This window comes from Bubalus kerabau, chromosome 15 (assembly GCF_029407905.1).
Source record: "Bubalus kerabau isolate K-KA32 ecotype Philippines breed swamp buffalo chromosome 15, PCC_UOA_SB_1v2, whole genome shotgun sequence".
Classification (NCBI taxonomy): domain Eukaryota; kingdom Metazoa; phylum Chordata; class Mammalia; order Artiodactyla; family Bovidae; genus Bubalus; species Bubalus kerabau.
This window is the reverse complement of record NC_073638.1, coordinates 22,966,652-23,038,740: the sequence shown is the minus strand read 5'-3', so window position 1 is coordinate 23,038,740 and position 72,089 is coordinate 22,966,652. Positions and strand designations below refer to the sequence as shown.

The window sequence follows — 72,089 nt, the reverse complement described above, 5'->3', positions numbered from 1 at the left end:
TTTAGGTCAGCAACACACTGTTGTAAAGGAATGCCACCCGACTTTCTGAAGATTCTTGGCTGGTAACTTGTGAAACGCTGATCTGATTTGCTTGGAAGTTTTTAAAATAATTGGCTCCTGCTGGCTGAGGCCCCATGCCAACATCGCATGGTAATTCATTTGTGACATTCCTAGAAGAGAGAATCTGCTGGAAGAGCTGCAGTAATATGTTTAGCGAGTAATCCTGCCATCCTCTGAACAGGATGCATAAAAGGAAGCAAGCAGTAGGGAGGCCTCTGTGTTTCCAGGGAAAAGATTCTCAATCTAAATGGAAATCATATGATTCTTCCCCTTTTCTTCATTCTCAGCATCCTAGAAAAAACTTGGGACCATTTTAAGATTGAGTATACAATCCCAGAGATGATGGTTCAGGTCTTCTGGGTTTGGATTGACCTAAATTCTAGAAGGTAGCTCAAATGGTAAAGAATCTTCTGCAAGGCAGGAGGTGTGGGTTCAATCCCTGGGTCAGGAAGATCCCATGGAGAAGAAAATGGCAACCTGCTCCAGTATTTTTTCCTGGAGAATTCCATGGACAGAGAAGCCTGGCAGGCTCTGGTCCATGGAATAGCAAAGAGTCAAACACAACTGAGTGATTAACTTCCACTTCAAATTCTAGAAACTATGAGGGTGTTTTGCAAAGAAGCCACTTGACTTGAGGCATCATTCTGTAGATGTCACTTGATTCTTGGGAAGCTTTTTAAGAAACCCCCGCTCTCTTTGGGAAACAAAGGAAAGCACCAAGGTAATCCGACTCTTGGAAATAGTAATGGTGGTATTGTATGTAGTTCAGAGCTCAAGTAAGAGAACTCAAAGAGAGCACCCAACAGGTTCCAAGATCATGAGAAAGCAAAGCGTGGAACTAGGATTGATCTCTCAAAATTGTGGAAGAAGAAAGGAAAAGAGGGAGGGAGGAACAAATCATGTTTCAAGGGAAGATTCAAGGGGAGAGGTGCAAAGAAAGGCAAGATCAGAAACTGAAAAACTGGAGAGTCCAAGAGGGAACAAGGTTGTTCTGGAAAAATATCGATTCCCAGGACACAGAAAAACATCACCGTCCCTGTTCACCACCAGCCCTAAATGGAGATGGAGCTCTTCAGGAATTCATATGTCAGGGAATTCATGATTATGAATATGTCATATTCATACAGGACACAGTAGAGGCATCTGGAGTTGGATACTGGTCTGGAAACCCTATGACGTAAACAAGGCATTCACGCCAGTTACCCTTGACAATTCACTGCTGGATGCCCATTATCAAATCTCATCTCCTGGATTTTCCTATTAACAAGAATTCAAAAAGATGGCATCAATAACTAGTGGTCTGAGAGTAAGAATTTCAAATCTGGGAAATACCAACAAAACAGCCCACTCTAGCAATGTAAGACTAATACAAGGAGAATGGAAGGGATGGTGAATGGGAATCTAGCAAAATCTGGCAAGAATTGAGGGTTGCATGGACTGGCCAGGATCAGCCAGGACCACCCCACTGTAAAGGAATATAAGAAACTCCAACATCAGTTGCCAAGGGTCCAACCTGATGGAACAGGTAATCACAGTGACAATGCTTCTTAGTCAGGACAGTTCTTGGGAGAGGTAGTCTTGATGACAAGGATTCTGAGTTAGAATAAAAGTTGGGCTCTCAAAGGTAGAACACAGTGACTAGGGGTAGAGGAATCCCCCCAGAATTGCCACAAAAAGAATAAAATATCTAGGAATAAACCTACCTAGGGAGACAAAAGACCTGTATATGGAAAACTATAAGACACTGATGAAAAAAATCAAAGATGACATAAACAGATGGAGAGATATTCCATGTTCCTGGGTAGGAAGAATCAATATTGTGAAAATGACTATGCTACCAAATGCAATCTACAGATTCAATGTGATCTCTATCAAATTACCAATGGCATTTTTCACAGAACCAGAACAAAAAAATTCACAATTCATATAGAAATACAAAAGACCCTGAATAGCCAAAGCAGTCTTGAGAAAGAAGAATGGAGCTGGAGGAATCAACCTTCCTGACTTCAGACTATACTACAAAGCTACAGTCCTCAAGACAGTATGGTCCTGGCACAAAAACAGAACTATAGACCAATGGAACAAGATAGAGAACGCAGAGATAAACCCATGCACCTATGGGTACCTTATTTTTGACAAAGAAAGCGTGAATATACAATGGGGCAAAAATAGCTTCTATAATAAGTGGTGCTGGGAAAACTGGACAGCTATGTGCCAAAGAATGAAATTAGAACACTACCCAATTCCATACAGAAAGATAAACTCAAAATGGATTAAAGACCTAAATGTAAAACCAGAAACTATTAAACTCTTAGAGGGAAAACATAGGTAGAACACTCAATGACATAAATCAAAGCAAGATCCTCTATGACCCACCTCCTAGAGTAATGGAAACAATAACAAAAATAAATAAGTGGGACCTAATTAAACTTAAAAGCTTTTGCACAGCAAAGGAAACTACAAACAAGGTGAAAAGACAACCCTCAAAATGGGAGAAAATAGTAACAAAGGAAACAACTGACAAAGAATTAATTTCCAAAATATACAAGCAGCTCATACAACTCAATACCAGAAAGACAAACAACCCAATCAAAAAGTGGGAAAGGGACCTGAAGAGACATTTCTCCAAAGAAGACATACAGATGGCTAACAAGCACAAGAAAAGATGCTCAACATCACTCGTTATTAGAGAAATGCAAATCAAAACTACAATGAGATACTGCCTCACACCAGTCAGAATGGCCATCATCAAAAAGTCTATAAACAATAAATGCTGGAGAGGGTGTGGAGAAAAGGGGACACTCTTGCATTGCTGGTGGGAATGTAAACTGCTACAACCACTATGGAAGATGGTATGGAGATTCCTTAAAAAGCTAGGAATAAGACCACCATATGACCCAGCAATGCCACTACTAGGAATATACTCTGAGGAAACCAAAATTGAAAAATACACATGTACCCTAATGTTCATTGCAGCACTATTTACAATAGCCCACCACTTCATGGGAAATAAATGGGGAAACAGTGGAAACAGAGTCAGACTTTATTTTTCTGGGCTCCAAAATCACTACAGATGGTGACTGCAGCCATGAAATTAAAAGACGCTTACTCCTTGGAAGGAAAGTTATGACCAACCTAGACAGCATATTCAAAAGCAGAGACATTACTTTGCCAACAAAGGTCCGTCTAGTCAAGGCTATGGTTTTTCCTGTGGTCATGTATGGATGTGAGAATTGGACTGTGAAGAAGGCTGAGCGCTGAAGAATTGATGCTTTTGAACTGTGGTGTTGGAGAAGACTCTTGAGAGTCCCTTGGACTGCAAGGAGATCCAACCAGTCCATTCTGAAGGAGATCAGCCCTGGGATTTCTTTGGAGGGAATGATGCTAACGCTGAAACTCCAGTACTTTGGCCACCTCATGCGAAGAGTTGACTCATTGGAAAAGACTCTGATGCTGGGGGGGATTGGGGGCAGGAGGAGAAGGGGACGACAGAGGATGAGATGGCTGGATGGCATCACTGACTCGATGGACGTGAGTCTGAGTGAACTCCGGGAGTCAGTGATGGACAGAGAGGCCTGGTGTGCTGCGATTCATGGGGTCGCAAAGAGTCGGACACGACTGAGCGACTGATCTGATCTGAAAACTTGGAAGCAACCTAGATGTCCATCAATAGATGAATGGATAGAGTTGTACATATCCACAATGGAATACTTTAAGGTTAAGATTAAGTGAAGTTGCTCAGTTGTGTCCTACTCTTTGCGACCCTATAGACTGTAGCCTACCAGGCTCCTCTGTCCATGGGATTTTCCAAGCAAGAGTACTGAAGTGGGTTGCCATTTCCTTCTCCACAATGGAATACTACTCAGCCATAAAAAGGAGTGCATTTAAATCAGTTCTAATGAGGTGGACGAACCTAGAGCCTATTATACAGAGTGAAGTAAGTCAGAAAGAGAAATATAAATATCGTATACTGACACATATATATGGAATCTAAAAAGATGGCACGGATGAATTTATTTTCAGGGCAGCAATGGAGAAACAGACGTAGAGAACAGACCTATAGACACGGCGGGAGGAGAGGAGGGAGAAGTATGAAGAGAGTAACAGAAATTTACAATACCATATGTAAAATAGATAGCCAATGGGAATTTGCTGTATGACTCAGGGAACTCAAACAGGGGCTCTGTGACAGGCTGAAGGGTGGGATGGGGTGGGAGATGGGAGGGAGGTCAGGGAGGGAGGGGACATGGGTGTACCTGTGGTTGATTCTTGTTGATATATGACAGAAAACCACAAATCTATAAAGCAATTAACCTTCAATTAAAAATCTTTTTTTTTTTAATGTAGAACACAGTGACTAGGGGAAGAGGAGTCCCCCCAAAATTAGGTGACTAGAATTAGGGTCCAGGATTACTGACCTGGGATCAGAGCCAGGTTGTCAGGCAAGGGTCCTGCGAGGAAACTGCCCCCACACACAGTGATGTGGAAAAGAGGAGTTAGAGCTGGTTGCTTAGCTAGTGCTTGAAGCTCGGATAATTCCTTTTTGACACCAGTTGGTCTAAGCTGGAAAATGGAATGCCTCCCCTCACCCCGGGGGAAAGGAGTTCTCAATACAACGTGAAGCCTGGCTCAAGGATTGGATGTGGCAGAACAGGCAGGGGGCAGGTTATTATTGCTGGCAGATGGTTAGTCTGATTCAGCCAAGGAAGCTAATAAGAATCCACACATCAGGAATCTCCAAATTTCCCCAATTTGGAGATAGCTTCCTCTAGAGATCAAGTTGAAATATATAGAAACAGGACCTGTGTCCTAACAGAGATTTATTTATTTGTAAATGCAATTGCCTGAGAAGTACTACAAAAGTATAAAAATCAGATCATGTTCAATTATATATTTAATGGATAAAAACATAATGATATGAAATTCATTCTGGCCCAGAACATCTAAGGTATGCAGAGGCAATACCAATAGATCATCGGGGAAAAGAATAGCCTGAAATGTCATTAATTAACCAGAGAACAAGTATTTATTGGCCATTATTTTAAATAAAAGGATTCCAGAATAAATAAGACATAGTTTTTACACTCCAGGGACTTTTAAACTAATGGCAGGAAGCCAGGGGGCCAGGGAGGAGCTAGCCATATTAAATGTTGCAGACTCTGCCTCTGCCCCCTGGACCTTCTGTGCTCAGGCTGGAACAACAGAAGTCTGCTCTGCCCATGTGTGCAGCAGGCTCCTGGTGCTGAACAAAGGCCCCAGCCCCTCCCCCAAGAGCAGCCCTCAGCCAATGACTCTCTGAGGTTGAGATATAAATATCTCAACACCTTTACCCCTCAGGTGGGGTAATTCTAAGACATGTGTTCTGTACTCCTTCCAGGAGTTTCCTCATGGACCTAGGCTCCAGCCGACCACCGTGGTGGTAGCTTAATAACTCATTGGCCTTATCATATACTTTATACATCAGCCTGACTTGAATCCTTGTCTCAAGCACTTCCCTGGTGGCTCAGACGGTAAAGAATCTGCCTGCAGTACAGGAGACCTAGGTTCGATCCCTGGGTGGGGAAGATCCTCTGGAGAAGGGAATGGCAAACCACTCCAGTATTCCTGCCTGGAGAATTCCATGGACAGAGGAACCTGGTGGGCTACAGTCCATGGGGTCACAAAGACTGAGTGACTAACGCTTTCACTTCGCTTTCACTTCGTTATTTCAAAGTCAGCTTCTGGGAGAATTCCAACCAAGACAAACACCTATGCTATACTGTATAGCATACCAGACAATTTACATTCATTATCTCATTTAGTCCTTTTGGGTACTAGATGAAGAAACATATTTCATTTATGCCACTTTACTGCTTAAGGTTTTGCATTAGTGCTCTATCATAGTCAAGACTTAAAAAGAAGAGTACCACAGTGTAGTGGACACAGTTGCGTCAGGCTCCTATCCCTTGATCATCCCCGCAGTGGCTATGACCATGCTTTCAGCCCCTCCTTTGAGTACCTGCTTCTCACCCATCTCCAAAATGAGTTTTTTAAACAGACTGCCAATTACAGAATCCTGCTTCCAGTGCACGTGGAATGGGCATGTGACTCAAGCTGGACAAATTAGAGTCTTTCCTGGGTATTTAAAAAATTAAAACCAAGAAAAGCCAACTTCTTTCCCTGAAGTGGGGAAGAGATAAAAGGTGGGTGGTCTGGGAGTGTTATTGCCATATCTCCATGTTGATAAAAAAGTTCGTCTTCAGTGGGGAGGATGCAACCAACATTAAGAAAAAGCAGAGGAAGTTTGAGCAGTCACTTGTCTCTAAGGTCAGACTGACCCCTGCCCTTCACTAGCATTCACTACAGGTCAATGATATTTCTTTCTTAAGCAAAGTCAGATGAAGTTGGGTTCCTGCCACTTGCAGTAGAAAGATCCCTGCCTAACGCACACAACATGGGGGACTGGTTTGCTCAGCGTGTATCTTAGTGAGGTTGGGAATAAAATCGTAAATTCCCCAGGATCTCTGGGAAACAGAGCTCTGGATATGGCTTAGTTTCCACAAATCGGAAAAGCTCAAGTGAGCCTTTGTTTCAGAACAGAGTCAAACAGGAAAAGAGGCAGGATGCAGAGCATCCATTGATTGGGTGCTTGTCAGAGGTAAAGCTTCTCTGTCATTAGCTTCCAACTTTGAAAGACTGCTCCTGATTCGACAGTTTTCTGCATTGGGGAGGCAGCTGTCCTGATCATGTCAGCAGCTGAGTGTTTCTAAAACTTGATTGTTACTCCTTCCAATAATTTTACAGCACTCAAAGCCCTGTACGAAAACCCTTCCTGCTTATACTAGACAGAGTGGATTCTGTTACTGGTACCTGAACTCTGATGGATAGCACCTAGCCTGCATGGCTCTTCATGGCCCCTTGCTGTCTACTACTTATTCCTTTGGTTTTCCTCGTCCTCTTCTGCCTCCATGTTCCAACCACACTGAATGACTTGGTGTTTCAGCAACCCAGATCCACGTTGTGATGCCTACTGGATAACTTGAAATGGGTGTCGATTACTTGGAAGGGAGTTCTAGACTAGAGGGATTCAGGAATCAGCTACAGAGAATGATAAATAAAACAGCTGGTATGGATGGACTTTAGTGAGAATGAGTAAGAGAAGATGAGATGGCCAAAAATGAAGTTTCAAGGGATGTCTGCATTTAAAGGGTAGAAAGCCAAAAGGAGCAGTTGAAAGGAGCCCTGGAGGGGGCTAAGAAATGCTGGGGGAGGAGGGGGATGACACTGTCACAGAAGCCCAGGAAGAGCAGGATCCATCACAGTGGTGAATTCAGGAAAGGCGTTCAGCGTGTGGGATGGAGTTCTGATGACATTGTTCATAGGCTGGTGGGAAAAGAAGCTCCAATGTAGGAGGTTAAAGAGTGGGTAGGAAGGGAGCAGAAGTGAAGAATGGAATGAAAGGAGAGTGATGGTGTCATCACAGATTTTACTATTATGAACAGGCACCCTCTGCAAACACCACATACCGTGCTGACCTCAGTCTGGTCCGCTTGTGGAGTTCTCACCCCAATAGTTTTAGTTCCTGTGACATGTGTTCCCCCATCCCCCCTACTCAAAAAAACAGGGAAAAAAGAACAGAAGAGAAAAAACTTAGTAAGTTAAAAATAATTTTAAATGTTATATATAAAAAATAAAGGCAGAGAAAGAAAGTTCAGACCATGTCCAGTTTCACCTCCCATCTCTAGGTTTCCAGTCCCTTTCGGCCCTGCCACTCTCCATCATCACATAAAGACCCCTGGCTCCAAAACACTGCTCACTCTTGGGAAGGTCACAATTACTGCACTGCCTTCTTATGCTGGCACCTGAAAGACCTTTCTCCAGTGGGTGGAAGGTCTCCCCTGAATAGGATGATCCCAAGGTCAACTACGTGGAAATGGCAGGGTTCAGATGGGAATCAGTGCTCAGGGGTGGAGCTTGGGAAGAAACTTCAGTCTCAGCCTCAGACCCACAAGCTCTAATCTTCAGGGTCAGGAGGACTAAGCCTGCACCTGTGCTCAGGGTCAGGAGGACTAATCCTGAACTTGTGCTCTGGGCAGATGTGAGTCAGAGACGGCCTCTGCTGCATCCTGTAGAGAACCAGATGCTGAAGGTGCTTTAGCCGTATCTGGGGGGCAGATAACCTCGCTGTCTTTATTCTGTTTCTCCTTTCTTGGTCCACCAGGGTCAGCCTTGCAGCGAGCTCCAGTGAAGGGTTCTGTGTTAGTCCTCTGGCTGCTGTAAGAGGTCAGATCAGAAGCCCCTGATCTCAGTGGGATTTCTGGTGCTGAGCCTGCCCTGCCCCACTCTTCCTCCAGGCATCCTCCGATGTTACAGCATTTCTCTTCCCAGTGCTGGGTTTGATTCTCACCCACTCCCAAGGACCTGTTTGGGGAAAACCATCTCAATCATGCATGCATGAGGGTCAAAGTAAGCCCCCCTTATATAGATTCCATGCACTCAACTATTCCTTCAACATGTACGTTGAGCATGTTTTCTGTTTGGAGCATGATAGTAGGCACTGGGACAGAATAGCAGGATGGATTTCCTCCCTCAAGAAGTTTGCAGTCTAGTGATTCCCTAGCTTGTGAGATGAGGAGGAATTATAGTAGCATCATTCCTGCTTCCAAAACCTCCCTCCACAGCGTTGCTTTGAGTGATGGGGGTGAGCAGGGCACCTGTGAGAGGAAGCAGTCAGTGGACCGTGACTACTGCTGCCTCCTCCTTGGAGCCTATGCACGCTGGCTTTGTGGTCATACAGACATGACCCATCCCACCCACGCCTTCCTACCCAGGCTGTGCTGCCAGGGATCACTATGAAACACCATGAAAATGTGTGTAAAAAAATCCCTGAGCCAAACTGAGATTATTCCTGCTAGGGGAGGAGAAACAAGGGATAATAATCCAGAGCAGGATGTTCATACACAGAGGGAACATGAGACAAACGTGTGCACACAGAGGGAACATTTTAATATGTGAGCCAAAAAGGAGGTGATTTACTGAGTGGAAGATCTAAGGCCTATCAGGGGAATGGGACCAAGGGCTCAAGGAGAATTCAAGGGAAGCTTTGGAGGGAAGGAAGGACACATCTCACCCAAGGATAAGAAAGAAGGGAAGAGAAGGATGATCCTTCTGTGATTAGACTGTGATTAGAAGATCAGAGGAACTCAGATACAAGGGGGCAGTGGATCTTGCTTCATCGTGACTGTCCAGACTCCAGCAATGTTTCTAGGGAGGGGACTTTCCTTCATGTGCTGAGGTGGATGAGGCAGCCCTCCTCCCCAAAGAAGAGGCAAAGTGGGGAGAGCCTGCCTTTATCTCATTCTACCAGCCCCCAGAAGCCAGGGTATGTCTGTGACTCACATTCAATCAGAAGCTCCCTCAATCTTTCAGTGTGGGTATGATTTGGGAAAGGTGAAGGGGAGGTGTATTAAAATATCTAGTGCTGCATAACAAATTACCCCAAAACCTAGTGGCTTAAAACAACAAATATTTAATCTCTCTGGTTCTGTTGGTCAAGAATTCAGAAGTGGCTTAGCTTCTTGGTTCTGGTTCAGGATTTCTCATGAGAGTTCCATCAAGGTTTTGGCTGGGCCTGAAGTCACCTGAAGGCTTGACCAGGCTCAGGATCCACCTTCAGGATGGCTGACTCACATGACCTCACATTAGCAGGAGGTCACGGTTCTTCACTGGCTGTTGGCAGGAGACCTCAGTTCCTCTCCACTAGGACTCCTCTGTAGGGCATCTTGAGTGATCTTATGGTAAGATAAGATCTTATGGTAGGGCAGTCGGTTTTCCATAGAACAAGAGAAAACTCTCCCTGGTTTTCTTGAGAGAGAGAAAGGCAAAAGCTACAATGTCTTTTATAACCTATCCTCAGAAGTCACACACTACCATTTCCACCATATCCCACTGGCTATATAGGAAAACCCTATCAGAGCAGCCAGAACAGCCAGCAGGTGAAGATCTTCAGGGGCCACATTGGAGGTGGCTACCATAGTCACTCATGCTCGGCCAGCACAGTGTCTGGCAGTGTGGCAGTGGGGTCAGGGGCAGCAACCACAGGGACATCTGGCCATATTCCTCCTGCACCCAGCCTCCAGACCCCCTAGAAGTCATGCTTATTTTCCAAGCTTGCTCCTCCAGCCTCCTGTGGATTCTGTTGGCCTCTCAGTCAGTTCAGTCACTCAGTCATGTCCAACTCTTTGCAACCCCATGGACTGCAGCACACCAGGCTTCCCTGTCCATCACCAAATCCCAGAGTTTGCTCAAACTCATATCCATAGAGTCGGTGATGCCATCCAACCATCTCATCCTCTGTCATCCCCTTCTTCTGCCTTCAATCGTTCCCAGCATCAGGGTCTTTTCCAAGGAGTCAGTACTTCACATCAGGTGGCCAAAGTATTGGAGCATCAGCATCAGTCCTTCCAGTGAATATTCAGGACTGATTTCCTTTAGGATTGACTGATTTGATCTCCTTGCAGTCCAAGGGACTCTCAAGAGTCTTCTTCAACACCACAGCTCAAAAGCATCAATTCTTTGGTGCTCAACTTTCTTTATAGAAAGTTTCTTTATAGAAAATCTCACATCCATACATGACTACTGGAAAAACCATAGCTGTGACTAGATGGACCTTTGTTGGCAAAGTAATGTCTCTGCTTTTTAATATGCTGTCTAGATTTGTCATAGCTTTTCTTCCAAGGAGCAAGTGTCTTTTAATTTCACAGCTGCAGTCACCATCTGCAGTGATTTTGGAGCCCAAGAAAATAAATTCTGTCACCGTATCCATTGTTTCCCCATCTATTTGCCATGAATTGATGGGACCGGATGGCATGATCTTCATTTTCTGAATGTTGAGTTTTAAGCCAACTTTTTCACTCTCTTGTTTCACTTTCATCAAGAGGCCCTTTAGTTCTTCTTTGCTTTCTGCCATAAGGATGATGTCATCTGTGTATTTGAGGTTACTGATATTTCTCCTGGCAATCTTGATTACAGCTTGTGCTTCATCCAGCCCAGCATTCCATGTGATGTACTCTGCATATAAGTTAAATAATCAGGGTGGTAATATACAGCCTTGACACACTCCTTTCCCCATTTAGAACCAGTCTGTTGTTCCATGTCCGAAACTAACTGTTGCTTCTTGTCCTGCATACAGATTTCTCAGGATGCAGGTAAGGCGCTCTGGTTTTCCCATTCCCATCTCTTGTAGAATTTTCCACAGTTTGTTGTAATCTATGCAATCAAAGGTTTTAGTGTAATCAATAAAGCAGAAATAGATATTTTTTATGGAATTCTCTTGCTTTTTCTATGATCCAGTGGATGTTGGCAATTTGATCTCTGGTTCCTCTACCTTTTCTAGGTCTAACTTGGACAACTGGAAGTTCTCAGTTCACGTACTGTCGAAGCCTATCTTGAAGAATTTTGAGCATTACTTTGTTAGCGTGTGAGATGAGTGCAATTGTGTAGTAGTTTGAACATTCTTTGGCATTTTCTTTCTTTGGGATTGGAATGAAAACTGACTTTTTCCAGTCCTGTGGCCATGGCTGAGTTTTCCAAATTTTCTGGTATATTGAGTGTGGCACTTTCACAGCATCATCTTTTAGGATTTGAAATATCTCAGCTGTAATTCCATCACCTCCATTAGCTTTGTTCATAGTGATGCTTCCTAAAGCCCACTTTGACTTCTTATTCCAGGATGTCTGACTCTAGGTGACTGATCACATCATCGTGGTTTTCTGTGTCATGAAGATCTTTTTTGTATGGTTCTTCTGTGTATTCTTGCTGTCCTATACATCCTTATAAATTTAAGCCCTTGTTTTGCTAAAGACAACAATCTAGTTTCTGTTTCTTGCAATTAAAAATTAAATGGGACATATGATGTTGATCTCCAGGAAGGTGTTGGTGAGCTCATGTGATAAGAGGAAGGGAGAAAATAGAACTGAGGTTAAGAGGCTTAGAGAGGGTATACTTTTAAGAAGGATGCCAAGACGAATGGATAAGATAGCTGTGGTACATATACACAATGGAATATTACTCAGCTATTAAAAAGAACGAATTTGCGTCAGTTCTAATGAGGTGGATGAAACTGGAGCCTATTATACAGAGTGAAGTAAGCCAGAAAGAAAAACATATGGAATCTAGAAAGATGGTAATGATGACCCTACATGCAAGACAGCAAAAGAGACACAGCTATAAAGAACAGACTTTTGGACTCTATGGGAGAAAACGAGGGTGGGATGATTTCAGAGAATTTGAAACATGTATATTACCATGTGTGAAATAGATCACCAGTCCAAGTTCGATGCATGAAACAGGGCACCAAAGCCTGTGCACTGGGACAACCCTGAGGGATGGGGTGGAGAGGGAGGTGAGAGAGGGGTTCATGATGGGGGACACATGTACACCCATGGCTGATTCATGTCAATGTATGGCAAAAGCCACTACAATATTGTGAAGTAATTAGCCTCCAACTAAAATAAATAAACTTTTTTTTTTTTTTAAGTATGCCAAGTGGGACACAAGTTAGAGTATCCAAGAGAAAAACTGTTTAACAGCCATAAGAACCAACAGGGTTTTATGTAAATCCCAACTGAGAGATCAATGCAGAACAGGTTGTACTTTTAAAAATTGAATTTAATAAAACACCCTCTCTTTTTAGTCTAGGTCCCATTGGGTCTTTGAAGGATTATAGGCTATGAAGCTGAGATTAACTCAGAAGTTAGGAGGTTTCATATTTTTATTAACTTATTCATTTTGGACCTCAAGTGCAAAAGATTAAGTAAATCATTCTTACATTTTTCCATTCAAGACTGTTCTCTTATTTTATGTATTATTTATTCTCTTTTATTCTCATATTCATTTCCCCACTGTCACCCTCATAGTCACCACTCTAATGTCGCAAGCATTTTTAAATTGTGTAAATGTTTGTGACAGATCCCATTCAATGTCTTCCTTTTTTTTCCACGAGCTCTGCTTTTAAGATTCATCTGTGTTGTTATGTTTACATCTAATCACGGGCTGCTAATGGTTGCAGGGCTCCCATGCTGTGTTCCCCTCATTTTGCCTCCTCATTCTCGAAGAATGGATGCTCAGGACACACTTACCTCCGGACCATCACCACAAATAACTGTTGTGGATATATAGGGCCCCTTTGCAATCTATCCCCAGCACTGGAATTACTAGGTCAGAGGGTGTGTGTATTCTTAATTTGATGAAGTCATGCCTAATTACTCCAGAATGCCTCCACCAGTTCACTCCCACTGGAGGTTCATGGGGTGAGCAGTTTAACTTACAGATTCATGGCAGTGGCCGGCATTCGGGCACAGGAGTAGGCTCTGGTTGTCTCCAACCTAGGTTAAAAGTATCTTTTACTTAGAGTTATACATTAATCTTTTTCTCTCATTAAAACATTTTGTAGGTCCCTCCCAGTCCAGCAGCCACTCCCTAAATAACATTCCATGAGAAGCCTCAGGATAGTATTATAAAGAAAGAGGAAGGAGTTGACAGATACAATATTTGCCTGCAATTCAGCCATAGCCTCAACTTCCAGTGCACGTGGATACTCATGAGCACTGGAAAGCTATCTAATAAAAGTGAATTCCTGGTGGATCAGACAGTATAGAATCTACCTGCATGGCAAGAGACCCAAGTTCGATCCCTCTGTCTGGAAGATCCCCTGGAGAAGGAAATGGCTACTCACTCCAGTATTCTTGCCTGGAGAATCCCCTGGACGGAGGAGCCTGGCAGGCTATAGTCCACGAGGGTCGCAAAGAGTTGGATACCACTGAGTGACTAACACTTTCACTTTCCCTCAACAACTTGACACTGAGTATATTGCTTGAGTATTTCTCTTTGTCCAGCATCACTAAATCAGATGACCACCCAAATTATTTAAGTCCCATATGACATCTTGGGAAAAGTAGAAGCAAAATGATTCAAGAGTCAAAAGGAAAGCAGACCAGCACAACAGGCTTCATTGCTGAACATAAAGAATGCAGGTTACAGAGGAGTGTGGACTAGCTAATGCTGGAAAACAAAGAAGGTGAATTGGTCAAAGCAGACTGGATTTCCAACCACCACTCCACATAAGCAGACAGCTCAAAATAGCTTCTCCAACTGTGATCAACGTTCCATAAAGAATAAGCTAATATTTGTGTGTTATTCACTCAATCGTGTCTGACTCTGCAACCCCATGGACTGTGGCCTGCCAGGCTCCTCTGTCTATGGGATTTCCTAGACAAGAATACTGGAGTGAGTAGCTTTTCCCTTCTGCAGGGGATCTTCCTGATTCAGGGATTGGACCCAGGTCTTCTGTGTTGCAGGCAAATTCTTTACTGTCTGAGCCATGAGGGAAGTTAACATTTAAATGGGGTTTTATAGTTTACAGTAAGCTGTTACAAAATAGTCTTACTTGTTCCCAAAAAACTTTGGGAAATTAGAACAGCTGTACCTAAGGTCTCCAATTTACGGATCGTTAGATGATACTACCAGAGGAGGCAATGGCACCCCACTCTAGTACTCTTGCCTGGAAAACCCCATGGACGGAGGAGCCTGGAAGGCTGCAGCCCATGAGGTCACTGAGGGTCAGACACGACTGAGAGGCTTCACTTTCACTTTTCACTTTCATGCATTGGAGAAGGAAATGGCAACCTACTCCAGTGTTCTTGCCTGGAGAATCCCAGGGACGGGGGAGCCTGGTGGGCTGCCGTCTATGGGGTCACACAGAGTTGGACTGAAGTGACTTAGCAGCAGCAGCAGATGATACTACAGATCAAAGATTTCAAATGACTTGCCTAAGATCACATCGATAGCCAGTTGTAGAGATGAAAGCCAAATGCAAGCCCCAGGCTGGAGTCTGGAAATGTGATTTATAACAATACCTTTATTCTAACACAATTCTGCTCTTGTAGAGCCCAAGTGAAGTTCAGTATTATAGAATCTGATCCAAGTATCATAGTCATAGTTATAAGAAACATTTCAAGCAGGACAACAAATTACACGTTTCACTTCCAATTCGGGGCAGTGTTTACTGGGGATAAAAGAGAAAGAGGAGATAATCATTTCTTAAGGAAAACCTACAGTTCCTTTCCTCTCTCACCTGTTTAATCAATAGACAAGATAATTTCACTGGAGATTTTTAAAGCGGCTCTCCTCGACTCCCCTGTGCAGAGATCAGAACAGGCTGGTGCTCTCCACAGCCCACTGCACACACACATCTCCAGCAGCTCCAGGGGCTCTTCAGGGGTGCAGCCTCCCTGGAGCCCCCATGTTCAGAGAGATAGATGGCAGGGCTTCCAGGCTTGGGATCTGCAGTCCATGCTGAGACCAGGGAGATCAAAACCACAATGGTTCTAGGATCCCGGGCATTAGTCTGTTACAGGAATAGCTGCCAAAAATTTGTTTGATTGTAGAGACAGAAGAGCCTACCTGCTCCAAAGATATGCAGTATCTTGTCAAAACTCCTCCTGAACCCGGGGAGTAAGTTCAGGTCCAAATCCTGCTGTGATGCTGCTTCATGCACCCCACTTTGGGGACTGAAGGGGAGGCTCTTTCTCATGGTTCCAACCAGCCCAAGGGACTCCGGAGGCTGACCTCTGACCACTCACTGCCCATCTCCCAGCAGGATGCCAAGGGATGAGCTCAGGCATGAGTAATCACTCTCGGGTGTCTTTTCCAGGCTCCTACAGCCTTATTCACGATGAGAAAGAGCTTGTACAAGAGGTGATGCAGGTAAAAGTGAAGAGAAGTAAGAAAGCTTAAATCAGATACAGAATCCTGTCTTGATTAGTGCCACCTCCCTGCCAGTGATGAAGATGGTGGAGTAAGTTGGCCTTCGTGGCTCAACATTAAGGTTATGTTGCCTCTGGGAGTCCTTTGCCCAAAGGAATACACTACTGACCACCAAGCTTGAAAATTCTGCTGTCCTTTCGCCTAAAGAATATACCTGCCTCCTCTACAGGTGGGGAGTACCTTCCATCCAGGGCCCCTGGACAAGCCCTGGGAACTGCTGTTGAGGAGGGAGTCCCAGTGGGAGGCGGCTGGAGTGCAGGCATCAGGAGGCTGGAGGGCTCCCTGCTGGTGATGCCAGCAGGACAAACTGTCCTGCCAGCTGCCCTTTCTGGTTCAACTTGACTTTCTGTGACTGAGAGGACGAGGAAAAAGAAGGCCCAGTTGATCAGATTTTCGATACTTCTTTGACTCGCTCATGACTCTCCATCAGGGACTCTTACAATATCAGTCTTTCCCTGCTTCCTGGTTCCCCACTTTCAGATCCTCATCTGATGTCTTCACTTGAATGACATTGGTGGCCAATGTCTTGATGACTAGGAGTAGTTACTAAGTGACTTTCCTAAACTGTCAAAGGCTGGTCTTGTCAAGTAAACCCTCAGGACATCCAGAACCACCCACTGGGGACTTAGGTAGGGCCTATGGGCTTCTGGAGTGCCTCAGGGGTAAAGAATCTGCCTGCTGATACAGGAGATACAGGTTGGGAAGATCCATGGGTTGGGAAGATTCCCCTGGAGTAGGAAATGGTAACCCACTCCAGTATTCTTGCCTGGAAAATCCCATGGATAGAGGAGTCTGGTGGGCTACTGTCCATTGAGTCACAAAGAATCAGACACGACTTAGTGTCTAAACAACAGCAACAATTAAATCCTCACATTCTTTCCTGCCTTTTTGCCCCCTCTGGACCCCTATTCTCAGTCCCAAATAGAGCAGACTTTCAGCTCAGTGGAGTTGGGAAACATTTGGGTTCAGTGGGGACTGCTGTGGAGTCAAGGCGTCTTGGAAAAGGCTGACTTACTCCAGAAAATCCTTCACAGCCTGGCTCCCACCCACCCCATGACCTCACTCTCTTGCTTTGGACACTCTTACTTTCTTACAGTTTCCCAAACAGGTTGAGCCTTCACTCCTTTCAATGCCTTTTCACACTATTCATTTTCTCTGTTTGCATGGTGAGGGCACTGGTCTGCTAGGGCTGCCATAGCAAAGTGCCACCGACGGGTGACTTCAACAACAGTAATGGACTGTCTCACATTGGAGGCTAGAAGTCCAAGATCAAAGCGTCAGCAGCGTTGGTTCCTCCTGAGGATTTTGTTCCAGGCCTCGCTTCAAGCTGTTGGTGGTTTGCTGGCCATCTCTGCTGTTTCTTAGCTTCTAGAAGCATCACCCCAGTCTCTGTCTTCCTCACCATGTGGCATTCTACCTGTGTGTGAGTTTCTGTTCAAATTTCCCCCTTTTGTAAAGACACCAGTCATATTGTGTAAAAGGCCCACTCCACTCTGATATAATAACTTCATCTTTACTAATTACACCTACAACCACCCGTTTCCAAGACAAGCTGCATGCTGAGGTGCTAGAGGTGAGGGCTTCAAGATATTGATTTTGAAGGGAGGGAGTTTAACTCATAGCAACTGGCTCTTTTCCATCCTTCACGTTTGTAGTGGAGGCGCCATATCCCCAGACAAGCTCCTTTATCCTATCTACCCCATCTCCACCCTCAATCCCGGCTTATCGCATGGATCACAACTGTCAGTCTTTGATGGTTTATGCTTTCATTTCTGTTTCACTGAGACTGGAAGCTTCACTAGTGGGGAGGGGTAGAGCAGCTTGGTCCTGCTTTCCCCTGGACACCCCACCCCCCAGGGCCCAGCACGCTGAGTGGTTCTGTATCCTGCGCTCTGTGAACCATATTGAAGCCTGGGGTGAAAGCGGAATTCAGTACCGATCTTAACTTTATTTAAATTTTGGATATTTTATTCATAAAGGATTTTTTGCATTCATTTTAATGTTTAAAATATTATATCAAAATAGCATTTACCCTGATGACTGAGTTTTTTGGTGCACCTTATATTTCATGCCAGAAGCAAGTGCCGTCTCACCTCATCCGAGCCCTGGTCCTGTGTCTGTATCACTGAAAACGAAGGAAAAAGGAAGCAGGTTCTCAGTCAGCAAGGACTGAATGATTCCTCCCACTGTAAGGTAACAGACAGAAGAGGATCCTCCTCAATAGAAGGAGCTGGCAACAGATGTGAGGGAAATTGAGGCAAGTGTTGAGTCCTAAAAACCCAAGGAGGATACATCGTCCTTTTCCGTTCCTTCTTCCTCATAGCAAAAGGACCCCAGTTTAATTCCTGGGTCAGGAAGATCTGCTGGAGAAGGATAGGCTACCCACTCCAGTATTCTTGGGCGTCTCTTATGGCTTAGCCGGTAAAGAATCTGTCAGCAATGAGGGAGACCTGGGTTCGATCCCTGGGTTGGGAAGATCCCCTGAAGAAGGGAAAGTCTACCCACTCCAGTATGCTGGCCTGGAGAATTCCGTGGACTGTATAGTCCATGGGGTTGCAAAGAGTCAGACACAACTGAGCGACTTTCACTTTCATAGCAAAAAAACACTTTTGTCCTGATGGCCGCATTCCCCTCTGGCCTCAAACCTAGGCCAGGGCCCAGTGCAGATGTCACCCAATTTCTGCCCAGCCTCAGCTGCAGAGAGCCATGCAGGAACCTAGGCTCCTGGTGCAGAGATCTCCCCCACCCCCATTCTTCAAGGAGCTGACACACCAGGGTGGGGCCAGGGCTTCTGACAAACCTGTATTGCTGAGTGGCAGGGATTTCACCAGACACATTTAAGGCATGTTGGGCTTCCAGGTGAGAGGGAAGCTCCCCACACCTTCCTGGGCTCCAGCTCCTCAGCTGGTAACCATGACACTGCCAAATCCTCTCTCCGCAGGCCCTCGCCACCCCCACTGGGCACCTCCTTCCTCCCACCCCTGTACTTGCCTCCTCATCCCTGCCTCGCAACCAGAATGAGACATGGCGCCTTAGGGACAAGTTTATTCTTCCAGCTCCCCACAAGAGTCATTTCCACGTTAAACATCTCTCCATAACCCTGCTTCTGGGTGATAGATGACCTGGAAAGGCAAAAAGTGAAGAATGAGATCTCCCCGGTGCTAAGTGGGGCTGCCATGCCAGAGATGCCGGGAGGAGGGAACTTCTCTGCTCAGTCACTGAGGGACCTGGCCCTTGAGATGGCCTCTCACTTAGCATCAGAGATGCTTACCTCGCAGCCTGGGAAGGGGGCACCCGCCCCAGGCCTGCATGTGGAGCAGCTCAGCAGCCCAGGGAACCCTGCTCAAGGTACAGTAGCTCTTGTTTTAAGATTCCAGGGCCAGCTTTGTGTCTTTGCCTGTAATCAGAAGTTTCTTGAGCACTTAAGAGCCTTCACCTGCTTCCCATGGGGACTGACAATGAGTCGCTCTGGCAGAAGGGTCTCCTTAGAGCCAGGTACCTCTCCCACCTGGAAGGAGTTGGGGATTTGAATTCTCTGAAGCCCACACTGAGAGCTAAAGGGATGAATCATCGTGGTACCCTAGACCTGAACCCAGACACTTGTTTTCTTTGGAAGATCAGTTTTATTGACTCTAGAAGGATAACCATGCCACATCCTCTGAGTGCGTTGTTGTGAGGGTTGAATGTGTGAGGTACTTGAACGTGCCTAAATCTCTCTGTGAATGCTATGCGTGTGCACACACACACACCTCCAAAGGAGCCAATGGGAACAGTCACACCACAGGAGCCTGGCCACTCTAGAGCCCTATACTCTCATCCTCAACCCCACCTGGAGGGAAGAGGGCATAGGCACTACCCCCACTCTCCTTCTTGTTCCGGGGCTAGATCAGTTTGGGTGCTGCCTTTGAGAGCCAAAGTTCTAGACATCTCTGATTAGGAACCACCTGCCTTTGCAGGGCATCCGCCAAGTTGGAACAAACGCAGCCAGTGGCCTAAACAGAACCAGAAGAGAAATGTTTAATTTTCCTTTTGTCTCTCAACCAACAGCTGACTGTATTTTATTTTTTCAGACTCTTGGCCCGTTAGGATTCCACTGCCTGACTGGTCATGAGAAATAAAGGTAAGAGAAAGGCTTGGAGACTCTGGACCGCCCAGGTTCCAGGAGGAAGCAGTCAAGGGTCAAGGGGTCAAGAAATGAGACTGAAAGAGACAGATTGGAAGGAGCTCTAGAAACCTCAACCCCCGCTCCCCAGGGAGGCCAAGAGCACCTCTCTGCCAAGTCCACAGGGCACAAGGGAGAGATAGCACAGAGTCAGGAATCACACAGCACTTTCAGAGTCAACTAGTTGGTCTCTTCATCCAATGTTGGAAACCATCCATCATTCACTCATTCATCCAACAAGCAGATTTTGCTTATCCGATCTCTGCTTGTGGATTTGATAAGCAGAAAGGAAGTTCATCATTTCCTATGGCCTGATCTTCAAACACAAATGAGAGAATTTGGGATCATTGGTGCTTTCAAAGATTTCCCCTCGAGTAGAAATTCCATGAACCCAAGGTCTACATGTGTTTTTCTCACTGCTGCCTAACTCATAGTTGTCACTCAAAAAATATTTGTGGAATGGATGAATGCATGATTGAATGAAATACCCTGATGTCAGAAGAGAGCAAATTCATATCTCCATGGCTCTAAGCACATGCCCTGAGGACTGAACAGCAAGAAAAAATTGAAAGTCCCAATTGTTTTCTTAACAATTCATGCAAAAATTGTACTTTGCATCAAAATATATCCGTGTTCAATTTACTACAAAAATGATGTTTTAGTTGACTCACCAGAGAGCACAATTTGCATGTACCTTATGGTTTAGCCCCAGGCACACTGCCACATGCCCCTGGTGGTACCCAGAGGCGTGCTTTGGGAGACTGTTGCCAGGAGACTTCCTGGTCCTATCCCTGTATCCTGTTGTCCGGATCCTGCATCCTCTTTCTGATGCCATTCCATCCTACATGCTACCATTCCCTCTAGCTCACCCAGCACCTGGATTCTGCTCTCAGGCAAAGCCATCCAGGTGGCAGCAGGAAATAGCATTCCTCTTGCCATGCTTTTTCCTTTCATAAAACTCTAGGTGAGGCCATGAATAAGTGGCTCTTTCTGCAGAGGCACTGATAATCTGTCTTTCTTGGAGCTATTACTAAGCTGGCCTGGCAAGTGGACAAGTGTTAAGAGGAGAAAACGGTGCAGTGGCCAGAGGAGGCAGAGAGCTCAGGATAATGGAGTCGAAAGCTACAGAGAGGTCCCCTCCTGGCAGCTGGGGCTATGAATCATGTCAGTCCTGGGGGAGAAAGTCACAACTCACAGCCCTCCCCTTGCAGCTGCTCTGCGCACCTGCCTCTGCCCAGTCTGAACCTGGGCACTTGGACTCTCACTGCACACTGCCACCCACAGGTGTGGAGCAATGTCAAGGTCAGCAAAGGTCCCAATCAACAGCACCAGCCTGTGAATGAGCAGCCATTGTTGAACTTACAGTGACTTTAGCACAGTGCTGGGTACTGGGGGCTGGTTCATGCCCCAGTCAGCTCACAACCAGAAATGTCCACACCCCCAGCTCTGACCTGAACTGACACCCATCAGAATTACTCCTACAGTCTAGGGTACCCTGTTAGACCAGAAGTGGGCTTTTCCAGAGGTTGAACAATCAGTCCTTGTCAGTACATTGAGTCCATTGTTTACAGAGAAAGTTTATGTTCATTATCTTATTTAGTCCTTAGACTCATCTTGTAAATTTATTTTAGTAATAGAAACTTAAATAAGAGATTCCTCCAAGCTCACAAATCTAGAAAGCGGCAAACTGTGATTCCACCCCAGCATTTCCCAAGAGCAGAGCCCTTTTCCTTTCCTCTACTCCGTGCTCAAGAGAGACAAGGTTGACATGGTGAGGGAGAGGGGACTGTGTGTGGAATGGGTCTCAGCTGGGCACGATGTTGCCATGGGTAGAGGTGAGTCACCTTATGACAGTCTGAGGACCCTGGGACCCCCTGGAAAGGGAGAAGAGCTACCAGCTGTGCCTGGGACACATCTGTCCATGTTTCTTCCCAGGGCCAAGCCTACTAGAGATATACTTCCCAGATGTGCATAAGGGCCTGGACACTTGGATAGTCATGACATAGAGATTAATCGGGTGGTATTTGTTTCATTTCTTGGAGTGTGTATAAGTGATACTGAGCTTCCACACACCTTCTGGTCCTTGGAAGCCTGTGATCCAGGAGCCGGCCGTGTGTTTTCCATGTCTTTGTTTTCTTCTGCTGGGGATGGGCCAAGTGTCTTCCTTAGCTCAACAGCTCTCCACCGTGATTAAGAAGGTATGTGCCCACTACTCGACACTCTGACGAGGTGGCTGACTGGTTCAGTGTCCCATTTGCCTCAAGGACAAACTGCTGACCAGAAGAAGCAGTACTGGCCTTTTTCAGGTGCAGTGTCTTTATCCATGTTGTGGATGGGATTCCTATTTCCCATCATTTAAACCCTCTTTAAATGGGATTCCTGTTTCACATCATTTAAACCCTATCTGATTTCACTCTTGGCTTAGTCGATAGAGTCTGCCTGCAACCTGGGAGTCCTGGCTTGGATTCCTGGGTCAGGAAGATCCCCTGGAGAAGGAAATGGCAACCCACTCCAGTATTCTTGCCTGGAGAATTCCATGGACAGAAGAGCCTGGTGGGCTACTGCAGCTACTGTGTCCATGGAGTCACAGAGAGTTGGACACAACTGAGTGACTAGCACACGCACACAAACCCTGTTTATGCCTTTTGTTTTATGCTCAGGTCTCTCTTTTGGCTTGGTTTTCCTGGGATTATGGAATTGCTGTCCTCTTGACAAGGAAGGTGCCCTACAGTGCTGTGTGTGTGTGTTAGAGAGAGAATAAGAGAGAGAGGGAGACCAGCTATCCCTATACCCTCCAACTGAGCTATGAGTTTCCTCTGAGACCCTGGAAATCCCCAAAGTGCCTTCCAGTGAGGTTCTTCAGATATCCAAGATGCAAAGACAATTTCACACACACACACACACACACACACCCCATAGTATCTGCACAGTGAGTGTGTGACCATCCTAGCAGGACTCAGATTGGGTGTGGCATTGATTCTAAACTCTCACAGCACATCCTTTTCCCCAGCACATCTCTCATGGAGAAGACCTGATCAGATTGGGTGTGGCATTGATTCTAAACTCCCAACAGCACATCCTTTTCCCCAGCACATCTCTCATGGAGAAGACCTGAATTCTGTTTCCCTGACAACCAGACTCCCTCTCTCCCCATATTTTTTAATGCTGTGGTGATAAGGTGTATTTAAACCCAGCAGCCATGTTCCCATGGTGACAGAAGACCCCCAGTAAGTTGCCATGGGAACAGGGGATGGCTTTGAAAGAGGATAAAAGTAAGTCAGCTTTGCCAGAGATGACAGTAAAGTTAGAAGCAGAGGCTGGCGAATATGGCTCAAGAAGGCATCAGGTCATGGGTAATGGTCCAGCTTAGTCTGTGTGAGGCCAGCAGGAGGTCAGTGGGGAAAAGGGGAATATGACAGCAAGCTTCTGGCTGTGTTTATAAGATGACTCTGGGCAAAGCAATGGGACTGCTGGAATTTAAAGACAAGTTCTGTTCATTTGCTCTGATTTGCTATTTTCTCCTGACTCCCTCCTTCTGAAAGGTTTTTAGGAATCAGAAGAACAGGGTGAGGCAACGGAAATGTGAAGACCAGAATGATGAGGCCGTGAGTTCTCTTTAGTGATTCCATGACATGAAAAAACAGCTTCCTCTGAGGTCTGAGACCTGGTACTCCTAGAGCCGAGCAGCGTTATTCCTGTTTTGTCTTTCCCCCAACATTTTATTATTTTCAAACATGCAATAAAGTAGAAAGAATTTTACAGTTAACACATATGTATACCCATCATCTAGCCTGTACCAGTAACATTTTACTGTATTTGTTCTGTCATATATCTATCCATCTGTCTGACACTCTTTCCCTTGACTGATTTTTACACAGCTAGTAGGTGAACTAGGATTCACACCAGGTTGGTTCCTTGCCAAAGCCTCTTTCCTTTCCATTATACTATGTTTAGGGTGACTGGCCATCCCAGTCTGCCCAAGACTAAGAGGGTTCTTGGACACAGAGCTATCAGTTTTAACATCAACACAGCCCAGGGGAGCTTAACCCTTTAATCCTTACATAGTCTGTTTTGAGGAATTAAGGGTGTAGTTAAGGGGCAAGAGAACCCAGATAATCAGACATGCAGCAACTTGATGTGTAAATAACTCAAGTAAAGAGAGAGACAAAACCGAGTAGTGGAGAGAATATGGAGGTACTGGAACCCTCACACACTGCGGACGTGAGTGCCAATTGTTACAGCAATTGTTACGCACTTTAGAATGTGGGGTTTGGACGTATCTAAGAAACCTAGACATACACATGTCCAATGACTCAGCATTTCCACTCTGCTGCTGCTGCTGCTAAGTCGCTTCAGTCGTGTCTGACTCTGTGCGACCCCATAGATGGAAGCCCACCAGGCTCCCCCATCCCTGGGATTCTCCAGGCAAGAACACTGGAGTGGGTTGCCATTTCCTTCTCCAATGCAGGAAAGTGAAAAGTGAAAGGGAAGTCGCCCAGTCGTGTCTGACTCTTCGCGACCCCATGGACTGCAGCCTACCAGGCTCCTCCGTCCATGGATTTTCCAGGCAAGAGTACTAGAGTGGGGTGCCATTGCCTTCTCTGACTCTGGGTGTACCCAAAAACAAAAAGAGAGCATTTGTCCACCAAACAAGAAGAGCAAAACCCCAACATGTAAAACTATGCTCGGAGCAGCTTTAGTTATGTTAGCCCACACTGGAAACAACAGAGGAACAGATGAATTCTGTGTATTCCTACAATAAGCTACACAGCTTTAAAAATAAGAAACCTATTGATGCATGCAGCAACTCGGATGAATCTTTAAAACATAATGCTGAACGAAAAAAAGCCAGGCATGAAAGAGCATATACGGGATGATTTCATTCATATGAAAGTCTAGAAAAGGCACATCTCATCTATAGTGATAGGTGTGAAGTTGGGGTTCTGTCCAGGCAGAGAGAGAGGTGCTGTGGACGGGGTGAGGGAGGGCGCTGGGCAGCTGATTACATGGTGTGTTCAGAGGAGAGTGTTCCCTGAGCTGTACTGGTAAGACTAGCGTACGCTGTACTGAGTTCAGGTGGCTGTTGTTCAGTCCCCAAGTCATGTATGACTCTTTGCAACCCTATGAACTGCAGCACACCAGGCTTCCTTGTCCCTCACCATCTCCCAGAGTTTGCCCAAGTGTAGGGCAGCGTAGGTTACAAAATAAAAAAATAAAAAAATTTTAGGTTAAAAAAGGCAGACATTAGGACTCTAAAAGCAAAATGAAAATGTAAAGGGAGAGAGCAGTAAACACTAGAGCTGAGAAAGAGAGACCTGCAGTGTGGTTGCCAGAAAGCCCAAAGGGGGCTGGAAAACAGGAGAACACATCACCAAAGCACTCTTTCACTCCGGAAATTTGATCTGAGTCTGTCAGTACTAGGAATTTTATATCCCACTACAAAGAGCCAGAGCAAGGAGTCTGAAACAGAAAGGTGTTGTATTTTAAGAGTAGAAAAGTCATCTTCTGTCCTTAAACAGGAAAGAGCAAAAAGATTTTCTCTCCTGTGTGAACTAAGGAGTTATTTTGGAAAGAAAGAGGAAAAAAAAAAAAAAAAAAAAAGACATTCCCTTAGGGCAGATTCTAGGAAAATTAAAATCTGGAAACAAAGGCAGAACTGCTTCTGTCTCTCCCACCCCTGAGGAAACAAGCTAGTCTGGGAAATTTCCGTCCCCCTAGTACAGGAGGCATCTGCTGGGGACAGATGACCTCAGATCTCAGCCTGAGTCACCTCCAGCTCTGTGTGTCTGGAGCCAGCCCCGAGGGGTGGAGTGCGGGGGACCACATCTGTGCCTCCTGGGTGCACATGCCAAGCTTTCCACCCAGCTCTAGGTGCCCTAGAAAGACAGGGATAGAAGTTTGGAGGAACATTGCATAGAGATCTCCTCCCTGGTTGTCTTGCCCCTCAGAAACGAAAAACTCTGCTTTTGGTAGTCTTGGTTCCTGCAGCACTCATCCCCTTTAGGTAAACCCTTCCTCCCAACAAACAGCTGTGGGGGGATGGGGGAGTGGGGTGGAACAAGGGCAGGAGACAGGCAACTGCCTCCTGCCCTCTGGGCCCTTCCATCCCAGTTACCTGGGCTGCATCATTTCATTTTGTCTGGGTTAATTTTGCTTTGCTGCCTGATTCTTGCTTCCTGTCTGGGTTCCAAAGCATGTAACTCGAGGATCCCTCCAGAGAGGAACACTAATTGTTAATACCTTTAACATGCCTGCTTCTGACAGTGAGAGCAGGAAAAATGTATATTTTCATATTACATCTATATCCATCTATATATTTTTAACATGTCATTGTGCCACTTTGTCCAGGATTGTCATTTTAAGTGGTGGTTTGGCCTCACTCCAGGGCTTGATGCATCAGGGTCAGCTGGCCTCTAAGGCAGCTGTAATTTTTATGCTGAGCTCCCAGAATGCGATGGGTTCACTTGGGGAGATATCGTCACATTACAGAAAGCCGGAGTGAGTGGCTCTCAACTGGAGAGCACAGCTTTTAAAGAAAAGGGAAGTTTTATCCTTTTTCTCTCTGTCTTTTCTCTGGTGAAGACTAAACCTCTGCCTAGGCTGAGGGATTATTGCTAAAGAGACTCAAGAAACACGTGTACAAACACCGTTACCCCTGCAAAGGTTCCTGGGATCTTGGTTTTTTTCCCTTTTTTTAAATTGAAGTATAGTTAATTTACAATGTTGTGTTAGTTTCTGGTGTACAGAGAAATGATTCAGTTACATGTGTGTGTGTCTGTGTGTCTGTGTGTCTGTGTGTGTGTGTTAGTCACTCAGTGGTGTCCTACTCTTTGTGACCCCATGGACTCTAGCTCACCAGGCTCCTCTGTCCATGGAGTTCTCCAGATAAGAACACTGGAGTGGGCTGCCATTCCCTTCTCCAGGGGATTTTTCCAACCCAGGGATCAATTCCAGGTCTTCCACATTGCAGGCAGATTCTTTACTATCTGAGCCACCAGGGAAGCCTATATATATTCTTTTTCAGGTTCTTTTCCATTATAGGTTATTGCAAGATATTGAATATAGCTCCCTGTGCTATAGAGTAGGTCCTTGTTGGCTTTCTGTTTTATGTATAATAGTTTGTATCTGTGAATCCCAACCCCCTTATTTAGTCCCTCCCTCACTTTCCCCTTTGGTAACCATAAGTTTGATTTCTATGTGTATGGCCTGGGACACTATTAACTGGAGCTAGAAGGTGAATGGAAATGTAGCCCTGAGTGTTTGCACATCTCGAAGGGATTTGGGATGGAGGCCAAGCACTGTTTATGGGCCACCGGGACCTGCAGATGTGTCGGCCCTTCCCGGGTAAACACCTGCGCTCCTGCCTGTAAGAAGGAGGCTCCAGAGCTTCATGCGGGAGTTTCAGGGGTCCTCCAAGGTCCTGAGCCCCTCTCTGGGATGAAGAGAATGTACCTAGAAGCAATGAAGAAAGGACATAATGGGTTGTCCAGACCATAGAACACCTGGCCTTCAAACTAGGGGCCACAGAAAGCAGAAGTGGGCTTTAAATTCTCCTATAAAGGGGTGTCTGCAGAGCCCCTCTCCTCTCCTGAAGTTTGGGGACTAGGATCCAGCTCCCAGTTTTTCCAGGCTCCCATCCTGCTCCTCCCTACAGGCAGGCCTGAAGCTCCCAGCTCCTGGGCAACTCCCAGCTCCTGGTCCCTCAGATCCTCTCCTATGGTTCAACCTCCCTCCTTCCAAGTTGCTGTTTAGAGCCAGAGAAAGAAATGGAGGAAAAAAATTCCTATTAAATACGTGTATTTCTGCCATCCCTTCTGGTGGGATAATCCCTAACAAACCACAGCTGCAGAAGACCAACTGAGCAAGTGACTAAAGGATATAAATATCTAGAATTACTGTATCTCAAATTCAGTCTTCCTGTTGCAGCCCCAAAGAGCCAGATTTAATTTTTAAAAGAGACTGGAGAGAAGAAGCCTGGACTCCTGGCAAGGCTTTAGATACACAATAAATGAAATAAGGCCTTAGACTGACAGTCAGCAGCATTGCCCTGTGGCTGAAGGTGAATGAAGGTGAATGTATGTGTCTTTGTATGTACGAGCTTGAATGTGGTGCGTACGTGTTTATGTGTGTGTGTGTGTGTGTGTGGTGGTGGTGGTGCTTATGAAGAAGCCATGATGATGAGATTCATCACTTAAAATCCTGATTTCCACAACCCTGATATAGGACATTTGTTTACACAAGAAGGCGGGAAGGGAAATTGAACAATGATTTTTCAAATCCTTCGAGAGCTATTATGTAGCAAATGTCATCCAGCTGTTCCCCACCCCCTGCCCCAGTTTCCCATCTGGTGCTTGTTTTTGGTGGGGCTACAGGACAGGACCACTCACCCTCTTTTGGCTGGCAGAGTCCTGGGTAGTTTGGCATATGGGGTCTGTATAGACTGTCCCCTTGGAGATGGAGTTGGCAGGACCTGGCCTTTCCAAGTGGACTGGAATCTGAGTCTATACCATCTGGGTGGTAGGCTCTGCATAGCAGGTGCCTGGACCCAAGGCCAATAGGAATAGAGCATCGACCCTTGCAGGGCACAGTGCCATGCTGCTTGTGCCAGATACCAGAATCATTCTCTAGATCCCCTGGGAGCAGTTAAGAAAAGATCAAGACTGGTGATTTGGAAGACTTCCCAGTAGGCATCTGGCCTCTAGCCATGGAAACCAAATCAAATCTTGGGCTGGGAGAATATGGTGCATGCATAAACAATTCATTCATCTATTCAACTGATATTTACAGACCTCTACTAGGGGCAGAATGTCTATTTCAACTTACTGGCTTGGGCTTTATTGTTGCCTATGAGAGTTTGCTCTGTAGTCATAACACAGGGTGGCATAGCCTTAAAGGTTATGAGTAATTTCCTCTTTTGCTGGATTCGAAAATCTTCCACTCCTGCTTCCATTTCTTAGCTCCCGTGACAGATCTCTCCACTCTCACGTTTGCCTTTACTTTTATTGCGTCAACCAGTAAGCAAGGATGAGGGACTTAGAACCTAGGTGAATGCGGTCAGAAGGTGGATGGGACTGCAGTCGTGTTTCCCGTCCCCCCTGGTTCCAGCACTACCTCTGGCTGGTGATACACCTGGAAAGCTACAATTCTGCTTTTTGGTACCAAAGCTGGAGGCTTGAGATGACCTGGGTGCTTAAGAACCAAGAGAGAAATGGCAAGTTTATTTCTCTCCCATGCAATTTGTTTTACTTCCTTGGAGAGTTATATTTATTAGTCATCCTGTGGCCATGCCATGCCAAATCCCATAGAGAGTGGGGGGTCCTGCTCCATGTCACAGCTCTTTCCACCATCCCTCCTCCGTACTGTCAGTACACATCCCAGAGATAGAAGGGGATCCTGTCTTCACCTGCTTTCATCATTGCTCTCTCCTCATTTGATTACAGATGTTTGTCAACCTGACTTGTTCCTTTCTGAGTTCCTTGGGGGCTGCTTTGCTCATTGCCAAGGTATAGAACAGTGTTTTTCATATAAGGGGAACTCAATATATATTTGTTAAATGAATGAACTGAATAAATGTATTGCAAAGTGATACAAGTAATATCCTCCTAGTGCTTTTGTTGAAAGGTTAGATATGCAAAAAAAAAAAAAGTTACCCTTCCATTCTCCTGGATAAAAAGGAATAACTCTCATTTTTCATTCTGAGTCCTTTCTAAGGAAGGAAGGAAGGCAGATTCATTTGAGCCTAATTGGCAAAGTTGCTTTAAACCATTTCACTATAAACCAACCTAAATAGAATGTTTCTGTCTAGGAAACAGAAAGGCCAAGTATATGTCAATGGACTAACCTTTCCCACATCACCTTTGGGACAAGTAACAGAGAGCCCTGCCAGTGTGATTAAACCACTTTCTCTGGACCTAAGCACATCCCCTACACAAATTCAACTCAATCCATCCCAACATATCATGAAGAACTTAGACTGAGTTTCTGAATTCCTACATTCACATTCTTGTTTGGCTCCCCTACCTTGGCTGTCAGGGACCATAAAACATTTTCAAGACCCTTAGAGCACAGAAAACATGATATCCATGGTCTAAAGCAAACAGCCCCAGGCCAGACAGATGTGCTTGTAAGATTGTCAAATCCCCTGCCATTTGCTTCTGTCACCTTAATGACTTTCTGTTTCTTTTTTTTTAATTAAGTATTGTTGATTTATAATATTAACATTATATTAATTTCAAGTATAAAGTATAGTGTTCTGGTCTTTTTACATATTTTACTCTATTATAAATTATTATAATTCTGTAATTCCCTGTGCAGTACACTATATCCTTGTTGCTTATTTATTTTATACATGGTCATTTATATCTCCTAATCCCATACCCCTAATTTGCTCCTGCCCATCTCCCTCTTGCCACTGGTAACTTCTTTATTTTCTACATTTGTGAGTCTATTTTTATTTTGCATATACACTCATTTGTATACTTTTTTCAACTCTACGTATCAGTGATGTCATACAGTATGTCTTTTTCTGTCTGACTTACTTCACTAAACAAAATGTTCTCTAGATCCATCCACATTGCTGCAAATGGCAGAATTTCATTCTTTTTTATGACCGAGTAATATTTCATTGTATATATCACATCTTATTTATCCATTTGTCTGTTGATGGGCACTTGGGTTGCTTCCATATCTTGACTACTGTAGATAGTGCTAACTTTCTTTTATTCTCTGCACATCTTTCTCAGCTTCATCCCTGAAGGTGATAATACTTACAAATATGCATTGAAAGCTTACTGTGGACTGTGTTAAGAGCTTCACACAATACTGAACATCACTCTCACCACAATGTTACGAGACCAGTACAACTGTGATTTCCATCCGACGTGCAAGACAAAGAGACAGAGGAAGGATAAGCCACTTATTCAAGTCACACACCTAGTAGTCAGTTCAGAATCTGAGTTCAAACCCAGGTCTTCCTAACTCTAATGACTACTCTCTGAATCACATACTGTTCTTCAACCATTTGCTCTGATCTTGGAGTAACTCCTCCTATTTCTGGGAATTCAGCTCTGGGATCACCTGCAGGCCTGGTTCATGGAAAGATTATTAAGCGTCTCCATCAGTGATTCTCTAGTGCTAGTCTTCTCCCAGTTCCCACACTCCCAACCAGCTCTTCTCTGCATCATGAACGGTGTGATGAATAAATAGCAGCGATGGACAAATAGAAGGAGCTACAAATACTTGCTCAGCTAATTGTTGGTTGCTGGTCTTCTCTTCCCAGCGGAGAGGCCATGTGGTCCTAGCTCTGGACTTACTACCTTGTCTCCTCGGGGGGGTTACTTGGGGTTCTTCTGATTCTCTGCCTTCTGTTTGATGGGCTCTCACCCACCTACCCAGTGCCCTGCCCTGCCTCCCAACACACAGGCACAGCACGCTTCAGCCACTCTCCTCTCTGCCTAAACTGTGTAAGTTCACAGATGAGAGTGTGGGAGAGTGAGCCAAGTGATCCTCCCTTGTGGGGTGTCTCAGTGGTCAGCACTCTCAAGGAGCCCCTTGGAGTGATGCCTTTCAGCAAGCACTGCTCTCAGGGAAACAAAGCTGCTTGCAGAGCACTTTCTTTTCCAGGGTGACTGTGGCCAGTGCAGAGAGCACATTTCTCCAGGCCCAGCCCCTCCTAAGGGTACAGAACCTCTCAAGAACCCAGCATTTGGGAAACACTCTGCCCCAGTCGCATGCAGAGCTGCACTCCCCAGCGGCCTCCGACAGCCACTTCCACACCGGAGGCAGTGTCAGCCGCTGCCATCCTGGGGCCCTGTTTTCCACTAATGTGCTCATCTTTCATCTGCTTTAGCATTTTGCTTTCCCAAGCCTCTTAATCCCTCATAATTGAATATATTTTATGCTGATGAGCAGTGGTGTTAATCATGCCTCTGGGCCGTGCCTAAAGGGACATTTTATTTCATTCTTTCTTGGGCTTCCTGCCAGCTTGCCCTTTTTTTCTGTCTCGAGGGAATAGGTTCCCTCCCTGAGGTTGCAATGTGAGCTAGAGGTGAGGAAGGACTTTCAGACTGTAGCCTTTTGAGACCCTGAAACTAAGTGCCCAAAGAGACTTGCCTTAAAGAGAATGGAGACACTCTTTTCCCTTCATTGTCATGCAACCAGCTAAACATTTCATCTTGGATCCTTGGGGACAAATCCAATGATGCATGGATTCTTCTCTAAGGCTGAGAGTGTGAACTCTCCTATCCCAGGTGGTTTCTGTCTGTTCTCAGGAGGGAGACAAAACAAGAGGGGTGAGTGGGGAAGATATGCATCCTGATTGGAATTCATAAGAGCACAGTCAGCTGAGCATCCCCTGAAGATGAAGGATGGAGCCAATTGCTTGCAGAGCTTCCAGGGGTCCAACTTCTCTGAAGGCTTTCGTGGTGGCCACGCCATTCTGCCAGAAGCATTGTTTCCCTCAACTTCAAAGCTGGGATTTCTTTAAATTAAAAATGCATAAAGCCACAACCTTGTTTTCTTTCAATTTTAGTGCTCTCGGAACTAGAAAGGATTGATATGCCAGTAATAGCAGACAAGAGGGAGAAGAATTTATGACCCCAGAAGTGCTGAGGCAAAGCAGCAGAAAGAAGCATTTAAGTCTTTCTATTAAAGTAACTCATATTAAAAAGTAATAGAAGCTGGGGTGGCAGGGGCCTTACTTATTTCATCAGTGATGCCAGCAGTCGGCAATTTGTCATGGCTGGAGAACGGGCAACAACCGTCTACCCCATGAATGAGCCAACGCACTCAGCCTGTCAACGGAAAGCTGAAGCCGATCGCAATGTGGGAACACAGAAATAGACAGTTTAAAGACTTGTGTGGAGGAGGGAGAAGAGACAGCAGCCTCTCTGATGCTATAGAGCAGGGGGAACTTGGCTTTCGATCTTAGTCTCTTTGGGCTGCTATAACAAGAGTACCAGGGACTGGGTGGCTTAAACAGCAAACATCCATTGGTCACTGCTCTAGAGACTGGGAGATCCAAGATCTTGGTGCTGGCAGACTCAGTTCATGATGAGAGCCCTCATCCTGGCTTGTAGATGATCACCTTCTCACTGTATCCTCACGTAGAGGAGGAGAGGATGGAGAGAGACAGAAATGGAGAGAAAGTTAGCCCTCTTGGGTCTTTTATAAGGGGCTTTCCTGGTGGCTCAATGGTAAAGAATCTTCCTGCCAAGCAGGAGATGGGAGTTTGATCCTTGGGTGGGGAAGATCCCCTACAGAAGGAAATGACAACCTGCTCCATTATTTTTGCCTTGCCTAGGAAATCCCATGGACAGAGGAGCCTTGCAGGCTACAGTCCATGGGATCACAGAAGAGTTGGTCACGACTTAGCAACTAAACAAAAACAACAACAAGAGTCCCTCATAGAGACTCCACCCTCATCCTCTGACCTGGTCATCTGCAAATACAATAACACCAGGGATTAGGGTTTCAATATATGAATTTGGCAGGGGGTGTGGGGAACACAAATACGTAATCCATAACAATTTCTTTGCTCTTGAAGTGCCGAAGTTCAAAATTAAAAAAGAAGGAGAGAATTCATCAGTTAATCTTAGAAAGCTGGAGTTTATTTCTTTCCCAGTGACAGCTTCTGGAAAGTCTGGACTAGTGATAGTAGATCTGACTCACTGCGCTTTCACATCCTTCCTTACCAAGGATATGAAGGACTTAGGTGTGAACATTTTGACTTTTCCCTCTTGCTGTAAAACCACACCTTTCCCTAGCCCCTCCCCACCTTCCCCAGAGAGTGAGAGAATGAAGCATAAATAGGCACATGTTTCCCTTAGCTTTAATTTGAAAAACAAAAGCAACAAAAACAAAAGCCTCCTTCATTTGATAAATGTGTTCCTTTAGCATCACCTCATTTCTTCCTTTGTTCACAGATGAGTTCCTCAACCCTGTGTGTACAATTTCTGATCCTGTGTCTGGCCCATCCATTCACTGCTCTGATCTCTAAAGTCAAGCATCCGTGCTTCTGGAGCTGTTCCTGCCCAGGCCGCAAGTGGTGTCCAAGCACCAAGCCCCAAGTCCCTTCAGCATCCTTTGGTGCTGTAGACACTACCTCTGCTTCTTAAAAATCTTTTTTCTCCTCTGCTGATCTCAGAAACAATATCCTGGTTCTCCTTCACATCTTTGATACAAATGTGCATCAAGGGATGAATGTGACCTCCTATTGCCTCATGACAGCTCTTGGATACCCCCTAGTAGAGCTATGTATATATGTATATACATAACTATGTATATTTATATCAACTAGTATAACCATGAAGATGAGGACAACAGGGATGACGACTGCTCTTATTACTGTCATTATCTTAGGGACTTTAATGTCTACACTGATGACCCAAATCATACTCTGGCCTCTCAGCTCCTTAAACTCCATATCTCTGCTAATAATGTCCTGCTCCTACTTCAACCTCATTCACATGGCCACACCAAACCTTCAGAACAACAAACCACCTTTGAAACCTCAGCTTCAAGCATCACACTCGCCAACCAGACTCCTGCCTTTCCAACACAGTTTCTTACTCCCTTTCCAGAATTTCTGTGACCTCATTGGAACCTCTAGTTCATTGACCCCAACATGGTTTTTCACACTACATTATTTCCTTATGCCTTCACCAAGAAAGTGACAATTGGAATTGACAGAGAGGATATCTGAGACTGAATTTTTAAGGGTAGATGACTATTGGATGTATGGAGTGAAGGAGAAGCAGATTCTTCATACGTGGTTTGGGTGACTGGGCTCAAGAATTAAAACAGGGAATGCATGTTAAGGTAGGAAGGAGTCAATAATGAGTTTAAGGTTTGGACATGTTGAGTCCAGATGTCTGATGGATTCCAGCAGGCAGTGGTTGTACCTAAAGGTACAGAGCGAGAGAGTAGTAAGTCATCAAGGGAAGTCAAGTAAGTCATCTTTCAGTTTTATGACAGTAGACTCCTAATTCAACTCCCTGCTTCCAGGCATGCCCCTTCCAATCCACCCTGTATTCTAAAACACAAAATTCATCCTGTCACTGACCTACTTAAGACGCTTTACCACCTCCTATTGCCTACAAGTTAAAGTTTGAGATACACTGGACTTTAAAGATCTAGCCTGTGGTACACAGCCATGCCTAATCTTCCAGTTATTCTCCACCTGCTTCCAATTCACTAAATATGAAATATGAGTTCCTGAATTTTATCTCTAGGAAACTCCTATTCATTCTCTAAAAGTCAACTCAAATGCCTCTTAGTTTAGCAAGGCAGAATCCCTGTTCCACCTCTCTTGTTTCCTCCCATTGTCAGTTGTATTTAGATCTTACAGCACTTACCACACGGGTTGTGTAATGCATGCAGACTCGTTCCATTAGACAATGAACTCTCTATGGAAAACAACTTGGCTTTGTTCCTCACTGTTTCTCACCATGTTCAGCTGAGTGCCTACAACATCATAAAGTCACCATTTGTGATGTGGGACTGAATGAGCAAGCCTTCACCAGTATTTTGGGCCTTGATCCTGCGGTTCTACCTCTGTGGTTTCTTTGCCAGAGAAACAAATGGAAAATTGGTGGTAAAACAATCCTGAAGGATTCTGGGGAAAGGAGAGGAGACCATTCCGCATTTTTGTTTCTTCTCTTAACTTCCTACATGCAAATAAGCCTCTAGACTCAATCAGACCCCTAAGAATCTCTACCTTTCCTGCCCATAGAGAGATAAGATGAAGACAAATTCCTCTTGGATCAAAAATGTTTCCTTGGACATTTGTTGTAATTTCAAGCAACTCAGAAGAGCAACTACTATTTTGTGTAGCCTCTTGGGATGCAAATAAGTGTGTGGGAACCCCTGAGACTTATGACTTTGGGGATTTCTCCCCATAGTGCAATTTAACTGTTTTGAAAAAGTATTTTATTGTTAAAGGATGAGAAGGAAGAATGGTTGTAGTCTTGGCTCTGTTCCTGTGTAACCCTGAGGGGAATGTTTGCAGTCAATGAGATTAAGTTCATCATTTGTAAATAGATGGGTTTGGAATAAATAATCTCTAATATTTATTTCAAATTAAAAGCTTCTGAGGACTCTAAGCTCCAGTAGGATAAAAGTAGATACTTAAATCCAAATCAATACATACATCCTAAAAAATCAACAGAAGAGTAAGTTCATTCATAACCCAGCTATGCCATAAGCAGGAAGCCAAGATGACTTCGAAATTAAAATCACTCATAAGTGAGGAAATAAACCAAACCAGCAAAGTCATCTAGAGAATGCATACCAGAGAAGGGAGAGAAGCAACGGGTGAGAGAGGGGAAGAGGGTGTAGGAACTAGAAAAAGAAAGCGTCTCCAGAGTGGAGAAATGTTGAGACAAAAAAAAAAAAAAGAAATGTTGAGACAATGTTAGAGACTAATGCTGAGCCCTGGATACTGAGACATCAATTGGAAAAGTCTCGAAGATGCAAGGGGCCAAAGACAGCAATCTTGAAGAGGGGCTACTTCTGAGTTCTGAAGGAGAGAAAGACTTCCAAGGAGCATCATTTGGAGGCTTAATAGCACTGGGAAAGAAGAAACAGGAGATGGATATTAATAATTCTACAGAAACTAAAGAAAATCACCAACTTAGAAGGCACTCTAACCCCTCTCCTCTCTCAGGCACCATGCAGCAGAGTGGCATTTTATATCTCAACAAGAAGGTGCTCTTGAACTAACAAAATTCAGGTAAGACTGCTCCAAAAATAATTTTGGTAAACCTTCATCCCTGTCTTCATACAACTCTTACTGCCAGTCTGGGAAAATAAATATTTCAAAATAAACAGAAAATTACAGAGGATATCCATATAAAGTTACTCCAAAAAGAAAAAGAAAAATGAAATTTAAAAACCTGTCAGTTGGTGAAAATTCACCCCCAAATCCAACCAAGAAGCAGAAGAAAATTATACTGCAACACTTCAATCTGGATTAAATATCCCCAAACAGGCATTTGCATGTATAAAAACAATTCAAATTGAAGATTAAAAACCTGAAAACAGAAATAGACCAAAACCAGAAAGATGTGAAGCAAGTGTTCATTAAATTTAGAAAACTAATTGAAGAAAAAGACAAAATTATCTTAGAAATAAAAACTAAATTACAAAGGACCCAAGAGAGAATACATTCAGCTAAAAATATAACAAGAAACATTAAAGAAAGACACAAAACAGTCAAGAAAAAAAAATGATGAAAAGAAGGTGTTCAAAAAATAATTAGGGAAAACGTGATTACCATAGAAGACAATAAAAGATAATCCAATATATGTAACTGGAATCTCTGAGGGAGAGAAAAATAGAACAGAAATAATATTTAAACCTATCATTCAAGAAAACTTTTTAGAAATAAAAGACTAGGTTTTGTGTATTGAAATGCCCCAACATGTACCTGGGAAATTGACTGGAATGTTTGAGTCAGCCATCTCTTGACTCAACTTAACTTTCATTTAACTTTGATATTTGAAGGAAAGATTTGAAGTTAAGCTTCTCAATTTCTCCCAACAATGGAACAGCATTTTTAAAAACTCCAGGACAGAGTGTGAGCAAAGAATTTTATATCCAGCCAAGCCGTTCTTCAAATACCAAAGCTAAAAGAAAAGTTTTAAATATGCAAAGTCTTCCCTGATAGCTCAGTTGGTAAAGAATCTGCCTGTAATGCAAGAGACCCCGGTTGGATTCCTGGGTTGGGAAGATCCACTGGAGAGGGGTTAGGCTACTCATGCCAGTCCATGGACGGAGGAGCCTGGTAGGCTGCAGTCCATGGGGTCGCTAAGAGTCGGACACAACTGAGCGACTTCACTTTCAGTTTTCACTTTCATGCATTGGAGAAGGAAATGGCAACCCACTCCAGTGTTCTTGCCTGGAGAATCCCAGGGATGGGGGATCCTGGTGGGCTGCTGTCTATGGGGTTGCACAGAGTCAAACACGACTGACGTGACTTAGCAGCAGCAGCCAGTATTCTTGGGTTTCCCTTGTGGCTCAGCTGGTAAAGAATTTGCTTGCAATCTGGGAGACCTGGGTTTGATCCCTGGGATGGGAAGATCCCCTGGAAGAGGGAAAAGTTACCCACTCCAGTATTCTGGCCTGGAGAATTGCATGGACTATATAGTCCATGGGGTCACAAAGAGTCGGACATTAATGAGCGACTTTCACTTTCAAACATGCAAAAATGGAGGGAAAACTGTATTCAGAAACCTTTCTGAGGAGTCTACTAGAAGTCAAACTTCAGCTAACTGAGATGAGATGTCTGGGGAACTTCAAGAAAGGAATTCAAGTACTGAGTATGTTTAATTGGTGCTCTAAGACTAAAAACAATGTGGGTCGAAAATAGAAGTATGTGCATTCATGCTAAGTTGCTTTGCCCACCAGGCTCCTCTGTCCATGGGATTCTGCAAGCAAGAATACTGGAGTGGGTACCATTCCCCTCTCCAGGTGATCTTCCTGACCCAGGGATCCAACCAGCATCTCTTATGCCTTCTGTAGAGGATTCTTTACCACTAGCGCCACCTGGGAAGCCCCAAGAATAGACCATAATGCAAATGCTAAATGTTCTATAAAATATATATATATATATAATTCAAATTTTTAAAATACTGAGGAAATAAGAGATAAAGAAGAAGAAGAATACAGTTACTGATTGCCACATAGGCAGTAGAGAGGAGTCAAAATTTACATTTAAACTTGACAACAAAATAGTAAATCCCTAAGTGAGAAAAAAAGGGGCATGGGTACCATACAAAGTATAAACTACTAGAACAACTGTAAAATTTCTTAAATTCTGAGAGAAATACAAAAAGGAAAAAGTGAAGAATAGATAACAGAAGGAAACACAGTAAATACAACATAATGCTTATAGTCAGTTCAGTTCAGTTCAGTCACTCAGTCATGTCCAACTCTTTGTGACCCCATGAATCGCAGCACACCAGGCCTCCCTGTCCATCACCAACTCCCGGAGTTCACTCAAACTCACGTCCATCGAGTCAGTGATGCCATCCAACCATCTCATCCTCTGTCGTCCCCTTCTCCTCCTGCCCCCAATCTCTCCCAGCATCAGGGTCTTTTCCAATGAGTCAACTCTTTGCATGAAGTGGCCAAAGTACTGGAGTTTCAGCTTTAGCCTCATTCCTTCCAAAGAACACCCAGGACTGATCTCCTTCAGAATGGACTGGCTGGATCTCCTTGCAGTCCAAGGAACTCTCAAGAGTCTTCTCCAACACCACAGGTCAAAAGCACCAATTCTTCAGCGCTCTAGATGGACCTTTTTTGGCAAAGTAATGTCTCTGCTTTTCAATATACTATCTAGGTTGGTCATAACTTTCCTTCCAAGGAGTAAGCGTCTTTTAATTTCATGGCTGCAATCACCATCTGCAGTGATTTTGGAGCCCAAAAAAATAAAGTCTGACACTGTTTCCACTGTTTCCCCATCTATTTCCCATGAAGTGATGGGACCGATGCCATGATCTTCGTTTTCTGAATGTTGAGCTTTAAGCCAACTTTTTCACTCTCCACTTTCACTTTTATCAAGAGGTTTTTGAGTTCCTCTTCACTTTCTGCCATAAGGGTGGTGTCATCTGCATATCTGAGGTTATTGATACTTCTCCCTGCAGTCTTGATTCTAGCTTGTGCTTCTTCCAGCCCAGCGTTTCTCATGATGCACTCTCTATATAAGTAAATATAACAAAAAGATGGAAAAGTTGGAGCCAAACCTCTGAGTCACGTTAATAAATATAAATGCACTTAATGTATCTATTAAAATAAAGAAATTTTCAGGTTGGTTCCAAGTGCAAAACCCAAATATGTGATGAATACAAAAGACATGTAAAATGAAATGAATCAAAAATGCCAAAAATAAATTGATGGGCAAGTTATAGAGGAAAATGGAAATAAGAAAGGAAGGTTCTGATTCTAAAATCAGACAAAGTAAAATTCAGACCAGTAATCTGAATAGCGACTTCAGAGATAGTCCAAGTACACAAGGAAGTTTAGTATTTTATATTATAAAGCTGGACATGACTGAGCAACTGAACTGATACTGAACTGAAATGATGTTTAACTGATGTTTTAAACCACAGAGGAAAAAAATGGACTTTTTAACAAATGGCATTAAAGCAACTGAATCACCTCTCTGAAAATGATGAAATTGGCTTCTTTCCTTACATCATTAGCAGAATAAACTCCAAATGCACAAAAGATCTGAATGTAAGAGATGGAACAATGCAAGTACTAGACACAGGAAAAGCCTTTCTAACTGTGACTGGATATCTAGCAACAATTAAAAAAAAATAAACTCATTATTTAGCTACATTTAAAAAATCTTTCCAATGATAAAAAAATATAAGTCTAAAGACAAACAAGAAATTTGGAGAAAAAAATTATGTGTACAATGATAAAAGCCTAATATCTCTAATACAATAATATTGAGAATAAAATTATTAAAAGTTGTAAACAAACAGTTCAACAAAAAACATACAATGTCTTCTAAAGATATCAAAAGATATTCCACTACTATATATGAAACAGTTAAATAACAAGGAACCACTATATAGCAGAGGGCAATATATTCAATATCTTGTAATAACCTATATTGGAAAGGATCTGAATAGGAATATATATATATCTATATATATCTATATCTATATATATACACATCTGTCTATTCAGGTATATGTATATGTATAACTGAACCACTTCGCTGAACATTTGAAACTAATATTATAAGCTATATTTCAATCAAAAATAAATTGGGGTTTCCCTGGTAGCTCAGTTGGTAAAGAATCTACCTGCAATGTAAGAGACCCCAGTTCGATTCCTGGGTTGGGAAGATCCCCTGGAGAAGGGACAGGCTACCCACTCCAATATTCTTGGGCTTCCCTGGTGGCTCAGCTGGTAAAGAATCTGCCTGCAATGTGAGAGACCTGGGTTCGATCCCTGGGTTGAGAAGACCCCATGGAGGAGGGCATGGCAACCCACTCCAGTATTCTTGGGTGGTGAATCCCCATGGACAGGAGGAGTCTGGAGGGCTACAGTCCATGAGTTTGCAAAGAGTGGTAAATGACTGACTTCCACTCACACTCAAAAATAAATTTATTCACATACACAAAAATATTAAAAGATGTTCTACTTCATTCTTAATGAAGAAAGACAAATTAACTGTTTTCTCACATTAAAAAATTAGCAATAATTTCAAAATCTTTACAGCCAGTCTGTTTGCACTTTCGTATGTTATTGGTAGGAATGAAAAAATGGTACAACTCCAATGGAGAGGACTTGGGCAATACCTGATTCAGCTACAAACACTTCTGCCCTCTGGCTTAGCAGTCCCATTTTCAAAAGTAGACGCTAAGGATACCTCTCCAACAATTACATGATAAAAACAACCACAAGGCTTTTCTTTGTTGTACTATTTGCAACAAGAATGATAGGAAATGATCTAAACACTCATCCACAAGAGGCTGATTAAACAAATGACAAACTACACAATAGAGAACTCTATAGCTGTAAGAAGTAAGGAAGGTATCTATGAACAGCTATTGAATGATTGATGTATTGTAAACTAAAAAAAAAAAATAGCAAGAGATGCATTAGACTTTTTATAATACACTGACTTTTGTGTGAGAAATAAGGAGAGATAAGAAAAAATATATACTTGCATACACACGCATATTTATATGCTTGTTAATTTTTACAAAATAAAATACAGGAAATTGATCCAGGAAATAATAATTTTAGTTACCTAAACGGGAGTGAGTCAGAATGTAGTAAAAGAACTACAGAGGGGAGGGAGAATTCTGAGTATGATTTTTATACAGTTTTAAGAAGTTAACATTTTATATATTTTTAAAAATAAGTTAAATCAACAAGGAAGAAAGAAGTGGATTCACATATTCAAAACACAAGCTAAATCAATTAAAAACCTAAAGTTGAATACACTCAAAACAAATAGCCCTAATTGACATCAAAATATTTAAATAACCACATACAAAAAAGTAATTCAAGTAAGTTTTGAATGCAATACATTGGCTGAATAACCTTGAGGAAATATATTCTAAGGACAAATGAAACTGCAACAAAATCTTGAATTTTAGACTGTTGTTGATGGTGTTGATATTGAATTCTGACACTATATTGTTCGTATCATACAAGTAGACAAATCCTACTTGCCAGGGTTCATGATACAAATACAGGATGAGCAAGAGGAAAGGGAGAATCCCGTGGCACTGAAATTGAGTATACAGCATAAACTCATGATTACGCATGCCGTGCCTGCTCAGTCATGTCCGACTCTTTGCGGCCCTATGGACATAATCCTCTTGGCTCCTCTGTTCATGGGATTCTCCAGACAGAATACTGGAGTGGGTTGCCATTTCCTATGCCAGAGTATCTTCTTGATCCAGTGAGGGAACCTGCATTTCCTGCGTTAGCAGGGGGACTCTTTATCACCAAGCCACCACCTGGGAAACTGATAATTACATATGTGTATATATATTGCAGAAGGCAATGGCAACCCACTCCAGTACTCTTACCTGGCAAATCCCATGGACGGAGGAGCCTGGTGGGCTGCAGTCCCTGGGGTCGCTAAGAGTTGGACATGACTGAGCGACTTCACTTTCATGCCTTGGAGAAGGAAATGGCAACCCACTCCAGTGTTCTTGCCTGGAGAATCACAGGGACAGGAGAGCCTGGTGGGCTGCCGTCTATGGGGTCACACAGAGTCGGACATGACTGAAGTGACTTAGCAGCAGCAGCAGCAGCTGCAGCATATATATAGATAGATAGAGATTTCAACCTAGCTCTGTTCACTGAAATGGCCCAGAAAAATTACATCTTACTTTCAGTAAGCACAGTCAGTATTATAAGTTGAGTTGTGTCCCCCAGAAAAATATATTGAAGTCCTAACCCAAGATACCTGCAAATGCAATCTAATTTGGAAGGAGGGTCTTGGCAGATGTAGTCATTAAGATGAGAGCTTACTAGATTAGGGAGAACCCCTATATGCGTGACTGGTGGCCTTATAAGAAGATAGCCATGTGAAGACATACAGACACACAGAGGGGAGATAGTCCTGTGTAAACAGACATATTAAAGTGTGCATGTGTGCATACTCAGTTGCTCAGTTGTGTCCAACTCTGCGACCCCATGGATGGTAGCCCTACAAGTTCCTCCTCATATTAAAGCAAGGCAGCCACAAGTCAAGGAACACCAAGGACAGACAGCTGGCGAGCACCAGGAGGTAAGAAGAGGCAGCAAAGGAGTCTTCCTTAGAGCCTGCAAGGAGAGCGTGACTGTAGACACTTTGATATCAGACTTCAAGCCCCCAGAATTGGGAGACATTAAGCTTCTGTTGTTTGTTTCTGTAATATACTGATTTCCTTCTGTATTTATGACTGCACTGGATCTTCATTGCTGCTCGAGGGCTTTCTCTGGTTGCAGTGAGTAGGGGCTACTCTATAGTTGCAGTGCCTGGGCTTCTCACTGCGGTGCCTTCTCTTGTTGCAGAGAGTAGGTTCTAGGGTGCCCGGCCTCAGTAGTTGTGGTTCACAGGCTTAGTTGCCCTGAGCTATGTGGAATCTTCCTGGACCAGGGATCAAACCTGTGTTCCCTGCATTAACAGTAGGATTTTCAACCATTTGATCACCAAGGAAGGCCTAAAATTCTGCTGTTTTAAGCCACAAAGCTTATGATATCTTGCTACAGCAGCCCCAGGAAACTAATATATACAGCAACTAAATCTGGATTCTAAATACCATTGATACACACACACACAAAATATGTGCTTCTTAAAGAAATACCTGGTTCCAGCGGTCTAGAGCATCTTATTGTGCTGGAGAGCAAGAATGAACTAAAAACTGATGGGTGTATGACAAAAAGTCATATCATAAATCAAATCCCTTACAATTATGCAGTGAAGGTGACAAATAGATTCAAGGGATTAGATCTGATAAACAGAGGGCCTGAAGAACTATGGACAGAGGTTCATGACGATGTACAGGAGGCAGTGATCAAGACCATCCCCAAGAAAAAGAAATGTAAAAAGGCAAAATGGTTGTTGTCTGAGGAGGCCTTGCAAATAGCTGAGAAAAGAAGAGAAGCTAAAGGCAATGGAGAAAAGGGAAGATATAACCATTTGAATGCAGAGTTCCAAAGAATAGCAAGGAGAGATAAGAAAGCCTTCCTCAGAGATCAATGCAAAGAAATAGAGGAAAACAACAGAATGGGAAAGACTAGAGATCTCTTCAAGAAAATCAGAGACACCAAGAGAACATTTCACACAAAGATGGGCTCGATAAAGGACAGAAATGGTATGGACCTAACAGAAGCAGAAGATATTAAGAAGAGATGGCAAGAATATACAGAACTATACAAAAAAGATCTTCATGACCCAGATAACCATGATGATGTGATCACTGACCTAGAGCCAGACATCCTGGAATGTGAAGTTTAGTGGGCCTTAGAAAGCATCACTACGAACAAAGCTAGTGGAGGTGATGGAATTCCAGTTGAGCTATTTCAAATCCTGAAAGATGATGCTGTGAAAGTGCTGCACTCAATATGCCAGCAAATTTGGAAAACTCAGCAGTGGCCACAGGACTGGAAAAGGTCAGTTTTCATTCCAATCCCAAAGAAAGGCAATGCCAAAGAATGTTCAAACTACTGCAAAATTGCACTCATCTCACACACTAGCAAAGTAATGCTCAAAATTCTCCAAGCCAGGCTTCAACAGTATGTGAACTGAAAACTTCCAGATGTTCAAGCTGAGTTTAGAAAAGGCAGAGGAATCAAAGGTCAAATTGTCAACATTCATTGGATCATAGAAAAGCCAAGACAGTTCCAGAAAAACATCTACTTCTGCTTTATTGATTACACCAAAACCTTTGACTGTGTGGATTACAACAAACTGTGGAAAATTCTTCAAGAGATGGGAATATCAGAACACCTGTGCCTCCTGAGAAATCTGTATGCAGGTCAAGAAGCAACAGTTAGAACTGGACATGGAACAATAGGCTGGTTCCAAATGAGGAAAGGAGTACGTCAAGGCTGTATATTGTCACACTGCTTATTTAACTTATATGCAGTGTACATCATGTGAAATACCGGGCTGAATGAAGCACAAGCTGGAATCAAGATTGCTGGGAGAAATATCAATAACCTCAGATATGCAGATGACACCACCCTTATGGCAGAAAGCAAAGAAGAACTAAATAGCCTCTTGATGAAAGTGAAAGGAGAAAGGAGAGTGATGAAAGTGAAAGGAGAGTGAAAAAGTTGGCTTAAAACTCAACATTCAGAAAACAAAGATCATGGAATCTGATCCCATCACTTCATGGCAAATAGGTGAAGAAACAATGGAAACAGTGAGAGACTTTATTGTCTTGGGCTCCAAAGTCAGTGCAGATGATGACTGCAGCCATGAAATTAAAAGATGCTTGCTCCTTGGAATAAAAGCTATGACCAACGTAGACGACATATTAAAAAGCAGAAACATTACTTTGTCAACAAAGGTCTAGTCAAAGCTATGGTCTTTCCAGTAGCCATGTATGGATGTGAGAGTTGGACCATAAAAAAAGCTGAGCACCAAAAAATTGATGGTTTTGAACTATGGTGTTGCAGAAGACTCTTGAGAGCCCTTTGGACTGCAAAAAGATCAAACCAGTCAATCCTAAAGGAAATCAACCCTGAATATTCATTGGAAGGACTGATGCTGAAGCTGAAACTCCAATACTTTGGCCACCTGATGTGAAGAACTGGCTCATTGGAAAAGACTGTGGTGCTGGAAAGATTTAAGGCAAGATGAGAAGGGGGTGACTGAGGATGAGTTGCCTGGATGGCATCACAAACTCAATGGACATGAGTTCGCGCAGGCTTCAGGAGTTGGTGATGGACAGGGAAGCCTGCCGTGCTGTAGTCCATGGGGTTGCAAAGAATCGGACACAACTGAGCTACTGAACTGAACTGATGACAAAAAGACCTAGGAGACAGCTTAAAGAGACTCTCATTGGTCAAATCTGGAATAGTTTAGTGTTACAAAGAACACAGAGATGTGATTGTCTGGAGTTATTATAGGAATTAACCAGGATGGGACACAAGGAAACTTACTGTGGTGATGAAATGTTCTGCATCTTAGTAGGGATGTAAATGACATAAGTCCATGAAATTAAAAGACGCTTACTCCTTGGAAGGAAAGTTATGACCAACCTAGATAGCATATTGAAAAGCAGAGACATTACTTTGCCAACAAAGGTCCGTCTAGTCAAGGCTATGGTTTTTCCAGTGGTCATGTATGGATGTGAGATTTAGACTGTGAAGAAAGCTGAGTGCCAAAGAATTGATGCTTTTGAACTGTGGTGTTGGAGAAGACTGTTGAGAGTCCTTGGACTGCAAGGAGATCCAACCAGTCCATTCTAAAGGAGATCAGCACTGGGTGCTCATTGGAAGGACTGATGTTAAAGCTGAAACTCCAGTACTTTGGGCACCTCATGCGAAGAGTTGACTCATTGGAAAAGACCCTGATGCTGGGAGGGATTAGGGGCAGGAGGAGAAGGGGACGACAGAAGGTGAGATGGTTGGATGGCATCACCGACTCAATGAACATGAGTTTGGGCGAACTCCGGGAGTTGGTGATGGACAGGGAGGCCTGGTGTGCTGCAATTCATGGGGTTGCAAAGAGTCGGACACAACTGAGTGACTGAATTGAACTGAACTGAACTGAAATGACATGAGTATATATGATTATCAAATTCTTGTAACTGCATATTTAAGACTTGGACATTGCACTGTGTGTAAATTGTATTTCAATTTTCAAAAATAACAATGACAGTTACAGAACTTGTTGAACTTAATTTTTTTAACTGCTTGAGTCCATAAAGATATTAAAAACAAAAGCTGAAGGAAGGAAAGTTCTTTTTAACAGAAGAATGACACCTAGCAAAAGGTAGAAAGAATTAAATGATTAGAAAATCTCCATTTTTCAGCCACAGATGCAATATTTACTTCAGGGAAGGATAATCAATGTAAGTATTACATGAATGGTCTTGGAGATCAGGATAGTGAAGGAGTCCCAAGCGTCATTCAACAAATCTGGGGAAAGTTGCCTTTGCAATGAAGAAATCTGGCAGACACCACCTTAACCAGAAGCTCAAGCCTCACATTGGTAAACATGGGGCAAGCTGACCTGATGAGGCTTGGGATGTGGTCTGCCTGAGATGCAGCCCTGCCTATATTACGCCCGCCAAAAGCCACCAACTTGAATTGAATCATGAGGAAGCATTCAGACAGATCCAAATCATCAGGCATTCTTTAAAGCCATTGCTCTGAATTCTTCAAAAGGTCAGTGTCATAAAAGACCAAAAGAGAAAGGGCTACTACTGTTCTAAATTAAATAAGTTTTAAAAGACGTGATAAAGAAAATACAAGGCTGAACCATTGATTGAATACTGGGGGAAAAAAAGCTATAAAAATTATTGTTAGGACAATCATGGAAATTTGAAAATAGGTTACATATTAGATGAAACTATGGTATCTTTTTTAAATGTCCTGAGTGTAATCATTACAACGTGGCTATGTATAATAGGAGTGTCCTTCTTCTGAAAAGAGAAAGATAAAGAAAGCAAATATGGCAAAAAGTGAAGTGAAGTGAAGTCACTCAGTCATGTCCAACTCTTTGCAACCCCGTGGACTGTAGCCTGCCAGGCTCCTCTGTCCATGGGATTCTCCAGGCAAGAATACTGGAGTAGGTTACCATTTCCTTCTCCAGGGGATCTTCCCGACCCAGGGATTGAACCTGGGTCTCCCACGTTGGAGGCAGGCGCTTTAACCTCTGAGCCACCAGGGAAGCCAAATATGGCCAAAGATACTAACAACTGGCAGATCTATGTGATGAGAATATGGGTGTGGTTTGTATTGGTTTTTTCAATGATTGGTTTAGTATTTTTCCAAATAAAGTATTTGGGAAAATATTATTTTTAAAGGAAAAAATCTGTAATTTTTTGCTAAGTTTTGCAAAATATCTTTTGTATCTGTCTGTCACTTGTTTTTTTTTTTTTTCCCTGCACTGGGTCCTTTTTGCAGAGTGTGGGCTTCTCACTGCAGTATATGGCTTCTCTTGCTGCGGAGCATGGACTCTAGAGCACATGGGCTCAGTAGTTACGGCACACTGGCTTCTTCTGTTGGGGCACCTGGGCTTAGCTGCCCCACAGAGTGTGGAGCATACTTAGTTCCCCAACCAGGGGACCAGGGATCAAACCAGCACCCCCTGCGTTGGAAGGCAGATTCTTAACCAGTGGACCGCCAGGGAAGTTCCTCTGTCACTTTCCTGTATCACTACCCCAACCCTAGCTCCCAGTCTCGTTATATTACAGCCAGGATCACTGGAAATGTTACCTCACAAGACCTCTTCCTCCTCCAAAACAATTTTTCTAAACAGAGCTTTTGTGAAGAAACACCTCTGCCCAATTTTTTTTCCCAATAGGTCCAAGTTGTCCTGGGGCTAAATACAAAACTCTTTAGTCCAGCAGTTTCATTAGTTCTGAACCTGTGCTTCAAACTGCTGGTCTGACATCTCCACGTGAAAACTGCAGTATTCTCGGATGGAACTCATCCCTTATAGAGTTCGACACCTCCCCCTCCCAACCTGAATCTCTGCTCTGCCTTCTATTATTTACTGGCATCTCCATTCCCCCCGTCACCCAGGCTGGCCCTCTCAAAATCAGCCTAGGTTCCTTCCAGTTCTTTGTACCCTTCATACCCTTACGGTCTGTTGACTTCATGCTCTTGCCAATCTCTCTTACATTAGATCTTTATCATCTCTAAGCTCTAACCTATTACCTGCCTACCACGTGGTCTCCCTGATGCTCCATAATAAATGTTAAATAATTATCTATTGATGGAGGGCAATGAGGAAGGGAAGACCCTGACTCCAATTATTACCCTTTCCATCCCTTCTTCTTCTCCCCAAACAGGCTGATGATAAATGTCTCTCAGAAACAAGGAACAGCCAAGCAGTTGTTGCCCACAGTCTCAGAGGAGAACAGTGCCACAGAATTCACTCTCTTGTCACCTGGGGCCTTACACGCTCAGTGTGACCAACGGGACAAGGAGATTAAAAAGCAAACAAAACAATTCAGTCCTCAGGCCTGTGGCCTAATTCCCATTTCAAAAACCCAGCTGAAACATTCTAGTTCTTTGACGTGCACAGGCTCTGCCTGTCTCTAAATCATTGCTTGCTGCCATGTGCCTGGTATTCATGGCGCTTGTGAAGCACAAGCAGGACGGAATTGTGCCCCATTGGCCCCCCACTCCTGGCCAGGGTGGGCAAAGACAGAAGCTCTGAACATAGTTGGCAAACTGCGGCCTGCAGTTCAAATGTAGTCCATGCCGTATTATTTATAGCCTTCTAGCTAAGAATAGCTTTATGTTTGTACAGAGGTATTAAGAAAAGAATATGGGAAAAGGACCATACATGGCCTGCAAAGCCTAAAACATTTACTATCAGAGTCTTGGCAAGAGAAGTTTACTCTAAAGTAATAGAGGGGCTTCCCTGGTGGTACAGTGGCTAAGAGTGCAGGCTCCCAATGCAGGGACCTGGGTTTGATCCCTGGCTGGGGGACTAGATCCCACATGCTACAACTAAGAGTCTGCATGCCCCAACTAAAGATTCCACGTGCCTCAACCAAAGGTCCCTCAGGCTGCAACTCAGACTTGGGGCAGCCAAGTAGATAAATAAATAAAGTCATAAATAAATAAATAAAGTCATGAGTTTGAATCCCATCTCTGAGCTTCAATAGCCATGAAACCGCAGATAACTGTTTACTCTCCGTCAGTCCAGTTTTCTCACCTATGTAGCTGAAACACCCACATTCAGGATGTCATAAGAATTAAGTAAGCCAACACTGGTACTCTACTTCATATAATTCTTGGTACATAAGTACTCCATAAATGTTACTGGTAATTCTAATCGAGAAAAAAGTATCAGTTAAAACAACCACATCTGCCTTTTAAAGAAGAAAACATAATTCATATTAAGGAGGATATAAATCTCTAAAGAGCTCCCTTCCCTGGCTGAGATTAATGGGGGAGGATGAAGGGAAAGATGGAAATTTCAAAGCTTCTGCCAATTATTCCAGGCTGCCAAAGAGGAGACTTGGAACATATAAACCTGCTGTTTAGTAGAGCACATCAAGAATCTTTGCATATATAAATGGGGGCTCAGAGCTGAGCAGGGGATGGGGAGGTACTGATCTACATAGTAGAGAGGAGAATTGAGTTTGAAAGGGGGAAATCAGATCATGATGGCAGGTTGAGCACAGGATAAGATCTCTCCCTTTGCTGAACTCATAGAAATAGTAAACAATGTAAAAATAGTAGAAAAAAATAAGTACGTACAAATTCAGGTTCAAAGGCAAGAAATAGAACTCTCAGTAACATGGAAAACAGAAAGATAGCCTCAAAAAGAGGAAGCAGAATTCTTTAGCTTAATCCAGGTACCATGGCAGGAATATTAGGGTGGCATTTCTAGTTTTTAAAAACTAGAAATCTAAAAAGATTCCTGCCAATTGGTTATTGGTATATCATAGCTATTGATATTAATGCACATCAATAAGCAGATCTCAAAAACAAGTCCAAACTTCTACTCTTTGACCCAAATCATACTTGTATGAATGGTTGAAATTAAGCCATGAAGGAGGTGGTCTTTCAGGACTTCTACTAAGTGGGCAAGACAGTACAGAGAAAGAAAGACTGGGAGCCGGGAAGTTGGCACAGTTGGCTTTGAAAAGGTCATTCTACTTTTCAAAGATGCTGACCGCCTGGAGGTAGAGGCTAAATAGAAAGTCCACCTAACTGCCCCTCTTTCATACTCAAGATCAGGCAAAAGCATCAGCTGAATGAAATTCTCTGGTCACTGAAGATGGAAAAGAAGGCTCCATGAGGTGCCATAATATGAAATTCCATATGTCTAATGGCAGAGTGTATGGATGGTCACGTATGGGTCATGTATGGATGTGAAAGTTGGACCATAGAGGAAGCTGAGCACCGAAGAATTGATGCTTTCTAACTGTGGTGCTGGAGAGGACTCTTGAGAGTCACTTAGACAGCAAGGAGATCAAACCATCAATCCTAAAGGAAATAAACCCTGAATATTCATTGGAAGGACTGGTGATGAAGCTGAAGCTCCAATACTTTGGCCACCTGATGCAAAGAACTGACTCGTTGGAAAGACCCTGATGCTGGGAAAGATAGAAGGCAGGAAGATAAAGGGACAGCAGAGGACGAATGGTTGGATGGCATCACCAACTCAATGGACATTAGTTTGAGCAAGCTCTGGGAGATGGTGAAGGACAGGGAAGCCTGGTGTGCTGAAGTCCAAGGGGTTGCAAAGAGTCGGACCTGACTGAGCCACTGAACAACAACAATGGCAGAATGGGCTGCCTTAACAGCAAATAAATAAATTAACCAAAAAGCAACATCAAACCCAGAGTAAATCAACATAAATTTTTTTGCCCCAAGCAAAAAATGAAGTGTTCCATATAGTCAACAGGCCAACAGCACCTAGCCTGCTAGTCGCCAGTACCAAAAGAAAATGCATTTGCATAATAAGGAGGTAGTAATGACCTCTGCCAAAGGTCAGGAAAGGTGGCGGTGAGGAGATACCCCTCGTCCAAGGTAAGGAGCATTGGCTGCGCTTTGCTGGAGCAGCCATGAAGAGATACCCCACGCCCGAGGTAAGAGAAACCCAAGTAAGATGGTAGGTGTTGCAAGAGGGCATCAGAGGGCAAACACACTGAAACCATACTCACAGAAAACTAGTCAATCTAATCACACTAGGACCACAGCCTTGTCTAACTCAATGAAACTAAGCCATGCCCGTGGGGCAACCCAAGATGGGCGGGTCATGGTGGAGAGATCTGACAGAATGTGGTCCGCTGGAGAAGGGAATGGCAAACCACTTCTGTATTTTTGCCTTGAGAACCCCATGAACAGTATGAAAAGGCAAAATGATAGGATACTGAAAGAGGAACTCCCCAGGTCAGTAGGGTCAGTGACCAATATGCTACTAGAGATCAGTGGAGAAATAACTCCAGAAAGAATGAAAGGATGGAGCTAAAGCAAAAAGAATACCCAGCTGTGGATATGACTGGTGATAGAAGCAAGGTCTGATGCTGTAAAGAGCAATATTGCATAGGAACCTGGAATGTCAGGTCCATGAATCCAGGCAAATTGGAAGTGGTCAAACAAGAGATGGCAAGAGTGAATGTTGACATTCTAGGAATCAGCGAACTCAAATGGACTGGAATGGATGAATTTAACTCAGATGACCATTATATCTACTACTGCAGGCAGGAATCCCTCAGAAGAAATGGAGTAGCCATCATGGTCAACAAAAGAGTCTGAAATGCAGTACTTGGATGCAATCTCAAAAACGACAGAATGATCTCTGTTTGTTTCCAAGGCAAACCATTCAATATCACAGTAATCCAAGTCTATGCCCCAACCAGTAATGCTGAAGAAGCTGAAGTTGAACGGTTCTATGAAGACCTACAAGACCTTTTAGAACTAACACCCAAAAAGGATGTCCTTTTCATTATAGGGGACTGGAATGCAAAAGTAGGAAGTCAAGAAACACCTGAAGTAACAGGCAAATTTGGCCTTGGAATACAGAATGAAGCAGGGCAAAGACTAATAGAGTTTTGCCAAGAAAATGCACTGGTCATAACAAACACCCTCTTCCAACAACACAAGAGAAGACTCTATACATGGACATCACCAGATGGTCAACACCGAAATCAGATTGATTATATTCTTTGCAGCCAAAGATGGAGAAGCTCTATACAGTCAGCAAAAACAAGACCAGGAGTTGACTGTGGCTCAGACCATGAACTCCTTATTGCCAAATTCAGACTGAAATTGAAGAAAGTAGGGAAAACCACTAGACCATTCAGGTACGACCTAAATCAAATCCCTTATGATTATACAGTGGAAGTGAGAAATAGATTTAAGGGACTAGATCTGATAGAGTGCCTGAGGAGCTATGGAATGAGGTTCGTGACATTGTACAGGAGACAGGGATCAAGACCATTCCCATAGAAAAGAAATGCAAAAAAGCAAAATGGCTGTCTGGGGAAGCCTTACAAATAGCTGTGAAAAGAAGAGAAGCGAAAAGCAAAGGAGAAAAGGAAAGATATAAACATCTGAATGCAGAGTTCCAAAGAATAGCAAGAAGAGATAAGAAAGCCTTCTTCAGCGATCAATGCAAAGAAATAGAGGAAAACAACAGAATGGGAAAGACTAGAGATCTCTTCAAGAAAATCAGAGATACCAAAGGAACATTTCATGCAAAGATGGGCTCGATAAAGGACAGAAATGGTATGGACCTAACAGAAGCAGAAGATATTAAGAAGAGATGGCAAGAATACACTGAAGAACTGTACAAAAAAGATCTTCACAACCCAAATAACCACGATGGTGTGATCACTGACCTAGAGCCAGACATCCTGGAATGTGAAGTCAAGTGGGCCTTAGAAAGCATCACTATGAACAAAGCTAGTGGAGGTGATAGAATTCCAGTTGAGCTATTCCAAATCCTGAAAGATGATTCTGTGAAAGTGCTGCACTCAATATGCCAGCAAATTTGGAAAACTCAGCAGTGGCCACGGGACTGGAAAAGGTCAGTTTTCATTCCAATCCCAAAGAAAGGCAATGCCAAAGAATGCTCAAATTACCGCACAATTGCACTCATCTCACATGCTAGTAAAGTAATGCTCAAAATTCTCCAAGCCAGACTTCAGCAATATATGAACCATGAACTTCCTGATGTTCAAGCTGGTTTTAGAAAAGGCAGAGGAACCAGAGATCAAATTGCCAACATCCGCTGGATCATTGAAAAAGCAAGAGAGTTCCAGAAAAACATCTATTTCTGCTTTATTGACTATGCCAAAGCCTTTGACTGTGTGGATCACAATAAACTGTGGAAAATTCTGAAAGAGATAGGAATACCAGACCACCTGATCTGCCTCTTGAGAAATTTGTATGCAGGTCAGGAAGCAACAGTTAGAACTGGACATGGAACAACAGACTGGTTCCAAATAGGAAAAGGAGTACGTCAAGGCTGTATATTGTCACCCTGTTTATTTAACTTCTATGCAGAGTACATCATGAGAAACGCTGGACAGGAAGAAACACAAGCTGGAATCAAGATTGCCGGGAGAAATGCCAATAACCTCAGATATGCAGATGACACCACCCTTATGGCAGAAAGTGAAGAGGAACTAAAAAGCCTCTTGATGAAGGTGAAAGTGGAGAGTGAAAAAGTTGGCTTAAAGCTCAACATTCAGAAAATGAAGATCATGGCATCCGGTCCCATCACTTCATGGGAAATAGATGGGGAAACAGTGGAAACAGTGTCAGACTTTATTTTTCTGGGCTCCAGAATCACTGCAGATGGTAACTGCAGCCATGAAATTAAAAGACGCTTACTCCTTGGAAGGAAAGTTATGACCAACCTAGATAGCATATTCAAAAGCAGAGACATTACTTTGCCAACAAAGGTTCGTCTAGTCAAGGCTATGGTTTTTCCTGTGGTCATGTATGGATGTGAGGGTTGGACTGTGAAGAAGGCTGAGTGCCGAAGAATTGATGCTTTTGAACTGTGGTGTTGGAGAAGACACTTGAGAGTCCCTTGGACTGCAAGGAGATCCAACCAGTCCATTCTAAAGGAGATCAGCCCTGAGATTTCTTTGGAAGGAATGATGCTAAAGCTGAAACTCCAGTACTTTGGCCACTTCATGCAAAGAGCTGACTCATTGGAAAAGACTCTGATGCTGGGAGGGATTGGGGGCAAGAGGAGAAGGTGACGACAGAGGATGAGATTGCTGGATGGCATCACTGACTCGATGGACATGAGTCTGAGTGAACTCTGGGAGTTGGTGATGGACAGGGAGGCCTGGCGTGCTTGGATTCATGGGGTCACAAAGAGTTGGACATGACTGAGCGACTGATCTGATCTGATCTGATCTGAATGACCTCTGCCTACGTGTACTAGAGAGACAAGCATCAGAATGGAGGATTAGACAGTGTGAGTCACAGCACCTGTGTTAAAGATAGTGGCAGGAAGGGGATTTTCCCGATTGTTTCCATCGTAACAGATTTGGATACAGACTCTATCCAATAGGCTAATATGTTTCCACGGTTGCCTCTGCCAAAGCAGTTTGGTCTTAATGGGAAATATCTCCCTACTGAGAGGGCCAGTGAATGAAGCCATTATCCTAGTCTTGGAGTCATTTAGCAGGAGATGGAGGAAGCAGACAAGTAGGCAACCATGGTAATGACTATATGTAAAGCTCCACCCCACCCCACTAGATGAGGCACCAGAGTCCTTATACACTTGTGTAGAAATCTCTCAGGGATGGATAATCCATGGTTTCTTTCATTTTCCAATCAGTTATGAGTATCACATAGAATTACCCGGAACCAAGGCAGAAAGGCTTCCTCATCAATGCAAAAGTAATATCTAACCATAAAGCAAGGGATAGTTAACAAACCCCTGAGGGTACCTCATTCATGGCCAAGGCATACCTCACCACCATCACATGGAAGTGAAAGACATCCATGGAAGGATACCATGACCCAGATATATACCACTTCCACTCAAATATAGTCATCCATGGCATGGCCAAGATTGTTTGAGTCCAGAGAGGGTATAACTTCAGTAAAATACTAAAAAGAGGGGTGCGTGTGGATTTGATGTTTTTCTAAAGTAAATGGGCCTAATGGCCATCATAAAAGGCTCAGTTTTAATGAGAGCTCTATAAGCAGATAAAAGTTGACTTTCCATAGCAAAGTACCTAAAGACTAATAGCAGGAGTTTGCTTGCATAGAAGTTCAGGAGGAACTTTTTCTATAGGGAAGAACCTACCAGAAACTTGAGAAGGCATATGTATCTAATTTATCTGCAAAGGAAGGTGCTTCAGAATAATGTGAAGTCAGGGTAATAAGATACTAAAACAGGACTCACTGTACCAGCCTCTGTTGCTGCTGCTAAGTCGCTTTAGCTGTGTCTGACTCTGTGCGACCCCATAGACGGCAGCCCACCAGGCTCCTCTGTCCCTGGGATTCTCCAGGCAAGAACACTGGAGTGGGTTGCCATTTCCTTCTCCAATGCATACATGCATGCTAAGTACCAGCCTCTGCTGCTGCTGCTGCTGCTGCTGCTAAGTCACATCAGTCGTATCTGACTCTGTGCGACCCCGTAGACGGAAGCCCACCAGGCTCCTCTGTCCCTGGGATTCTCCAGGCAAGAATACTGGAGTGGGTTTCCAGGTACCAGCCTCTACACCAACTCAAAACCTCTTGTTGTGTCCACTTAAAGATAGCAGGGATGCATGAAACCTGGTGGATGGTTTTGTGTAAGAGTCTGAGATCAGGAATAAAGACGTACAGTCAAACAATAGTATGAGTAGGTGCTGAATCATCTATTTGGAAAAGGGCTCCTACAATGACAGTGTAGCCTATGGTCCTGACAATTCAGGGTCCGGAGAGTGTAGTTGGGACCCTGGACTTTGACTGTAAAGCTATTCCCTGAGAAGCCATCTCTCTGTCACATGGAAGATGAGCTCATGATGATCAGCAAATGATCCCTGAATGAGGACACATCAATGTGTTATCTCAGGACAATTCCTGGGACAGGGTGGGAGGAGGAAAATGGTCTTGTCACACCATTTGGTGACAGAGGGATGAACAGTGAACCTGTACTGCTGAGACCCCCCAAATAGTGGTTGGAGGGGAAAGGAATAGACAGTTTTGGCTAGATCAGTGGCCACATATACCTGGAGTTGACCGCTGTGATTTGCCCATTCATAGTGATGTTATCAGGGAACAAAAACAGGCAGACAAAGCATTATCAATTAACTATCTCCAGAAAACCATGAAGTTCCAAAAGCGACTGCACTTTTTAACTAAACATGCTAGGAACTGAAGGGTGATAATGGTAAGACTTCAAATGAACTTGGTCTGAAGAGGCTCATTCCATTAAATTTTGTGGGGGAAGTAAGATTCAAAAGTAGCAAATAATTGAAAATTTTATGCATATCCCAATCTAGTGATACTGAGGACTTCTCAATCCAAGGGAAGAGCCCTGGTAGCCAAGACATGAAGAAATGCTATGCACTAACATGAGATAGCCTGGAACAACCATAGGATACTTTTAAGATAATATATAAGATAGTTATATTTTCTTAACCAGTTAGAAGAAATCCTGAAAGACCTTAGCAAAGCCAAGCACAACTTGACTACAAGCTTTCTGTGTGTCTAGCCATAGAACATCTGTACCAGTATGGGCTAAACAGTTGTGTTTGCTTTTTTTTTTTTTTGACAAAGGCTACCATCAGCAGCTCTGGAACAAATCAGGCATGAATCAATAATGATCTTTCCTCATGTCCCACAAAAAGATATGTCACTCATTAGAAGCAAATTTAATACCATAAATGGGAGCAAAACAAACACACAGGATAACATCATAAGCAAAAGTGGTGAGAAAACATCATCATGGGTGGTCAGGATTTATGGGGTTGGTGCTTTCCTGGATGCAAGAAGAACTATAATGTCTCAAGTCTTGAGTTTAAAAGATCTCTTCTAGATCCTGTTCAGTTATATTTCCCAAGCCTGGGGATGAAGGCAGTTTCAACAAGCTGCAGCCCCTGAAAAGAGATCATGGTAGAGCCAAGCACACCTCCTTCTCTTGTTCTGTGTTGACCCAGAGCTCCTTTTCAGTCCCCGCAAGGTGGCGCTGTGAACCTTATTCTTAGTGCTCGTATTGAGTAGTAAGCCTCAATGATGATGCAAACGATTGGATGTATGAAATTCATAAATATTTCACTGAGGAAGCCAACCCCCAACATGGCCCCAACGATCCTGGCTCCATGGCCCTTGCTAAATCCCCTCCCATGCTGGGCTGGGCTATCCTGTATAACCAATAGAATGTTGCAGAAATGGTGGAAGGTGCATGACTTCCAAAACTAGGTCACAAAAGACATTTTCTTTTTGGGTTATACTTGTTCTGGGTGAAGACAGCTGCAACATCATGATGTTACTCCAGCGTCTCAGTGGAGAAGTTCATGGGGTAATAGACTGGGGGCTCCTGCTATCAGCCAGCACCAACTTGCCAGCAATGTTGACTGCATCTTGACATGGATGGATCCTCCATCTCAGTTAAATTTTTAGATGCTTGCAACCCCAGCTGACATTCTGATTGCAACCTCATGAGACACCTGGAACCAGAACCATCCAGAAAAGCTGCTTCCAAAATCCTGACCCACACAAACTGTGAGGGATTAAAAAAAAAAAAAGAAAGATGTTTTAGGATAATTTGCTGCACAGCAATAGATAACTAAAACTAGCCTAGATGGAAATCAAGTTGCTTACGAGATACAGGCAAAACACATATGATGTGTGAAGTATAGATGATGAGTAAGTAAGTAGCTTGTGAGATATATGCAGAATTCATAAGATATGGTGAATATAGATAATAAGTTAGCAACCTGTAACACATGCTACAGATATACAGAATAAATGGAATGTATGATGAACCAAGTGAGAGTGTTTCTTATAGCTAGAAAGTGGTAGAAAGACTACATTATGATATACCCTCTCTGGGCTGGCAGCTTGGCCATGCCTAAATCAGCAAGGCATTGGTTGACATCCATATGGTCACATTTTGGCCCCATGTGCTCAGAGCAAGAAATGCAAATAACATTCTTGGCTGTTCAGAAGGTTAATTGGCAAGCTATAGCTGTGGCCAAGCATACCTATTCTTGCCCTTGTGATCCTCCTATCAGAGAGCAAATGCATGCTTTGGCCCAAGGGACCTTCTGTGCACTCGGCCTTCTTGCTCATATCTTAATTCCCATCCTCATAACCACACTATCGGCAGGGAAGGCAGATACAGCACAGCTGAGAGAGGGGGCATACATGCATTGGAGACATATAAGATTTAGGGAGTACGGTCCTCTCACCTGTTTGACTTGATCCTAAGTGGGTTAGTCCACTCCAGCCCTCTTCCCTTGGTTCTCAATTTGTGTTTTAAATACATTTAAGGAAACAGTGTGTTTTGAGCACCTTCCTTTTGTCCATGAGCCTTTCTGTTATGAATCCTCTGAAATAACATGCCCAATAGAGTACTTAGAAGCTATCATTGCAACAAGGTAATCTCCCACATGAGTGGGATCTTACTTACCTTACAGTTCTGAGCCTCAGTTTTCTCATTTTTGAAAAATGGAGCTAAAGCTATATACTGGGAAGTACTGTAAGAATAAATAAGACAATTGTGAGAAGGCACAGCACAGCCAGGCACAAGGTAGCTAGGTACCAAAAGCAGTTTCTTCTGCCTCTGTGTGACCCTGTACAGTGGCCACATTCAGTTTAGTCATCGTTGAAATAAATGGGTATCATAATAGCCACCCCATAGAGGTGATGCAAGGATTAAATAACATTTTTGAGAGCAACCAGCACAGGGCTTGGCACACAAGTAGATGGTCAATACGTTTTAAATCTGTTTTTTGTTACAAACTAAAAAGAACAATAACAAAAGCTGCCTCAAATATCTGGGAAATCTCTCCACCTCCTCCACCAACTCAGGTTACCTCCCTGACTACTCCCCCTGCTCCCCATTGCTTTGAAGGGTTAGAGCTTTTGTTCCTTTATGGAGACTTACAATTCATCCTGGAGGAAGAAGCCAAATGACTTAAATTCTACCCTAAGACACAAACGACTAACAATAGATCCTTGCACAGAAAGAAAAATTTTATAAGGAGAGGGAGGTGGTAAGAAGACAGGGTTCAGAGGAAGGGTACTCAGAGGTGAGAGACAGAGGAAATCTTCAAGAGGAGAGCCTGGAAGAAGGCCACAACAAAGCCAAACAGAGCTACCAAGGGACCCCTCTCTCAGAGGCAGACACTATTGAGGCAGGGACCCACAAAAGTCCTTCCCACACACAGTCCCTCCTGCCCCCACCCCCCACCAGCCGCTCCCTCAGACAGCCCCTTCCACAGACAGCTCTTCCAACACACAGCCCCTCCCACACAGCCCTCCTATACACTTCCCCTCCCACACACCCCTCCCATCCCCAGCCCCTCCCACACACAGCCCCTCCCACACAGCCCCTCCTACACAGCCCCTCCCACACAGCCCTCCTATACACATCCCCTCCCACACACTCCTCCTATCCCCAGCCCCTCCCACACACAGCCCCTCCCACACAGTCCCTCCTATACACTTCCCCTCCCACACACCCCTCCCATCCCCAGCCCCTCCCACACACAGCCCCTCCCACACAGCCCCTCCTACACAGCCCCTCCCACACAGTCCCTCCTATACACATCCCCTCCCACACACTCCTCCTATCCCCAGCCCCTCCCACACACAGCCCCTCCCACACAGCCCCTCCTATACACATCCCCTCCCACACACTCCTCCTATCCCCAGCCCCTCCCACACACAGCCCCTTCCACACACAGCCCCTCACACACACAGCCCCTTCCACACACAGCTACTCCCACACAGTCCCTCCCACACACAGCCCCTCCCACACAGCCCCCTATGCCCAGCCCCTCCCACACACAGCTCCACACACAGCCTTTCCTGCACAGCCCCTCCCACATATAGCCCCTCCCTCAGACAGCCCCTCCCTCAGAACAGCACCCTTCAGACATCCCCTCCCACATACAGCCCCTCTCACACACCCCTCCCACACACAGCTCCTCCCACACAGCCCCTCCTATACCCAGCCCCACCCACACACCCTACCCACACACAGCCCCTCCCAGAAGATGAAATGCAGATCTCGGGTTGCAGGAGTAAACAGGAAAGAAAGAAACTAGCATCCTTTGGAAAGGAGCTGCAATAAGTTGAAATGGCCCACCTCTTTAGAGAAGACCACCTCCTCCTCTCCTTAGGGCTTCTCCTTGGTCTCCAGATTAGGAAAGAGGATTGTGGGATTTGTGCCTCAGATGAGAAGCGGCCATTGATTGGGTTTCAAGCTAGACCATCAGAGTCCCAGACAGATCTGGAGCCATGCGGGAGGCAGCAGAGTGCAGAGAAAAGCACGTTAGGCTTGGAGTCCGAAGTTCTGATCACAGATGTCAGTCTCCCTCTGTTAAGGCTGTGCCCTGGCCTGAGTTACATATTGTTTCTATCAGAGTCACTAGAGTGAAATAGGGCTCGTCACATACCTGCAGGACAAGTTTGTCTGGAAGCTACCTGAGCCAAGCTTCTGGTTCCCTGCTGGTCAGGCCCCCGGTGAGGGCACACTGTTCCTGGAGAAGGGGGAAGCCAGGTTGCCAGCGGGAAGTGTTCATATGTAAACATTTCTGGTAAATTGCCTAAAGAGATTTCAGAAGAAAGAAACCAGAATTTTCCAAAGCTATAGTCATTTCATATTTGAGAGATGAGCTCTGCATCATACTAAATGAATATTCCCTTTTATAGCTAATTTTGGTTTCCTTGGTGGCTCAGACAGTCAAGAATCCTGCCAATGCCGGAGACGGTGGGTTTGACACCTGGGTCAGGAAGATTCTTGGAGAAGGGACTAGCTACCCACTTCAGTATTCTTGCCTGGAGGATTTCATGGGCAGAGGAGCCTGGCAGGCTACAGCCCATAGGGTTGCAAAGAGTTGGACTGGACTGAGCAACTGTCGCCCATAGCTCATTTTATGCTTATTTGTTATTTCTTAAAGCCCCCTCCCTATAAGCTGTACCAATTTCATATCTCATAAAACACGGACCCACCCCTAAATGCCTCAAAATGTTGTGGTGTGGATAAAATAAAATGACCACTAAAAGAGTGATGGACCCAGAAACCTGGAAATAAATGCTTCTTATCAATAAATCAAATTCTGAGGTCCCTGCTCAACTCTCCTCTACCCAAGTAAGGTGGAGTAGGAGGAGAAAGGCAGTCAAGAGACCTCCCCCCTGGATTGGGAAACAGACTGAAGAGTTGGCAGGGAGCCTGCTGCCCTCCAGCCAGGACCCCTCCAGTCAGCCAGGGCCTGATGATGTAGTAGCTTGATTCAGTGGATAAACATCTAGTGCAGCTTGCTGGAGGCCCCCAGCCTCGTATTACTGTTGACACAGAGCAGATTCCCTTTTTCTAAACCACTGTTTATATCTTAGCCAAGTGTCCTACATAAATCTCCCATCCAACCACCAGACTCTCTGGCTGCTACAGAAGTGGCCAACTAGAAAATTGCCTAATAAGGAGTTTGCTGCAGGAACTAGGGGTATCTCCATATGAAAGGCTGCCTTGTGGGCACTGACAGAAAACCCCGATAGGAGACTTTGCACGATGGAGGTCAAGAACAGAGTTGGAGGCAGCTTCAGCTTAAAGGAAGGCTCTCAACTAGGAGTCTAGGTGTGTGAAAGATAGGTTCCGTTCAGCTCAGGGTCAGAGAACATACTGAAATCCCAGTTCAACAGCTGTGGGAATAAGTAAGTTCATTTGTAACATTTTTTTGTTTTTTGGTTTCCACATATAAGTGATATGTGATATTTGTCTTTTCCAGTAGTCATGCACGGATGTGAGAGTTAAGCCATAAAGAAGGCTAAAGAATTGATGCTTTCAAATTGTGCTGCTGGAGAAGACTCTTGAGAGTCCCTTGGACTGCAAGGAGATCAAACCAGTCAATCTTAAAGGAAATCAACCCTGAATATTCATTGGAAGGACTGATGCTGAAGCTAAAGCTTTGGCCACCTGCTGCAAACAACCAACTCATTGGAAAAGACCTTGATGCTGGGAAACACTGAAGGCAGGAGGAGAAAGAGGTAACAGAGGATGAAATGGTTGGATGGCATCAGCGACTCAATGGACATGAGTCTGAGTACACTCTGGGAGATAGTGAAGGACAGGGAAGCCTGGTGCTGCAGTTCATGGGGTCACAGAGTCAGACACGACTTAGTAACTAACAACAACAATGATGAACTTATTTATAAAACAGAAACAGACTCACAGACTTGGAGAATGAATTTAACGATTACCAGGGAGGTAAGATAGGGGGAGGGAGAGATAGATTGGGAGTTTGGGATTGATGTGTACACACTGCTATATTTAAAATAGATAACCAAAAAGGACCTACAGTATAGCACAGGGAATTCTGCTCAATATTCTGTAATAACCTAAATGGGAAAAGAATTTGAAACAGAATACATACGTATATATGTATATTTGAGTCACTTTGCATTACACCTGAAACTAATACAACATTGTTAATCAACTATGAACGTGAAAGTGTTAGTGGCTAAGTCATGTCCGACTCTTTGTGACCCCATGGACTATAGCCCGCCAGGCTCCTCTGCCCATGGAATTCTCCAGGCAAGAATACTGGTGTGGGTAGCCATTCCCTTCTCCAGGGCATCGTTTCGACCCATAGATAGAACCTGGGTCTCCCTCACTGCTGGCAGATTCTTTACCATCTATGCCAGTACTCCAATGTAAAATAAAAAACAAATTTTAATAATCCTTTTTAAAAATCCTAGGAAGTATGTAGGCTTGGTTCCGGTTCAAACTCATTCTTCAATAGGGGGTTTTCAGAAGAAAAATAGAACACAACTTTGTAATCACTTTGTGGCTTCATAAATTAATATTAGGGCTTGGTTCAGAGCTCAGCACAGTTGTGTGGTAAGCTGTGGTTTGGGGCTCATGGTCTGGCTGAGGTCCCTGATTGGAATACCTGGAGAGCTGTGGCTTAGAAGGAGCAAAGGCACAATCTTCCTCTTGCAGTAGGAGCTCACAGCTGCCTCCAGTTCATCTTGACTCAGCAAGGGGCAGCTCAGAAACGACTCCCCGAGCTAATATATACAGGCCTCTATTTCTTTTCTGCCAGAGTCCTGCATAAATAGCCTCGTCCAGAGTAGCTGTTATCTTAAATAATAATTAAAAAGAGTAAGAGTCATCCTCAAGGAATGGAGGAGGGGAGAGGGCATCTTTATATTTAGATATTCTGGACTTGATTATAAATCCTAGAGCTTGGCTGCTCCGTGGGTATCTGGCTTCTCTAGGCAGGCCCTCTCTATTTGATCAACCGATTACTGCCATCTAGTGGATTTGGAGGCCTTTGATGATCTGCTGCTGCTGCTCCTGCTAAGTTGCTTCAGTTGTGTCCGACTCGGTGCGACCCCAGAGACAGCAGCCCACCAGGCTCCCCCGTCCCTGGGATTCTCCAGGCAAGAACACTGGAGTGGGTTGCCATTTTCTTCTCCAATGCATGAAAGTGAAAAGTGAAAGTGAAAGTGAAGTCGCTAGCTCCTTAGAAAACAATGCTAGGAATTGATTTTGAGAGAAGCAATGCTTAATTAGGACAGCAAATCTTAGGGTGGCCTGTAGGTAGGATTATGGCTCAATCACCCTGGAATATCCCTGTGTGTAACTTTTCCTCTTTGACATAGATTAAAAGAGAAAAAAGAAAGGTTTAACTATTCATTGCCTGTGGGTCATCAATGTTCTGGAGTTTATTTGGCTACTGAATCAAAACTGCCATTGGGATCCTTACAAAGACTTAGTTAAGGCTGAGGCTGTGGATAGATTTATTGCTCTGTTCTGAGCTCCCCATGCAGGCTGCAGTGGCCAGATTGGAAGAGGGATGTAGCTATGGTGATGGGAGGAAGGCTTCAGCTAAGAAACAGAAACCCAGATCCCTAGAGCCGTCCTCAGAGAGGGTGTGTCAGTCTGTCTGGGCAGCCCTCAGTTCTCAGCCCCCAGGTGGTGGGTATGCCCCTTACTTGAAAAAGGAAGACAAAAGGGGCCAGCCCTGGATTCCATAACTTCCTTCTACGGAAGCTTGTGATTACCTAGAGTGGTTGTTCTGAGGACAGAGCAAATCAAAGAACTGCTGATCTGGAGTTTTCAGGGAGCTTAGGAAAGGAATCAGGTTAACTACATAAGGAATCAGCGAATGAGCACAGCGAATGAACAGTCTTTAAGATGGACAAGAGTCTTGGTAGGGGCCAAAACATTCGAATCAACACCGCAATCCACAAAGAGCATTTGGTTGAGATCTGTAAAGATTTCTCTCTGTTATTGCAGCTTCATTTCCTCCTAGGTTACAGCCAAGCCCTTTCTTCTCTGTCTACTGAGGCTATGAGGTTTCTGTCCAAAGCTGGGAATGGACCCAAATCACAACGTCCTCCCAAACCCAGGCTTCACTTTTTTCATCTGGAAAATGAAAGTGTGGGTTTGATTACCCCTCAAATATCTTCCAACTGAATCTGAATTCTTCAAATCTAAATTTTCTTTTCTAAGTTTTAATTAGTTGGGTTTCAGTTGAAGTCAGGGCCTGGAGTGGACTGAACTCAAGACCTTTTACTAACACCTGAAAGGTCTCCCAAGGAGTGTTCATCCAGAACAAAAGCCTTTGGGGACTAGAATATGAATTTGAACAACCATTGCAGCAAGTGTGTTAAAACCATCTTTGTAGACCTGGCCTACTGATAAGACGGCCTACTGTTAATTCATCTTGTAATCTTGATAAGTCATTTATTCACTTAAACTTTGCTTTCCAAATCTAAAAATAATAACCTTCTTTCCTGTTTCCTTCTCAGGATTGGTGCAATCCTGAGATTAGTTCAGCTCAGTTCAGTTGCTCAGTCGTGTCTGACTCTTTGCGACTCCAAGGACTGCAGCATGCCAGGCCTCCCTATCCATCACCAACTCCCAGAATTTACTCAAACTCATGTCCATTGAGTCAGTGATGCCATCCAACCATCTCATCCTCTGTCATCCCTTTGTCCTCCTGCCTTCTATATTTCCCAGCATCAGGGTCTTTTCAAATGAGTCAGCTCTTCACATCAGGTGGCCAAAGTATTGGAGTTTCAGCTTCAGTATCAGTCCTTCCAATGAACATTCAGGACTGATCTCCTTCAGAATGGACTGGCTGGATCTCCTTGCAGTCCAAGGGACTCTCGAGAGTCTTCTCCAACACCACAGTTCAAAAGCATCAATTCTTTGGTGCTCAGCTTTCTTGGTAGTCCAACTCTCAAATCCATACATGACTACTGGAAAAACCATAGCCTTGACTAGATGGACGTTTGTTGGCAAAGTAATGTCTCTGCTTTTTAATTTGCTGTCTAGGTTGGTCATAACTTTTCTTCCAAGGAGTAAGTGTCTTTTTATTTCATGGCTGCAGTCACCATCTTCAGTGATTTTGGATGCAGTGATTTGGATTTTGCAATCCTGAGATGCAAGAAGCTAAAAATCTCAGTATGGATTTTAAATGCCATTTTTCTGTTTAGGTTGAATTAAATCTATTTAATATTATAAATCTCGTCCAGATGATATCCAGCAAACAAACAGCCAAACAGTACGTGTCTGAAAGATCACAGACTTTGTCTTTGAGGAAAAAAGCAAGGCCAAGTCTGAGAGAAATCAGTCTTTCTAACCAACAGGGAAATGCTGGCCCTCCTTTGAGCCTCTTCCTTCCAATCCTTGGAGCTTTTTTGCCTAAAAATGGAGCTGGAAGGTGGAGATAGAAGATGGCCTGGAAGCCACCGGCATCTTGCTTTTAGCAGGTGGTGATGGGAGAGCTGGAACTTATGTCTTCACCCAGAAGATCTGATGATGCTTCCTCTCCTCCACAGTAAACCTCTCCAGGAAAGAGCAGAGAACCAAAAAACTGCAATATGTGATTCATAATTGTCAATAACATTTGCGTCATTTTGATGCTCTAACTCTATTACATTAATTGCTTTCCTCTCTACACTTTATTTAAAGGTGAACATTAATTGATTCCCAAGTGTAATCACAATTATGGTGAGTTATCCTGCTTAATGGAAGATGTGGTTAATAGGTAGGAAGGTGCCAATGCAACTGTTTCTTCTTCCCAGGGGAGAGATGATATATGCTATTATGGGTCTGCTGTAGGCTGAATTTTCCCCAAGAATTCAGAGCTAATGCACAGCTATCCATCACAAAATCCCATTGTTCTATCCAGTTGACCAGACACAACTCCCTTCAACCTAACCTTTTTATCCTTGTCCACTGACTGGCCACCATTCCTTGGAGGAACTCTCCTCTTCCACACCCCTTGTGTTCCAGAGATAAGAGAGATGCTAGCATTTCAGCTCTGAATTCTGAATCACAAATTCTAGTACAGTTAGGATGGGCAAGGTGATGGGCATGTCCACCCAGGGCCAGACCCAGAAAAGACAGTGAAGTAGGCAGAGGAGGAAAACTCTTGTTCATTCATGTACTCCAATGCCTAGCCATGCGCCTGGCACATGATAGCTCTTTACCACATCTTATTTCAAAAGAAGAATTGGCGAATGAAGTTTCTCTTCCCTTCCTATGCCCTTTGCCATCCAACTCCTTGGCTGTGAGTTGCTCTGTGATAATTTTTGACTCCCCTCTGCCACCCCACTCATATCCTCTTGAAGAGAGGGCACCTCTCTAAACCCAGTTCCTCTGTGATAATTTTTGACTCCCCTCTGCCACCCCACCCATATCCTCTTGAAGAGGGGGGTGCCTCTCTAAACTCCTCACCACCATTTGCCCTATTGGTGCCCTGATAGAGACAGGGTCGCACATCAGATGTACTGACTGGTTTGGTAGCTAATGTTGAGATCATGAACTCGCCCCGGTAATCCTGTAACAGGAACGAACCTTAGCACTCCTCTTTGTGACTACTTTACATTGATCAGACTTCCTTCCCAGCCTCATCTCTGGGCAGCAACCCTCCTGCTGAGCGCTCTGACACCAGTCATGGATACCCTATAATTTAGTCTCTTAATGGTCCAGTGGCATCTTCTGTGTAGAAGCTTCAGGCTACTGGGAAAGGAGAGCTAGAAGACCTGCTTTGAAGCAGCTATGCTTCTGGTATTTGTTTATTTAGGGCCTCTCATGGAGAATTTTTGTGGGAAGCTTATGTTTGTACTCCATGGTGCTGTCAGCCATTGAAAGTGTCCAAAATCCATGCTTTTTCAAGGGGCAGGAAGGTCCTTCTCTCTGTCATCTATCTGATAAGCTCATTCCGCTGGTTTCAGCTTAAATGTAAGCTCTTTCCAACCTTGATGCCCTTCTGGCCAGGTGGATCGCAGCTCCCTCCTCTGGGCTCAGAGGTACCCTGCCCACACCTCTACACGGCCCACACAGCACAGCACCATCACAATTTTGTAACCCAGACCCCTGCTGTCCCACTTCTGAGCCAGACAAACATCTGGCCTCCTACAGACCTCACGCAGCTTGTACCTGCCCAGAGACAGCCAGCAGAGGGGGTGAGTGGAGGCTGGAGTCTACCTCTCACTCCACCAAGGGGTGCTCCCTGGCCTGGGACTAAACCTACCTGTGTGAAAGGAGCCTTTTTCCTTTCTAGAAAGGCTGTTAGTTATTAGCCCTGGCTGAGTCAGCACAGGGGTGCCTCATTCCCTGCAGAGCCCAGAGACACTGACAAGCTCACAGCCACCCCGCTCTGGCTCTGTGAGCTTGATTCTACCAGCAAGACCCTTGGGCATGACCTCAGCTCTTCCACTGTTTTTTCAAAAATAATCAGTCACACTAAGCATTTTGTGGCTTTTCGGTAGACTTTACTGAAAGTCTCATGGGGCAGAAGATGGAACATTGTGACTCTCCACAGTCTCACTAATCCACCTGAGCCATTTGGTTCTCCCCACAAATGGTCCACTTCCACCAAGAGCATCGCCAGGCCACTGCCTCCTCCTCCCGGCCCTCCCCCTTGCAGCAGGCTATCGCTGCCTCGGAGCAGCACCGTTCCTGTCCTGTGCCTTCTTCCTCCCACATTTCCCCTTCTACTTACACCTGTCTGCTGAGCCACACCTACTCCACCTCTGACCTCAGACTGCAAGCTGGCCTCCATCACAGCTCAACAAACAAGCTGCCAAAATGCACATGTCGTTGTTCTACTATTTCCTCCTGTGCCCCACCACCAATGAATAATGAGTTTTGAAATACCCTTCAGTCATAATTGATGAGTTAATCTACTGATTCGAATGTGGTCTCACTAGATTCAAACTCCACCTTCTTCACATTCTCACTGTGTGACTTTGGGTAAGTCACTTAAGATAGAGGCAGTTATCATGCTACATCAGAGGGCTCAATAACCTTCTCACTTAATAATGAGAATAGAATGAGATGATGCACATAAAGGGCTTGGCATATAAGTGTTTTATAGATGGTAGGTATTATTATCAATATACTACTAAGTACTATTATTATTACTAAATATTAGTGGAATGATGACTGAACATGTACAGTTGCCATTATGCATGAAATGGTATTAGGTCCCTCCCTATCCTCCAGCCATAATCGCCAGCATTAGTACTTAAGTCCCTTCTCATAGAGAGTCATGCCAGGTTATGCACTTACACAGGAGACCCAGGAACTGCTTTATCCGAATCATAAACCTGAATCTTGCCCACACATGTCAGTGTAGTCCCAGGATTGAACATTTTAAGGATCTGTGGTTGCTGGATCTTCAGCCTAAGGGCCTTGCTGCTCTTAATTGGTTTGGTTTCAAAATAGCTCAGCCCTTCCAGGCATAGGAAGCTTTAGGCTAGGTCATGATTGACAGTTAATATATGTGTGTGGGCATGTGTGTATGTAAATGTTTAACGACCTCAGAAGAACTGAGATTCAGAGCTGTGGACGTGTACTTGAAGGATTATGTTACAAGTTGGGGCCCTTCAGCAAGGACCTTGCTCTGAGGTTGCTGTAAAGACAACAGGCACATTTTCAATTCTGTTCAGATCCATAGACTTTTTATTCAGCATCTACTAAGTGCCCAGTCTGTGTCATACAGTTGGATGGATAACCGTGTGTTGCTACAACAATACTGTATAACAACAAACTACACAACCTGGGATTGCTTTCTCATGCATTACATTTCTTTTCTGCACATCTGGTGTCATCTGGAGTCAGATGGTCTAAGGTCTGTGGGTCAGCTGGAGACAATGCTTTATATGTTTCTCATCATCTGTGGCCCCCCAGGCTACTCCAGGAATGTTCGTCTCATGGTCTTGGCAGAGGGAAAGCCCAGCCCAACCATGTAAACCTCTGTTTTGTTCATATTTACAAATATTCCATTAGCTAAAGCAGTCACTTGGCTTAAACACCAAATTAAGGGTCAAGAAGCTATTCTCCACCTACTATGAGGCCAAACAAGTCCCTAGTCAAGTCCCAAAATCTATAAAGTAGAAAAATATATCATCACCAATGAGGTGATGGCAGAGTGAATATTTCTGCACATTAATCCAGTCGACCTCATGCCTCTATTGAGATTCAGTAAAAAAAGAGCTTCATCTGAACCCCAGAAGTGCGTACAAGCTTTACAAAAAATAAAAGGCAATTGCATGCTGTGATTTTTGTTTCATTGTTGTTGCCTGATTATCTTTAGTTATATTTAGGACAAGTAAATCAAGGAAAAAGCAGGACGAGTGCTCAGAGCTGGTGTTTTGATCCTTTCTCTAGATCTTTAGAAGCATCTCAATAGCAATACTTAGGTTACAGCTTTAAGTGTTCACACAAGAAGGTGCTTTTTGAAGTTTCAATTTCTCATTGAAAGTGTTTGTTTTATTCTTTCCTATATAGAAATCATTCTCTTTGAAGAACTTAATCATGGGTTTTTGGCCTCGGGTTTCTGAAAGTAGAAGCAGAATGCTGTATTGAGGGTTCCTAGTTTCATCAGGCTGTCAATAGCCAGTAATTGGAACAGGGGAATACTAGTCTGGCTTTCCACAAAAAAAGATAAATGGGAAATTCAGAATCAAAATTTCAACATTGAATCCCAGTAAAAGTCCAGACAAGATCACTAGGGAGATGGTTTCTGAACCCTTATTAAATAAATGATGCTCCCATTCTCCAAGACTCCATTCAAAATATCCAAGCCACATTTGCTTATTTCCTTTTGGGAAGTCTGTAGATTTCAATAAGAAATTTGTCATTGATTTCTACAATATTTTTGTAGTCCGGCTAGAAATATGAGCAATATTGTAATAGTTCGGTCACATCTTAGTTGTTTAAAGCGCTATTTAGACAATCTTGATCAAGGTCACCTTGAAGGTTTGCCTCTGGCAAGGTGCCTCTGGACTCTGTCCTTGGCCTTTCTCTGTCCCACATTTGTATCAATTACTTGAATTAAAAAAAAAAAATATAGACAGCGTGCTAATCAAATTTGTGGATGATACAGTGCTGGGAAGGTCACTAAAACAAATACAAAGTCACAGTCAGAGAAACAGGCTAGAGGTCAAAGAGTACATTCAACAAGGGAAAGGGAAGTCGATCAGTTGTGTCCAACTCTTCGCGACCCCGTGGACGTTCAACAAAGATAAGCATAAAACCCCAAATTTAGGCTGTGAAGCAACACAGTTTATGAAAGTCATCTGCCTTGACAGAAGTTTAAGTAGAAAACATCTGGGGATTTCAGAGGGCTTGGAACTCAGTATGAAGTCAAGCTCAAGGTAATACAACTGTCCAGAGAGCTGCGAAAATTTTAGAAGCCACATTCAGTAGCAATTATGTTCTAAATTAGAGGAAATCATAGTCATACTGGACAGGAAGCTGATTCAGGTACTTCTGCCACCCCAGAAATGACCAGAGATAATTTGATGTTTTTTTCTGCACTAGAAATTCTCCTCTTCTCTCATTTTTGTCTAATTTCCCTTCCTGAAGCTCTATCTTTAGCCGTAGAGGACGTAACATTTGATTTAGCATATAAGCACTTTGTGCACTCAACAAATATTTTTTAGCACCTATCATATGTAAGCGCTATATTGAACACCTATTCTAATGCTGAGAGTGGGGTGAGAACCAAGGTAAATACCAGGAGTCCACAGTATTGGGGAGAAATGCAGAAACACACATTACTATGTAAAAAGCGATAAAATGATGTTGCTTGTAAAGTGCTGTGTTAATGCCGATTTCCCCCCAGGCGAGAAGTATATTCTCCAGCCATAGAAGGCAAACTGTTCTTTTAGAGGGAATCAGCACTGGGGTCATTTCTTCCCTAGGGCCAAGCCCAGAAACTGGCACAGAGTAGATATTTACTAA

The 72,089-nt window shown here is 43.9% G+C and overlaps 1 long non-coding RNA gene across 2 annotated transcripts; it reads right to left on the bottom strand.

Moving 5' to 3' along the window:
• Positions 1–18,869: 18,869 nt before the first annotated feature.
• LOC129628035 (uncharacterized) lies at positions 18,870–61,344 on the bottom strand. Of its 2 annotated transcripts, none has more exons than XR_008702699.1 (3): positions 61,276–61,344; positions 59,283–59,349; positions 18,870–18,986 (listed from the first exon to the last, which is right to left on the bottom strand). It is a non-coding gene; the product is annotated as an uncharacterized LOC129628035 (long non-coding RNA). The 2 variants fall into 2 exon arrangements; XR_008702698.1 differs by lacking the exon at positions 61,276–61,344 and adding an exon at positions 60,966–61,157.
• Between the last annotated feature and the right edge of the window lie 10,745 nt (positions 61,345–72,089).